At 55.7% G+C, this 51,765-nt stretch overlaps 2 protein-coding genes across 5 annotated transcripts; one reads left to right on the top strand and one right to left on the bottom strand.

The window, feature by feature from the left end:
- Window positions 1–4,242: 4,242 nt before the first annotated feature.
- Window positions 4,243–9,517, top strand: PSME3IP1 (proteasome activator subunit 3 interacting protein 1; the record flags this gene model as incomplete). The annotated part of the gene is given in 2 exon segments (XM_053917827.1): window positions 4,243–4,307; window positions 8,714–9,517. Coding segments are annotated over 2 exon segments (283 nt in total), but the record flags the coding sequence as incomplete, so codon positions are not given.
- Window positions 9,518–13,487: 3,970 nt separating this feature from the next.
- Window positions 13,488–51,756, bottom strand: LOC112296721 (copine-2). 4 transcript variants are annotated; one of them, XM_053917823.1, is made up of 16 exons: window positions 51,539–51,756; window positions 40,956–41,173; window positions 38,747–38,926; window positions 36,969–37,043; window positions 35,015–35,086; window positions 33,901–33,984; window positions 33,527–33,616; window positions 32,470–32,568; window positions 31,841–31,927; window positions 30,429–30,488; window positions 28,610–28,743; window positions 27,733–27,787; window positions 23,994–24,045; window positions 22,484–22,722; window positions 15,206–15,442; window positions 13,488–13,908 (listed from the first exon to the last, which is right to left on the bottom strand). In XM_053917823.1, the coding sequence occupies exons 2-16, from the start codon at window positions 41,133–41,135 to the stop codon at window positions 13,801–13,803; spliced, it is 1,752 nt and encodes a 583-aa protein (XP_053773798.1). In that variant the 5' UTR covers window positions 41,136–41,173; window positions 51,539–51,756; the 3' UTR covers window positions 13,488–13,800. The 4 variants fall into 4 exon arrangements, with proteins under 4 accessions (XP_053773798.1, XP_053773799.1, XP_053773800.1 ...); XM_053917824.1 differs by having other exon boundaries at window positions 22,484–22,617; XM_053917825.1 differs by lacking the exons at window positions 27,733–27,787; window positions 28,610–28,743.
- Between the last annotated feature and the right edge of the window lie 9 nt (window positions 51,757–51,765).

The raw sequence follows: 51,765 nt of genomic DNA, 5'->3' as shown, positions 1-51,765 counted from the left end.
CCATATAAATTTTAGATTTAAGTTCTTTAAAAGTCTCTCTTGGAATTTTATTGAAATGTTATTAAATTGTTTGTTAAATTGATGGAGAGAACAGATGGTTATGCATTTGAGTCTTCCTATCCCTGGCGTATATCTACATTTATTGGTTTTCTGTAATGTCATTCTATAAAGTCTTCACAGTTATTTTTTTTAAAAGTTGTGCACATTTTTTATTAATTTTATTCTTAAGTGCTTTATGTATATTTTTGTTGCTGGTGTGTAAAAATGCAGTTGATGGAGTATTTATATCTAGCTGCCAGCTCTTACTAACTTTAATAACTCTTTAGTAACTTTTATTAACTATAATAATTTATCAGCAGATTCTCTTGAAATTTCTACGCAGAGTTACCATCCTTGAATAATGACAGTTTTATTCTCTTCCCTATATCTTTTAGTTCCTTTTTCTTACCTTACCTCACTAGCTAGAATTATAAGTAAATTGTTAGATAGAAACAAATATGCACATTCTTGTTTTAGCTCTAATTTTAAGCATAATGTTAGTTAACTTTTTCACACTAGATTAACTTTTATTGCCTGCTTTTTTCAGATATCCTTTGGCAAGTTAAAGAAGTTCTGTTCCTAGTTTGATAAGAGGGTGTTTTTTGGGGTTTTTTTTTAAGTCACGGACTTCAAATTTTATCTATTTTTTTCTGCTTTTGAATTGAAAATAATTTTTTCCTTTACTCTGTTAACAATGAAAAATTAAATTTATAGGGTTTTTTTTTTCCAATGTTGCATTCCTGTGAGAAACCTAGCTTGGCAGTGATATGTCATTATTTTTCTTAACTCCACGGGCTTGTTTTACTAATATTTTGCATTGGTTGTTGAATGTTGTTGAATGTATGTTCTTGAGTGAGACTGGCCTGTATTCCCCAACCTCCTCCCCAGTTTTATCTGATTTTGACATGACGATTAAAACTATTTTCATAAAACTAGGGAGTGTTCTTTTTCTGTTCCCTGGAGGGGTTTGTGTAAGATGGGGAGTTCTGTTTTGTGAAAACTTGGAAGAACTCCTGTGTAAAATCATTTTGATCCCTCCTTTTAAAATTTGTGATTATAGGATAGGACTATTTAAGTTTATCCATATCTTTTTAGGTCAATTTTATGTGGTTAAATTTTCTGGGAATTCATCCATTTTGTCTTGTTTCAAGTGCATTAGCTAATTTGTTAGTATTTTTTTCCTGGTGGTTGCTCTATCTGTAATTGTTCCATTTTTTTTAGATAGTCATCATAAGTATCTGCTTTAAACTTTAGACAGGACTTCCAGCAAAGATGGAGGCGCAGGTAGACACGCTGTGCCTCCTCGCACAACCAAAAGAAGGACAACAACAAATTTAAAAACAAAAAACAACCAGAACTGACAAAATCAAACTGTATGGAAGTCCAACAACCAAGGAGATAAAGAAGGAACACTCACCCAGACCGGCAGGAGGGATGGCGACGGGCAGCCGGGCGGAGAGGACTCGCGGCAAGGCAGCGGCTGGCGGACCGCACAACCCAGGCCTCCGGAAATAAGCCTCAAACCCCGACTGCAAACACCTGTGGGGGTTTTGGCGGCAGCGGGAGAAACTCCCAGCCTCACAGGAGAGCTCGTTGGAGAGACCCACAGGGTCCTAGAACATACACAGGCCCACCCACCCGGGAATCGGCACCAGAAGGGCCCAGTTTGCTTGTGGGGAGTGGGGGAAGTGACTCAAAGCCGGCAGAGAGCGGAGCAAGCACCATGTTCCCTCTCTGACCCTCATCCACACACAACGTCACAACGCAGCGCCGCGGGTTGCCCCGCCCTGGTGAACACCTAAGGCTCCTCCCCTTAACGTAACAGGTGTGCAGAGACCAAAAAAAAAAAAAGCCCAAATGAAAGAACAGATCAAAGTTCCAGAAAAAATACAACTAAGCGACAGAGATAGCCAACCTATCAGATGCAGAGTTCAAAACATTGGTAATCAGGATGCTCACAGAATTGGTTGACTATGGTCACAAAATAGATGAAGAAATGAAGGCTCTGCTAAGTGAAATAAAGGAAAATGTACAGGGAACCAAAAGTGATGGGAAGGAAATGGACTCAAATCAACAGTGTGGACCAGAAGGAAGAAAGAAACATTTAACCAGAACAGAATGAAGAAACAAGAATTCAAAAAAATGAGGAGAGGCTTAGGAACCTCCAGGACATCTTTAAACGTTCCGACATCCAAATCATAGGGGTGCCAGAAGGAGAAGAGGAAGAACAAGAAGTTGAAAACTTATTTGAACAAATAATGAAAGAGAACTTCCCTAATCCAGCAAAGGAAATAGACTTCCAGGAAGTCCAGGAAGCTCAGGAGAGTCCCAAAGAAGCTGGACCCAAGGAGGAACACACAAAGGCACATCATAATTACATTAGCCAAGATTTAAGATAAGGAGAGAATCTTAGAAGCAGCAAGAGAGAAGGAGACAGTTACCTACAAAGGATTTCCCATAAGACTGTCAGCTGATTTCTCAAAAGAAACCTTACAGGCAAGAAGGGGCTGGAAAGAAGTATTCAAAGTCATGAAAGCCAAGGACTTACATCCAAGATTGCTCTGTCCAGCAAAGCTATCATTTAGAATGGAAGGGCAGATAAAGTGCTTCCTGGATAAGGTCAAGTTAAAGGAGTTCATCATCACCAAGTCCTTATTACATGAAATGTTAAAGGGATTTGTCTAAGAAAAAGAAGATCAAAAATATGAACAGTAAAATGACAACAAACTCACAGTTATTAACAACCAAACCTAAACACAAGGAGGGTTATCAGTGGGGGAGTGGGAGGAGGAGAGAGGGGGGAAAAGGTACAGAGAATAAGTAGCATAAATGGTAGGTAGGAAATAGACAGGGGGAGGGTAAGAATAGTATAGGAAATGTAGAAGCCAAGGAACTGATATGTATGACCCATGGACATGAACTAAAGGGGGGGAATGCGGGTGGGAGGGGGTATGCAGGGTGGAGGGGAATAAAAGGGGGAAAATGGGACAACTGCAACAGCTAATCAAATATTTTAAAAACAGGTTTACAGTTCATACAGAAAATAATGCAATAATTAATAAGTAATACAAGAATAAAAAACAGTCTGTTGATCTCTTTTTACTGGTAGGTTGTATTTATCAGGATTTTTGATACAGTGTTTACCATCAATGTTATTTGTCTTAAAATTTTTTTTTCTTGCATTTCTTTTTAGAAAAATTAAGATTAAAAAATTTTATTCCTTTTTTTTTTCTTTTGCTAGTTTGGATTTAAGTGTTCTAGTTCTGTTCTTTTGATGGCTAACCTTGCAATAGGCCAGGCATACTTAGCAAAACCTAAAGTAAATAGCTACCTTACTTCCCTGCAAAATTACACACTGACCTTAGGAGTTTTAGCTACAATCACCTTCTTCCTTTCTTACATGCTGCTGCTGCTTACCACTCTAGTATGGTCATGTTCAACACCACAAATTAGATGTTATTTTTTTTATAGAGACAACATTTGTTTAGATTTATATTCGTATTTGTCAGGGTTGCCGCTCCCCAACCGCACCCCCCACCCGCCATCCTTTCCTTCTGCGATTAAGGCCTTCCTTTATTTATTTATTTTTGTAATTTTTAAAGATTTCGTTTATTTATTTTTAGAGGGAGGGGAAGGGAGAGAAACATCGATCGGTTGCCTCTTGTACACACCCCGGCGGGGGACTAAACTCGCAGTCTAGGTCTGTGCCCTGATGGGAGTTGAACCAGCAACCTTTCACTCTGCACAACAATACCCAACCAGCTGAGCCACACCAGGTAGAGCATAGATGTTCCTTCAGTGAAGGTCTTTTGGGTGACTTTCAGAATCTTTAGCATGTTGCTAAAGGTGTTTCCTTCGAACTTTAATAACTAAATTTTTGTCATTTATAAACATGTCCAGATATTCTCAAAATCCATCCGTGGTTTTAACCAAGATGAATGATGAGGACAACGGGGAATCAAAAGTTTAGGTGATGGCTGAAGATACAATGGTTTACCTCCTGAATTAGCCAGGGGTTTAAATTGTCTTTATGCCTAATAATATAACTAGAAGGAGACTTAGCAATGAAGACGTTTTATTTCAGATTATTTCTCTTCCGGGAGGCTGCCCAAGATCCATGTAAATGGTTATTGGAGCTCCTGGTTCTCAGGGCTTTGATCCCAAGATCGGATGTAGCTCACATCACCTTGTGTTTTGTTACAGCTCAGAGAGTGGCAACAGTGTAAAAAGACTGAAATCGGACCCTGACCCAGATGACAAGAATCCAGGTGGGTGGCAGCTTTCATTTCATTCTCTGCTTATAACGCACACGGCCACAGTGAAAGACCAGAAGGCACTGCACCTGTGAACGAGTGCGTGCACGAATGTCTTAACAGGCCCACCTAGACTTAATTTCCTGAACGGCTTTGCACCACGCAGGATTTGTGCCATGGGGCACGTCCACTGCCCTGCAGTGTCACGTTAGACACCTGTGGTACTGATAATGACAGCTGTGCTCCCTGGGAGCGCCGACAGAGCCCTGGTCACATCGCCTCTTCTCACAAAGGACTTTTCTCTGTTTTCCCCAAATGTCGAGTTTCTGGATTTCCCCCTGCTGGCTAGCAGAGAGGTGGAATACCTGGCTCGTGCTGCTGGTTGGATTGGATTGAGCCTAGTTTTAATACAGTTGCCAGGAGTCCACTTTTGCTGGGTGCTTTTGTGTGATCCAGTCTGGCACTGCGTAAGTGGCAGAGTTTTAAGTGAAGGTGAGTGTATCCTGGGGGCTGGATCAAGAATGAGAAATTCAAGAGTGTTTTCAGTTCTGCCCCTGCCTCCCTGTGGGATTGAGAGTCAGAGCTGAACTCAGTGGGTCATCTGTAAAACGGCTTACGTTTCCTTCTCTCTCTCAAAAAGAAAAGATATTTTAAAATATGCATCTGCTGAGCACCAGTAATGGTCAGCTGTTGCTGACACCTTTTTGCTATAGAATCCGCTTTTAGAAAGGACTTTCAGTGAAGAGTCTCCCTTTATACACTCTTCTACCTACATATACTCTTCCGTCCAATTCTCCTTTTCCGAGGGAAACAGTAGCGTACATTTCCGATGTATCCATCCAGAGCTGTTCTCTCTAGATACAAGCAATTACAAATATATTCTTTTTAAAAAGCTTTATTATAGATAACTTAAAACATATTCAGATGTTTAGATGATAGTATAATGAACCTCATCATGGAGCTGCAACAATTTATAACATGTATCCAATCTTATTTATGCCTCTCCACTGTGGTATCGTGAGGCAAATCTTCAACATCAAATCGTTTCATCCATAATTCCTTTTTTTTTTTAAGATTTTATTTATTTACTTTTAGACAGGGGAAGGGAGGGAGAGAGAGAGGGAGAGAAATCAGTGTGATTGCCTCTTGCATGCCCCCTACTGGGGACCTAGCCCATAACCCGGGCATGTGCCCTGACTGGGAATCAAACTGGCGACCCTCTGGTTCACAGACGGGTGCTCAATCCTGAGCCGCACGAGCCAGGGCTTGAGTTAATGTTTATATGTGGTGTGAGGAAGGGACCCGCTTTCACTCTGTGCAGGTGTCCAGTTGGCCCAGCCCCGTTTGTTGAAAAGACTGTTCTTCCCTTACTGAATTGTCGGGGCACGACAATTCAGTGACCAAATGTGGGCTTGTTTCTGGCCTCTCCTCTGCCTCTGATTTGTATATTTCTGTCCTTACTACCACCACCACAGTCGGGATCACTACAGCTGTGGAAGTGCGAGTCCCCCAACTCTGTTTTTTCCCGGTCCGCTGCATTTCCATATGAATTTGGGGATCAACTTGTCCACCTCTGTAAACAAGGCAGCTGGGGAGAGGGACTGCTCAGATCTCTGGATCAGTTTGGGAATTGCCGTCTCATGGCATCTTAACAGTACCCGTATGCCTTTTAAGTCCCATGTAACTTAGAGGTCTTCCTTTTTGTTAAATTTAGTTTTTGTTTCATTTGTATTGTATTTGTGAGGAACCTGTGTCCTTGTCCCATGGAGTTTCTCACGCTCCAGATTTTGCTGATTGCCTCCCCACGGTGTTCCTTTGCTTCCTGTGCTTCCTGTAACGCAGTAATTAGGTCTAGAGCTTGATGGAGTCAAGGTGATTTTTCTGGCAAGAACACTTCACATCTTGTGTTTTTGTACTTCCTCTCCTCATCGTTACTTTCACTAGCCTACTCTTTTCTTCATTGCTTATTCACTCTTGTACTCTGGGGGCCATTGCATATCTGCATGTAAGGAGCTGCTTCTTTCCTTTTTAAGACTGTGGTATTCCATTATCTGGTTGTCCCGTGGTACATTTATCCTGTTTTTTATTGATGAACATTTATATTGTTTCCATTCTTTCTGTCATGATGCTGTATTAAATAGCCGTATACATGCGTCATTGTTATAGTCACAAATATATATCAGGTTAAATACTCAGAATTATTGGGTCAGAAAGGTACACGTTTGTAATTTAGGTAAGTATTGCCAAATTGCCCTGCAGAGAAGTTATTCCCAGTTTACACTCCCATCAGCACTATAGGAATTCCCTTTCACTGGTATCTTTGTAATGTATAGGAAACTTGCTAAACTGACTGCTTACGTAGAATAAGTATTTACTGTGTATGTGCACAATATATGATACTCCACTTTAAGCATGTTTCAGCTAGTGAATTAGGAGCTCTGCACCTGGTGCTTGTTCCCTGGCAGGAACTACTCGCGTGAATCAGTGGAAAGGAAAACTGGCGTGGGGTCTTTGCATTGAGGCAGACACGTGTTTCGGAGCCATCTTTTCTGTTGTTCCAAATCTCTTCTTCTTTCCCCTTCTTACGTTCTCATAACAGAAACTGGGCGAGGAATACTCTCTTGTTAGGAGCCAAGGCCACACAGGAAGAATATGTCCTGTGTGTTGCTTCCGAGTCTTGTCCTCAGCCATAGTGGGATTGGCCCCGCTGGCCCCCCAGAAGAGAGCTCTGTGGCCCCGGTAGAGATCAAGGCTTCCCCGCTGGAGGCTCTGGGCTTCCGCTGTGAGCAGAGCCAGTGAACGCACAAGTGGACCTCATCTACTCGCAAGTCACGCATCTGTGTGCATCCCAAGAACATTCTCTGTTAGTAATTTTCAGCGTTCATTTGGTATGACAATGTGGTCCCGCAAATGCAGCAGTTGGCAGGAAACTTCACCAAATGGGGGAGGTCAGAGGGCACCATTTTGTTCTCTGTGGACAGTTAACTGCTTTTGGAATGAACTTTGTCAGGCTCACAGTCTCTTCTTTCTGCAAACCTCCTAGACAGCTGGGGGACTTGGTCTTTCGGCTTAAACTCTGCTGACGCCCCGGAGGTCCAGAGTTTTGGTTGCGTGTCTGGCGGATTGCCGTCCTTCCCATAGGCCGGCTTGGACCTCCACAGGCGCCCTGAACTTGATCCGGCTTTCCGTCTAAGAAATCGCCATTGAAATACTTCATAAAATGTCGTATCTCACTGAACAGCCTCACAGAAAATATCGTTCTAAGTCACTGACTCACCCTTACAAGATACCAGGTGGTTTTTTTTTTTAAACAACCAAATTTTTCTGACAGAATACTGAAAGTGTCACTTATGTGACTCAGTAATACAGAGAATGTTCAAGTAATAAATGGCAAACAGTTTGATGTTTATCCAAAATTTTCATACACCTCTCTCCCCACCTCGCCCAAAATAAATTTAGCCAAAATAAATTGGCCATGAGACTCCGTAGAGTGGCTGTGCCGCACCATCCCATGTTCTCACATGGCCTGCTCTGTGCCATGTGCCCAGTGCCGTGTGCCCAGGGGGGCTGAGGGAAGTGCCCTTGCCCTCCAGTGACTTAGGCTTAGAGGAGCGGAGGGACAAGCAGCCCCTGTTGCCTGTGGGACTGCCCAGTCCTGCACCGCCCTCCTGGCTGTGAATATGGGGGTGCCCTTGGTTATAGAGACATGTGGGCCTGTTCCTCCCTAATTTTTCAAAAAAGATTTTGTTTATTTATTCTTAGACGGGCAGGGGAGGGGGAGGAAAAGAGAACGAGAGGGAGAGAGACGTCGACGGGTGAGAGAAACAGCTCCCGCACATGCCCAGGACTGGCCTGCAACCCAGGCACATGCCCTGACCACAGATTGTACGGGATCAGGAGTCATTTTAGTACATTATTTTTTGATTCAGATTCAGTTTAACATTTTCTGCTTTAAGTGGCCTTTAACCTTAGCAGGCCATTTGACCTCGCTCATCAGTCAAAGGGGGCATAATACTTGCACGGCAGGTTGTAGCAGTTAAATGAGGCTGGAAACACTTAGAAGGAAGAATGAAGTAGAGCTCTTAACTTTTCCATTAACCTTTAAGTCCTGCATTTTCCAGACTGCTGCTTTCTGTCACGAAGCTGGCAGCATAACTATGGGTGTCCTGGGGCAAAAGAGCCTCAGCCTACTTGGTGGTGCTCTGCATGGTCTTAAAATGCTCTCTTTGACTGTGATTCCCCGTTTCCTCGATTGTGAAAGAGGAGCACAGCTGTAAGGTGGGGTGACAGGGCCGCTGTCTGCCCAGGGCTGTTTTGAGCCTCTGAGCGGGAAGCCCTCAGCGCAGCGCCTGGCATGTGGAAAGTAGACCATCCACTTTGGAAGAGGGTGGTGAGTTAAAGTCCTCCCTCCTTCTTTGCAGAAGCCCCATCCTGCGTGTCTCTTGGAAGCACGTCCCTGAGCAGTCCCTCCATCCACTGCCCCTCCGCTGCAGTCTGTATCGGCATCCTCCCGGGCTTGGGCGCCTACTCTGGGAGCAGCGACTCTGAGTCCAGCTCAGACAGCGAAGGCACAATCAACGCCACCGGCAAGATCGTCTCCTCCATCTTCCGAACCAACACCTTCCTCGAGGCCCCCTAGCTCCTGTGTCCTTGCCGCGGGGAGCTCCTCCCCAAGAGTGGACTGGATGGTGCATCTGCCCACAGGCATTACCTCCCTCAGAGAACTTTTCTGCCTGTCCCGGTGCACACCGGGACATTTTTAACCTGGTCTAAAAAATGTGCCGGAATCCGCCTGTGGCACGACTTGCGTCTGGTTTCTCTCTCCACTCCTGTGCAGATGCCCAAACCTGTCCCTCTCCCTTTGTCCTCACTGGTGTGGGGGGTCGGGGCCCGGCAGAAACTCCACTAAAAATTCCCTGGGAAGGTAGGACAGCTGGTTTGCACAGGGTTTGGGTTATGTTGTTTTCTTGGGTTTTTTTGGTTTGTTTGTTTGTTTTTTCCTTTTCCAACAGCACAGGGAAGCAAGGGCCATTCTTGGGCAGATGTTATTTTGAACATCCTATTCTAGACGAACGCGTTGTTTGGTTATACTGCGTTGTGGAAATGCGACAGGAGAGAACGGCCCCAGGTAATGAACTGGCGCACTCCCCGGGAACTAACCAGTTCTTGATGTTGTGTGACTTAAGATTAAAAACTACATCTGCAGGGGTGTCACTTAACACTCATCATTCTGTGTGAAGTGTTTCCTTACTCTTGGACAACTTAGTCCTTCTCCTCCCCTTATCTCATCCCATCTCAGACTCTAAACCTTAGAGAAGTGAACCCAGGTTTCCTTTCATCAGAGCCAGAAATCAGAGAGTGCTAGTAGGGATGTGAATGAGGTGACTTATTTTTGGCAGCCCTGGATTTGTGATATTGAAAACCAGCTCAACGCACCTGCGTGTTCTGACTGTATCTGTACCCTGTCGAGGTTCCTCTCTGGTTGACACCTTTATAGTTGTGGCTTCCAACTATGGAAGCTATTTTTAGTTTAAAGGTACTGCCCTAGTCCTTTCCTCCTTTTTTTTCTCCTCTTCCCATCCCATCTCCCCGCTCTTTTCCCTTCCCACAGAGAGCAGCTCCGAGGCTGGGAGCAGCCGAGACCTAGAGGTACCGCCCCACCTCTCTGTCTCAGAGCAGGAGGAAAGGATGGAAGGAGCAGATATAGAGGCCTCGAGGACAGAGGTAGCCATGGGCTTAAAAGAGACAGTAGGCCCCCCTGCTTCAGGAGAACGGGCCTGGGTGGCTCTTCCCTCCCCTGGGTTCCCGCGTCAGTTGTTTGCGCCCCCTCGGGTGTGAGACGGAGAGAGGCACACGCAGGATGTGTTGACACCATGCTGCTGGCAGGCAGAGGAGCTGTGTGGGCAGAGAGGCCCCTGGATCTCGGCCAGCCCACTCCTCTCCCCTCCAGTGCAGTGCCATTCTGGCGGCCATTGGCAGATGGTCGCTTCCCATAACTGTGGCCTTGCGATCCTTCCTCCTTTTCAGAACTACTCTGTGCTAATCGTTCCTGTCAGGACAGGCGCATCAGCTCCGTTCTAACAAACGAGACGTGTAGGTAAAACTGTGTAGGCACTTTCTGCTTCTCCGCTTCATTGTGCCTGCCAGTGTGCTGTCGCTGTTGCAGAGCGGCCCCAGAGCGAACCTCAGATCACTTCGGGAGGTGGATCGCGGAATCAGAGTCACCGTTTGTGTGGTCCGGCTTTTAAGGGGCCTTTCCTATACCTCACGGCCTCTGTTGGTGTCAGACGAAGCTGACAAAGGGTTGCAGGACTTTAAAACATGCTTAATTTTCAGGCTCACAAGAAGATCTTGCTTTTCCTATACTGAGTCGGTGCTCCCTACTCCCTTCCCATCTACCATAACAGCTAGTGTTGAAGGCTGGGGCTCTTAAGACAGAGATTCCTCCTCACGGTGTCTCAGGCGAGGCTGAGAATCACGGGTGATCATTTCATTGTATTCTGTTGTACCTGTTGGAGTGAGCATTGGAACTGGAACACAGGCTCTGTAGAAACCATGAAGGGCGAAGCAGGACCTGGTCTGTCTAATAAGAGGAGGCAGCTTTGGGAAGCACCCAGTGCAGACCGTGTGATTCAACCCCAAAGAAGAGAGAATGGCTGGAAGGAAACCCTGCGTTAAACCCTAAAAGGCAGCGTTCCTGCCTTCCTAGACTCCTGGGGTTTTATAACTAGACAGTGAGGGGTGAAAACAGCTGGCGTGCGTTTCTGTAAACCTGCTTACGCTGTCCTGACCGATGCTCTCACAACGCTTGACCTGTGCGAGGGAGGAGCCCTGTTGCCAGCTCTGTTTGGATTATCTAGCTGGTGTCACACTGTGGGCTCTTGAATGCCTCCCGATAGCCAGCGACCTTTGGCGTGTCACCCACCTCGGTGGGGACAATGGAGAGCATGGAATTCAGAGCATCGCTTACGAGCAGGGATGCTGATGTGACTAGACCTAATGAGGTGGCTGGTGACCTGTTTATGTATGCTGCCCCGGCACCCGGGAGGAGAGACAGCTGGCTCTTCATATTCAGGGGGGTGGGGAGGGTGCCTGAGCCTTTGTCAGGAGCATTCTGTCCTGAAAGTTGAGCTCCTAACTAGGAGTGACACAGGCTTGTCCCGTGCACTTTTTTCAGCACCTCAAAGGTTCTTTCCTTCTGGCTGCCTCCTTTCCACCCGAGAGAGAAGCTTCATTTGTCGAAGATGTTTCCCCTGCTTCTCCCTGGGAATCAGCCTGGCCCCACCTCTGCGGATACACCGTAGTGGCTGTGAGCCTGGAGCCACACGTTTCCTTGCTGGGTCACTGGAGCAAGGTCCTGAAACACTCTGGGCCTGCTTCCTCCTCAGTCACTGAGAACAGTGACACCACCTTCCCAGTGAGGGTGAACGGGAATCCAGGGCGACCCCTGGCTGTGGGATCTGGCGCACACAGCACCCAGGGAGCAGCAGACACCCTCGTCAATACTGTTAGCATTGGCCTCCCCGAGTCCGGGTGGGGTGTCCAGAGCCTCCGTTAGTGGCGACGTATGGCAGGTTTGTCCGTCCCGCTGGCTCTCCTAGGTTGCGGCTACAACACCGACAGGATGAGGGTCAGCTCTGGTCGTCAGAGCGCCAACCAGCAGCTTGTTCTGTGTGCTTCCCTCTCAGCTAAATGTTAATTGCTCAGGCACAGGCGGTTCCTTGGCTCGGATGTCTAGCTGTGGGTATATGGCTCAGCTGTCATCTAAAGCCCCTCCAGAAAAACAAAAAGGAGACCTTTGTGTGATTTCCCAGAGGGCCTTGGGGAAGCAGGGCTCCAGGCAGTCCTGCAGCCCTCTCAGGAGAAGTGAAGGTGTCCCTGAAGGGTATTTCAGCTGACTTGTGGTGGCTACAGAATCAGCAGATGCGCTGAACACGTAAGATGGAAGGAAAAACCAACTTAGGATGACGATACCCCTCACTCACTTCCAGAGGATAAACACTGGCTCTTGAGGTCACCAGGCTCCCCTAGGTAGGAATCTGCCTGGTGCACCGTCCAGGCATAGCAAGCCACTAGTGAGAATTACCTGGGAGAAGAGGTCAGGGTGAGTGACTTCCCAGTTTGGGTAGAGAGGAAGGACAGACTCACCAGCTTGAGCAGAAGACACAGGGTTGGGGGAGGACGTTCGATGCAATGGAACAAGTGTGCGCTCTGGAGCCTGCCTCCGACAGACTCGATTAGCTTCTCTGCTTGTTTCCGCATCTCCCGAATGGTCATTGACGGGCTGTTGGAAGGGTTCATCAAGATTATGGCTATGAAGCACTTCAGCACGGAGCGGGAAACAGTGCTTAATACAAATGTCAGTTGTTACTGGTTATACACAAGCCTGTGGCCAAGGGGCTGCCTGGAGCTCCCTCGGGGGTGAGGGGTAGGATAAAGGAGGGAAAGATGTGTCATATGGAGGAGGGAGGGAACTGAGAGGACAGCTGGGGCTTCAGAGACTGGTCTCTTGGCTGATTTCATGGAGCTGGGCCTGAGCCCAGAGAGGGGCACGCAGTAGACACCAGTGGCTTCTTTCAGCAGGGACAGAAGCAGCCTTGTTAGCCTCCGAGGCCAGACAGCCTGCACACACTGCAGACCACAGGGCAGACCTGGAGAGGAGGCAGGTGGGTGGCAGCGACGGCTGTGTGCGTGTGAGGAAGGTTGGAACACAAGGGACAGAGCGTGGACCAAGAGGAAGAAGGGGCGGTGATCAGGTGGTATTGGCTGGGCCAGTGTGGGGATGGCAGAGGCATTGGTGTGGGCTCTGCGGGGGCAGGAAACCTACAGTCGCTGCCACCGAGGCCTGTGCATTCTGTTCACTCTCAAGCACTTACTGGGCCTGTGTGTTCACTGTGCCCAGTTCTGTGCCAGCTTAACAGGACGACTACTGTTCGTGTGCTGTGCAGGTCCCCAAGGGATGACACCAGCCTCACGGGCTTGCTTGGGGGAAGGACTTTTCGTGCTCATGTCCCAGCCCGTGAGCCCACGAGGTCCCAGCTGAGGAAGGAGCTGACGCAGATGCCAAGACCCCTTTGTTACCCAGAGTATAAAGATAGGACACAGTCACGGCACTGTAGGCAGCAGGAATCAGGCGCGGGCTACGGCACAGAGTGCACCAGAGACACGCTCCTCTCAGAGTCTGCAGCCAGTTACGATCGTAAAAATTTTATTCTCTTTAACAACAATAATTATTCCACGAAAATTATACAAAGTACATTCAATGATTGTGATTGGCGGGGAGAGGAGGAGAGGAAGCCAGTTTGGCCTGGAAGCATCGTTCGTCGACTCCAACAAAGGAAGCCCAGCTGGGCTGAGGAACTCGGGGGTGGAGGTCCGATTGTAAAAAATAAACATGTGGATCATTTAAAAAAAAAAAAAAAAAAAGCCACCCATAAGGAAGCAGGGTGAGCGTGCATGTTCCTGGGGGAGGGGCCCGCTGGCATGCTGCTGCTGCGGGGGCTGGCGCTCAGGCGGGCTCCGAGTGGGAGGGGGGCAGGTTTTTATGCTTGAAATACTGCACAACTTGTTGGGGCAGCTCTGCCAGCACAGCTTTGGCCAAGGTCTCTTTTGCAGCCTGCAGGGTGGAGGGTGGGGTTTAGAGAGGAGAGAATATGGGTTACTGAACAGAAGTTGTGAGGGGCACCGTTCCCAGAGAGCTGCTCCTGGAGGTGTCCCTGGATGACAGCGTCAGCCTGAAACTGACCCCCGCCCTGTACCCTGTCCCTGTCCAGGTCTGAAAGCTGCTGTTAGCAGTACCGTCGTCCTTTAGGCTAAGTGTAACTGTTACCGTGAGCACTTGGGATGCCCGAGAGTAACATTTTAGGAAGGGTTTGTCTGTGGGGGGCTTTCCGGGACAAGAGCCGTAGGGAGGCAAGCTGCACAGCCCACTCATCTGGCAGGCATGTCCTGAGCACCTTCTCGGCTGGTGTAAACAAGCTGCGACTGTCTGGTTCACCGCCGAGCCCAGCCACAGGCCGGGCGTGGGGAGGTGCACGGTCAACGGCGGCATGAACGGAGGGTGGTCCGTGCCCAGCATTTGTCCTCAGCTACTGCTCCAGAGGAAGGAACTGAACCATCTCAGGCAAACCAGAGGGGACTGGCTACAAAACCGTGGTCAGTTCTTGTTGGGACTTGCTGAGCTAGAGCACCTGGAAGGGCCCTTATGGCTGAGAGAACTGGGGCCCAAAGAGGTCAAGGACTTGTCCAAGGCCACACAGTGTGCCTCTAGTCAAAGAAAAGGCCCCAGGCTCACAGTACAGGGCTGGCATTTGAGAGGCTGTGCTCCCTCCGGGACTCTTCATGGGCCCAGTCACCAGGGCGGCAGCCAGGAAGCCAGCCACAACCTCTTGAGCAGACTCGGGGTCCCCTGCACGTAGGAGCAGTTACCTGCAGGAGCCAGTCCTTCCTGCAGAGGCCCTTAGGGAGAGGAGGCCATCCTAGGATGGTCCTGGCTTTCTACCCGTGAAGTGAAGGGGCTGGGTGAGATGTGATTATGAGGAAAGCCTGTCTCACCTCTAGGCCTTTGCTCTCATCCCTCTGTCCCCTGAAAACCTTGGCCTGACAGATACCTGACTTCTGGTCAGCTAGAGGGCTGGTGTTCTGGGAACCCCTGCCTGGAGCCTCCATCTGGATTGGGCACCGCCTCTGTGTCCCATCAGCTTGCTGGAGCAAGTGCTCACCCTGTCACATGGTCTTGTCTGGGGCAGGGCCTGGCAGGGCTCTGGGCACGGAGAAGGCCCTCAGGAAGAGCGCAATGGGGCTGAGCGCAGTGGAGCCTAGCACTGCGGACAATCCCAAGACCTTCATCCTTGGTTACTATTACGGCTCTTGGGGTCCTGTAAGGTCACCTCCCCAGCCCGGGCCACACTCACGCTGCGGAACTCTCGAAAGGGCACGAACTGCACAATGTCTCGGGCCGCCTCCTCCCCAGTGTGGGAGCGCAGCATGCGGCTGTCCCCGTCCAGGAACTCCATGGCAGCGAAGTCGGCGTTGCCCACACCCACGATAATGATGGACATGGGCAGCTTGGAAGCCTGCACCACGGCGTGCCGTGTCTCCTCCATGTCACTGATGACACCATCCGTGATGATGAGGAGGATGAAGTATTGCTGCAGGGAGGAGGTCAGCGGGCACTCAGCAGGGCCCTGAGGCCCCTGGTCCCCCTCCCCACTTCTTCCTACTCCAACCCCTTAAGCCCTGTGACCCTGGGAGGAAAGGGACTCCTTTCCCAGCTGTAGCCAAATCCCAGCCACCTCCCACAGCACCCCGGCCCCTGGGTACACCTTGACGCAGCCTCAGCCAGAGCAGAAACTGCCCTGGCCCTCCCGCCCTGCATGTCATCTCCGACTGCCCAGCCGAGAGCCTGGGACTTAAGACCTGGCACTGCCAGTCCCTGCACTGTGGGTCTCTGACTTACTCTCTGCGCCTCAGCTCCTTCATCTGCAAGTGGCAGTGGTGTGTCCCCCGAGCACCCCAAAGAACATGCCTGCCCGGTGGCAGCGGCTCATTCGCTAATGGATAGCTGCATTCCTAGCAGGCCGGCTGGTGGCCGGTGAGCAAGACCACGCTGGCTGAGAGATCGCAGACAGAGGAGGCCCCCTGTCCCTGCTCATCCCACAAGCACAACTGCACTGAGACGCCTCGCGGGAGTTCAGCAGGTCACCGGGGCCAGTGCTTCTGGGGCTGCGGGACTCTGGGAAGCAGACGCGGGTCACACAACAGACGACACAGCATCGCATCTGGGAAGGGGGTGTTTTGCAGCGGCCTTTATTCTACACGCTGTGCCTAGGCGGCAGTCTCGGCTTGGGCCGGTGCGTCTGTACCGCCTCCACCGTTCGCTAACCTCGTTATTAGCACAGAGAGAAGGCAGGAAGCTCAGAGCTTCAGGGACGACACTCTCCAGCTGGACCTGAATACCATCGTGCAGTTTCTTATGTATTTACTTTTATTGTCACTCTCCATGGCAAGGGATAATGATTCACTTACAGTGGGTCAGAAAGTTTCTGTATCAAATGATTTAAGTAAAAAAAAAAAAACTGAATAATTAGCGTGGGTACTAAGTGGCTATAGTCTGGACTTCGAAGGCGGGGGTGAGTGGAGTTCAGGAAAGCCCGCCAGGTGGCCTGTGGGCGGAGGCCCTGGGGCTCCAGCTGGCTGGGACCTTGTTTGCAACTCAGCTCTGCCCTTAGTGCCCTCTGGCCCCTTTTCAGGGGAACTCAGTTCCCCCCATCCTTGATTAGAAAAGCTCTGGTGCCCCTCATATTCTCTGTGTAGAGCTTTCGCCTTCTGCTCCGACCCTTCTGGTTTTCAGGAGAGAAAATGGGGGCCCAGACCAGTCAAGGTCATGGAGGGCAGGCTCAAGTCAGCCCACGTGCCAGCATATGGCTACCTTCTCACCTGTTCGCTCCCTGAGGGACCTACAGAGGATGCAAATTCAGCCCCTGAGGGTGCCTGGCTGTCCTGCCTGTCCCCCAAGCACAAACTGTGGAAGGAAGGAGGGGGGTGAGTCACATGGAGGCACGGACCCCACGATCCTAACCCTTCTCCTGGCAGCAGTAGGCTGGCTCCTGCACTGTGCCTTTAAGAGATCAATCCCTTGGCTGGGGATACCTGTTGCTATGGAGATGGCAGCCTGAATCCCTGCAGTGGAGGGCTGCTGCTGCCAGCCCCCCATCCCTGGGGTTGGTGGGGACTCAAGGCCCTCATCCCTACATAGCTCACCATCATCCCAGCACCCCTCCCCTAAGTGGGGTGCTTCCATCCCACCAGAAATACTCCAGAGCACCCAGGCTGGCAGGAAGGAAGGCACTGAGAGGCCTGGCAATGAGGAAGGGAATGGGTGGGACTGGCCTCCAAGCCCCTCCCAGCCCAGATGGTCTCCTCCAGGCCCTCTTGACTCTCCCCATTCCATCAGCCACATCTCCACACTGCAGTGCGCAGGCCTGGGGCCCCCTCAGAGCCCCGGTGCCTTCTTCCCAGGGCGGGGGGTGCAGACAGGGCCTGAGTTGCTGCAGGACCGTGGGCTCCAACTAACAGGGTGACAAAGTCTCTGTTGGCACACAGTGACCACACAGGCCCTCCTTGTCACCCTCACCCTGTGATTCTCCTTTCAGAGATGACGGGCTGAGCCTGGGTAGGTGATTTGCTTCAGGCCTCCTGCCCCGGGATAGCCCAGTCTTGATTCTAAACCAAGCCTAGCTGACTCCAAAGTTGGCGCTCTCTCCACAGTGTTCTCCTCTGCTGCAGTCGTCTCTCCCGTAGTGGGGCCTGCACCCTCTCACCCAGCACCCCAGGGTCAGGAGACCAGAATGTCCAGGATGGCAGCCCAGGGCAAGGTCCAGAGCCACGGCACCGGACTTGAACCCTCGCTCCTGTGTGCCAACCAGCTAGCCACAGTGCCCCCACTCATGGTTTGGCTTCAGCTCGGGGTCATCAGCCTTGGCAATGGAAGTGCAGCTGACAAGTCCTGGGCTCCTTGCCCACGGTGGCACAGAACCAGGGTTGTCCAGGAGCCCCTGAGGTTCATTACAACCCCAGGGGTCCACAGCCCCATCCCCAAGACCATTCGGAAGGGACCTGGGAGGGAGTCGTGGAAGGGGAGAATGTAGGGCGGAATTGGGCAGTAGGGGGTGTGACGGGGCCCAGCTGCCCCACGGACAGGCCTGTACTCTGCCTCAAGATTCCCCGCCTCCACGTGAGCCCTTCCTGGTTTACTTCCTTCTGCCCTGCATCCCCTGCCCAGCCACAGCTCCAGGCCCCACCTGAGCATCTCACCCTCCATCAACCCCCCGCAGACGGAAGGCTCTCCCCAGTGCTCAGCTCTGCTTCTGCTGCCAGCATTGCCCGTGGGGAGGGCTCCTCCTCGGGACAGTCCCCTCCCCAAGCCCCCACCCTGAGTGCTCCTCAGCGTAGCCCCTTGCACCCTCTTCTCCATCTCATGGGCCTGGCACCCCGTCTGCGCTCCAGAAACGTAAGGCATCCCTGTCAGGTCAAACCCCAAACCCAGACTCCCAACACGTTTCAAGGATCGCCTTGCACCTTTTGCCTTGACCAGAGAGTCTTCAGCTTTCTGAGACTCTAAAATAGCCATTTTAATGTTGTGATTTGATTTCTGTGAAACTGACTTGATCAAAACAGTTCCAGGCAGAGTCTGGGGAGGCCGCACTCACTCACTCCCTGGCTCATTTCTGAGAAGTCAGTTGCTGAAGACCCTGGGAGCAGGAGCGGAAGGCAGATCCCCAGGGTCCCGGCTGCTTCCCAGCTTCCCCTCCACTGGAACACCAGACATCTAAGGGGCCAGCTGGGAATGCGCCATGACAAAAGGCCTGAGTTTTGTGGGCCAGAGCAGAGGGAAAGATGAAGGCCCCATGATAGGAGCCACCTGGCGCCACCAGAACTTCCTAATGCCCTTCAGTGGTTCCCCTGCCCTCAAGAGAACATCCAGATTCCTCACTGGCTACCACGGCCCTGTGGGAGCTGGCTCGCCTTTCAACCTCGCCTACCCCCAGCTCAGCCCGCTTACAGCACGCTCTTTCCTTCACTTAGGTCCACACACCATGCCTCCAGGCCTTTGCAGATGCTGTTCCCTCTGCCTGGCATGATCCACACACATGCACACACGCATGGTCACACGTGCACGTGCACGCACCCAGCCTTTGCAAGGCTGACTCTGAAGCATCCTCCGAGGCTCAGCTTGACCATCCCTTTCCCAAGAAGCCCTCCCAGAGCCGTCCGTCTGGGTGAGGGGCCACCTTTATGATGCTGCACTTCCGTCATCACAGCTTTAATCGCAGCCCAGCTGCTGCTTCCTGGCCTGGCTCCCCACTAGACTGCAGGCTCTGGAGGACAGAGGCCTCATCCCGCGCATCACAGCCCCCCCCCACCCCGGTGCCGCACGGAAATATTCTCAGCAAAGATGTGGTGTGTGAATGAATGGAGAGTAGAGCCCTGCCTAGAGAGATGCTTCCTACCACCTGCTCTGTGTTTCCTGCCCGTGGGCGTGCGTGCATGCGCAGATGTCTGGGACCGGGAGGGTGAGGCCACGCCGAGTGCTCCCCCCAGAGCAGCTGCATAAAAGCATCCGTTAATCCACCAATCATTTTCTTCTGCCTTGGGCCTGAATGTACTTAGCATCACCAAGTGCTGGCCCAAGAGGGGTCCCCAGAAGATGCAGCCGCCCACATTCATCGAACGCTTCGTGCATCAGGCACTGTGCTGAGTGGTTGAATCCTCACCATGCTTCTCTTAGGCAAGGTGTTCCATCGCCCGCACCGTTCGGGTGAGGAAACAGGCTCAGAGAGCTTAAGCAACTGGCCGTGGGTCACACAGCCATGACGTGGCAGAGCTGGGGTTTGACCCAGGTTTCTGGGGCCTAGAGCTTGGGGTTGAACCACCGGACAGCCCACTTCCTCCGCATCTGGTGCAAGGTGAGACGTGGGAGAGTACAGGCAGGAAGCAGAGACCCGTTGGTATCTGTTCTTGGACCTCGTGTAAGCGGGGATGACAGAGACTCCCTGGTCCCACTCCTGATGCTGGGAGATGGCCCAAGCTGGGGTGGGAGTGACAGGAGGAAGCTGTCTTCCCCAGGTTGGGAGGACCAGGTCTCAAAAACATGGCTGGGGTGTTGAGAGGATTAGGACTGGTCAGGATTCGGACTTGCTCAGAGAAAGGGCCACCATCTTCCCCCTGGGGATCCTCAGCAGTCCCCCAGAACACAAAGACTCCTTCCGGGGCTTGCCCAGGGCCCAGGCACCCTGCACACCAAGGATCCAGCAGGCGGGGCCCACATCTCCTCAGGAAGCAGTCTCCCGCCCAGTCCTGCCAGGTCAAAGGGCTGGGGAGGGACACTGGCTTCATTCCTGCTCCTGCCTCCTGTTTTTCCCCAGGAATGCAGGTCTTTTTTCCATTGCTTTGAAAGCTGGCTCAGGGGATAACAGACTGGGAGGGACAGTGGCCTGGCTGGCTGCAGGCGTCCTAACAATTCCAGCCAAACCCCCAGGAATTTTATAAAAAGCCACTCCCAGGCCTTTCTCAGACAGTGTCCCATTCAGGCTGCCCCAGACGCTCACAGCACCCCTGGGGCTTCCCTTGTCTCCTTGCATGAAGGAAATAGATAGGCTCAGAGCTGGGAGGGGGCTTGTCCCAGGCCCTCAGCTGCCACCACAGGGCAGGGACTAGAGCAGATCATGTCCCTGCAACAAGAAGGACCAGGGCCGCCTTTCACCACAGCTGACCCTCACACACAGACTTCCCTCCGGCCTGTCCCTGGCCTCTGCTGGGCGGGCCTTATCCGGGAACTTGCTTCTCCACACCACCCCTTCGAAGCAGATCCTGTTAGTGTTCTGTCTGTACACACAATGCAACTGAGGCTCAGAGAAGTCAAGTGACTTCCCCACGTCACACAGTGAGGAAGGGGTAAGGGTGGGATTCAAACTCTGGGAGCCTGACCCCAGGGTCCCCTTCCCCACAGGACCTCTGCTGCCTCCCCACGACCAGACCATGTCCTGCTGTCCTGCCCTCTGCAGGCCGGCCCCGGTGTCCTCTCTCATAATCTCCCCCCTCCTATCTTTCCTGCCACCTGCCAACTGCCAACGTCCACCTCTCTAGTGGCCAAGTAGAGATGCCAGCTCCTCTGGGCAGTCCCAATGGGACCCGGTCCCTTTCCATTTGGGAGAGGCCCTGGCTGAGTCACTCCTCCCACCTCCCCGCACAATGCACAGCCCACAGTGGGGGCGGGTCTAGTCTGTCCCGTCCTCGACATGATGAGTGCTGCCCTGGAACTCGTCAGTTCCAGCAAGGGGTGATGGTGACCACACAGACATGGGCCAGCCCACGGGGCCAAGAGTCCAGTGGGGAGACGCACAGTAGACAGGGAGGCGCAGGGTGTGTGAGGGAGATGTTGGTGCCATGGCCAGACTCCAGGCGGGATCACACAAAGCAGGCAGATGGGGGGTGGGGGGCGGTCAAGGAAGGCTGCCAGCGAGGTGGGGTGGGGGGGCAGTGGCATTTGAGGGGACATTGAGGGACGGGACGGAGCCATCCTGGCAGGCCAGGGAAGAACCTCCAGGTGGGGGGATGGCAGGGTGAAGGCCCTGTGCAGGGAGCACACTCGGTATGTTTGAGGGACAGAAGGGGGTCTCTGAGGAAGGGAGAGGCCAGCGAGTGCTATGGAATGGATACTAGGGGCAAGAGCGGTGAGGAGCGGCTGTGTTGGGCAGTGGGGGGCGATGGTGCCCATGGCAACAGGGAGGCAGGTGAACTCAGGAGGGTGTTCCGGAGGAAGGGTGAAAGGGCAGTGCAGGAGGGACTCCGGCACTCCTGCAGTAACCCCTTCCTTCCAGAGGAGGGGGAACCCGAAGATGGGCAGGGCCTCATGGAAGAGTGCTGGGTCAGATGGGAATCTGACAGTCTCCTCAGTCCCAGTGCAGGTCCCACTCCCCCACCCTCCAGGGCTCCTGCCTGGGAAGTGCTGGGAAGTATACTCCAATGGGACCAGGCCCCCTTCCCTTGGGGAGACTCATATTGCAGAGTCAGGGCAGCTGCTGGTGTTTGGTGGGGGGAGGTGGGCATGGTGACCCCTCAGTGACCCTCAACACTAGCATCAGGCCTGGGGCTGGACAGCAGGAGAGGACCAGGGCTGCAGATGTCCAGGACATGGCGTTTACCGAATATTCCAGATGCACGCAGCAGCCCTGGCAGCCCCGGGCCAGACAGTTCCACAGCCCTCAGCGTGAGGCAGGGGCTGCACTGTTGGAACTAGTGGTTCAGAGGGTCAGCCTTAGAGCTGCAGGGCCCGGCCTCCTGGCTCCCACGTGCACCCTCTGCCCTGGGGAGGCACCTCCCCTGGATCACCGCCCCGTTTCCTACCACATGTGAATGGAACTGCTGAGTATCCCTCAGCTCTATGCCCCAACAGGCCAGGACTAATCAGGCTTGGTCCAACCCCCCTATCATACCTGCAGGTAGACTGAGCCAGAGAGGCATCTAGGATTTTAGAACAAAGGAAGGCATAAGAGCCAGCTAGCCAGCCCCGTGGAGGCAGGCTGGGTAGGAAGGATGTGCCTCAGTCTGGCCCTCCCTTGTGACAGGCAGGGAGGGCCCAGCCAGGGCCACCCCATCCTGCAGGTCCACACTGGTGGCTGCCTACTCACCGTGGCTGTCGGCTGCTGCGTGGCCTGGGCCGCAAACCGGGCCACGTGGTTGATGATGGGAGAGAAATTGGTGGGACCGTAGAAGCGGATGTGGGGCAAGCAAGCTGAGTATGCCTGGGCGATGCCATCCACGCCTGCCTCGGAGACAAGAGTCGAGATCAGCCTGGTCCTCCCGGACCCGTGCCCGCTGCCAACAAGCGTCATTTCAGGCTCACCCCAAACGCCCCTGCCAGAAGCTCCTGCAGTGCAGAGCCAGGGTGGTGAAGAGCCCTGAATACAGAGTCAGACAGACCTGAGTTCAAATCTTGCCTTTCAACGTCTTAGCTGTGGGGTCTGCAGCAGATTTAATCTTTCTGAGCCTGTTTCCTTGTCTGCTCATAGGTCTGATAATCTACTTCTGGGCAGGTGGCGGGAAGGGGTCCTGCAGTGACACTTCAGGGCCTCAGGAAGCCACCTGGAGTCCATTCTGGACACGCTATGGCTTTTGCTCAGGCTTGTTCGGGGGACTAAGATGCTGGCACAGCCCCTGCACACAGTAGGTGCTCTGTTAACAGCTGCCATTCTGAGCCTAAGAATATCCGCCTGCCCTTTGGTCCTCTCCAGAAGGCCTGTGGCCGGAAACGAGGTTGACTAACGTGAACTTGGACAAACATCTCTGGAGACCTGCTCCAAACCCGGCATGATTCCCCAGCAGGCGTGCAGGGTCACATTTCTTGCCAACAGATGGCTTCTGAGTCACAGCATCGTCCCCAAGTCGGCGCCTTGATGCATTTCCCAAGTGCAAACCAGGCCCAGCTCTGAGGGTCCCCGAGGAAGGTGGACTGCTCACCCAAGCCAAAGCCTCTGCTGAAAGGTCCCATGGTGGCAGGGACCACCCTCTTCCACATCCACCTGGAGCCCCTTTCCTCTTCCAACACTTTCTTAACCGACTCTTAGAAGCTTGGAAATCCTCTAAGGCTTTTTTGAGTAGGAGGGGGAACAGAGACCACGCCCATGGCCTGCCCCTTCCGCCTCCCCTCCCCCAGGCACCCTCAACCCTTGGATGCCACAGCTCTCAGTCAAAGGCAGAGCGGGGCGGGGCAGGGCGGGGCCCTCCCTGCAGAGCAGGTAGAAGTGAGAGGCAGGTGTGCCATTTTCTACTCTTGCCTCCTCCTACACAGGGCTTGCTGCTAATGCTTCCCTTAATTCTCACCTGACCACAGTGATGTGAGCTAAGCAGGTGTCACATCTCCCTAGGGCAGGTGAGAAAGCAAAGGCTCAGAGAGGTGCAGTGATCTACCCAAGGTCACACAGCGGGGGGGGGGGGGGGGGGGGGGGAAGGGCAGCAGCTAGCCTGGAATGCAGGACCGCCTGACTCCAACCTCCAACTCTTCCCCTAGCTGTTGTGCTGAGGAAGCATGAGGAGGAGGGGAGAGGAGAAAGGTACGGAAACCTGTACTCTGACCTCCCTCCACCCAGGGAGTTGGCCTGGTGCAAACCCAGGGCAGGTGCAGGTATGCCTGACACTCACCTGAGCAGAAGGGGTTAGTGGGGTTGAAGTTGATGGCAAACTCGTGGGAGACCTGAAATGCAGAGAAAACGCTCAGCCGGCAGCCTCCTGGCCCAAACCTGCTCCCAGGCCACCCACCTGCCAGGCCCAGGCTCCCTCTGGGGGCACCTGGCTCTTTACTCATACCCCCCCAAGGTCAGGGCTATAGATACCCCCACATCCGCTTGTACCTCCACTGCTGGGTCTGACCCATGCAGAGGACCAACCGAGAGCCTTCCACATCAGCCCACTCTGTCCTGCAGGATCAGGGCTGCCTGCGGCTCCTCGCCCCACTGCGAGAGTCCCTGAGCGGGACAGAGATGCCCCTTGGTCACCAGGTCTCACTGTGGTTGGGGCTGTAACTGGAGTTCCCTTCATCAAAGGCTGCCCTGCACAATCCTGGACACCACTGGACCCACGACAGTCTGGGGACACACAGACCAATAACTAAACTCCATTCAGGGCTGCAAGTAGGACGAGGGTAGAGAACCTGGGGCCTCAGGAGAGGATAGAGCTCAGCTGGGGGACCTCCCCACCCCACCCCTCTCACAGCCAAACTCCCCACTCAGCCCCCTTGTCTACCACAGGCCATGCCCCATGTTCGTGCTTTGCAAGCATTCCCTCACTCCTTCCTCACAATAGCCAATGGGGGAAGGCCTGTTATTACCCCATTTTTTAGATGATGAAACAGACACAGAACATACCAGAATGTTCCCAAGATCTCACATTTACTGAAGGGCAGAGCTGGGACTAGAACCGAGTTCAGGCTGCCTCCTGAGCTCAGGTTCCGTGAACCCACTACCCTCAGAAGGCGTTCCTGCCCCCAAGGGTTTTAAGTCAGGAGGGTGAAGAGGCCCAGGTCACGGAAGAGCTTCAGTCTGGGCTCCAATAATCCCAGATTGACAGATGCTTTAGCTGTGAGCCACCGTACTGGAGGTGCTGGGAGGCCAGTGTCCCTGTCCCACAAATAAACAAACCGAGGCCCAGAGAGGGGGGCCCAGGTGCCAAGCCCATGCAGCAGAACGGTCCAGGGACCCAGGTCCCTCATGCTTCAAGACGGGGTTGGGCCCCAGACCTTGGGGAGCCCTCCTGGGCCAAGAGGGGAGGGACTGGGCTCGGGGAGCTCCCCTAGTGCTGCCCTGTGGGTGGCAGCTGGCCCAAGGAGAAGACAACCTCCTTGTTCTAGGGAATGGGCGGCTCTGCTCTTTGTTCCTTCAGCCCTAAGTGCCTGGCATGGAGCCAGTCTCCTGATGCCCATCTTGGGCCCTGCCCCTGCCCAGGGGCCCCCTTCACCCTGTCCCCAGTCTGGGCTCCAGGTGTAGGGGACTGGAGGTCCTTGTTGCCGTGGCAACTTCATGAGCCTCTGTAGAGATTTAGAGGGGGTCTTGTACAGAGGGGGCTGAGAAAGGAAAATGGTTGCCAGGGAAACAGGCCTCCTGTGGGCCAATCATTTCCTGCAAAATCAGATTTTAGGAGATTCTAGAGGCCAAGAGGGAAAAACCCCCTCCCGATAGGGATAGATTACTATTTCCCTTTCTCGGCCACCCAGCCTCTTCATTCCCCGCTACTGTCCCCTCTTTGGGGAGGTTCTGGCCTGGGCTCAAGTGCGGGGGGCCGTGGGGGGCCACCCTCCACCCCACAGCCTTTCAGGTTACCTACTCCAGCAGCCCCATTTCACAGGTGGTAAAACTGAGGTTCAGAGAGGGTCAAGGAATGCCTCAGTCACATGGGCGAGCCACAGCAGAGCCAGGTGCAGATCTGGGGGACAGGCAGTATCCAGGGCAGAGCTGAACTGAGGCCCCAGGGGCAGGCAGCTGGTCCCAGGGTCCTTCAGGCTCCTTCCAGCTTCCCACCCTCAGAGAACCAACACCTCTGGCTGCTCAGGCTGCTGGGCCCTAAATTCACTGTGAACAGACATGCATACCAAGTGCATGCCAGGAGCAAGAGACGGCAAGAAGAAAGCCAGGTGGCCTCCCTGCGCACCGAGTCCCAGAAGGAGACAATAACCAAGCCACCCCCCCTCTGCCCCCCGCCCCTGACACCGAAGTGACCAGAGTTCTGTGTGGACCGTGCTTGGCAGGCCCGGGGGTGGGGTGGGGGGTGACCCCTCCCTGAGAAGCAGTGTGGGAGGTGAGTGAAAGGGAGCAACAGGCTGGAGGAAGGCCATGTGCAAAGGCCCTGGGGTGGGAAGGAAGGAAAGAAGGATCCAGTGGCTGGCACAAGGCAAGTTAGACTGAGAGGCAGGGAGGGGCTGGGAGGGGCCAGGCCAGGCCTGGGAGGTGGCACCAAGTTATCTATCCTCTCCCAGCCTGGTTCCTGCATCCCTCCAGGCACCGCTGGGCACTCCAGCCTGGCCAAGCTCCAGTCTCCCCAGAGTTGCCCTGTGACATTTTCAAGGAGGCTTTTGCGCAAGAGAACATCTCACTGAACCAGAGTTCTTTGAAAGCTGGCTGGTGTCCTAGCAACAGGCCCCTGCTGGGCCTGCCAGCACCAGCCCTCCCTGCCCGCTCTAGCTGTGGCACCATTTTGGTCCTGCAGGACCCTGCCCCCTACCACATAACGGCCTGCAGGTCCCACAGCCACTCTGAAATTCTAGGTTGAAACTCACCCTCCCTGGGGAGGCTGGGAGGGGAATGCTCACTCTGGAAATGGCATGCAGCACAGCACGGCAGACAAGAGGGGGCGCTAGCTGAGACAGGCACGCAGGGTGAGGAGCCCCTGTGTCCACTCCCCCAGGCTTCTCATGGGAGAGGCAGCTGATTGAAACTAAACTTCAGAGTCCATCTGCCCAGTTGGAACCAAGACCCCTGTTGTAAACATGACCTTGGACAGGTCACTTGAACCTCTGTCCTTTCACCTGTAAAATGGACATCATCCCTGCTCTCCATCCCTCCATCCTGCCAACCCTGACCCCAGCCAGTCCCACCTGGCAGCCAGGGTGGGCCTTCAAAAATACCAGCTGGATTCTGACTCTCCAAGGGGACGGTGCAGTGGCCCCCATTGCTCTTCAATGTGCGTTCGAGTCCCTGCATGGCATGCCCCCTACCCCTCTAGGATCTTCCCATTGCGCCCACCTTCCTTCTGTCTCTCCAACTGGCCCTGCTTCCTCTGCCTCCCAGACTTTGCACAGGCTGTTCTCTCTACCACACTCCCTGCCCCATCGACACCCCCAGTCACTCTGTGAATTCCTACTTTCCCTTCCCCTCTTGGCTGATGCTATGCCTCCTCCAGGAAGCCTTCCCTGATATTCCCAGGCTGGGGTGGAGCTGTCCTCTGGCCCATGCTGCCCCATCTCAGCCCTGATGACCCTGCCTGTTGTGTTTAGGGTTGCCAGACAGAATATAGATATCCAGTTAAATTTGAACTTCAGAGAAACAATGGATATTTTAGTGTAAGTATATTCCAGACAATACTTAGGACATACTTATACTTAAAAATGTGCTCATATGAAATTCAGTGGGTGTCCTGTATTTTTATTTGCTAAACCTGGTATCTTCCTTGTCTTCCCCACCTGACGTGGGTTCTGGGGGCTGGAACCCGGTGCCCAAGTCCTGCTCCGTGTTAAAGCTCCAGTGCCAGCGTGGGGTTCGGCTTGAGAAATGAGTGTGGGTTTGGGAAAAGCTCAGAGAAGCTCAGCACCAGACCCTTCCAAAGCAGATCTTGGAGAGACACACACACAAAGCCCATCCTGGCCAAGAAGAAACAGTCTGGCTTCACTCACCTTCCAGTCCGGGGGTAACTGGGCCCCGAACCCTAAAGCTGGAAACATCTTATCACTAACAAGAGGGAGGAGAAAAACCACAGTGAGACAGCTGGACAGGGGCCTCCAGCCACCCACACTCACCCTTCCCAAGCTCCCCACCCAGGGCTGCCCCCTCCGTCCGCACACCCCCAGGGACAAAGAAAAAGCTTTACTACCACCCCCGGGAAAGCTCTGTTCAAATGCCCTACTGACCCCAAACCCACCTCTGGGCACCCGGTGTGGCCTGAGCCCCCCTACACTTGTGGCAGACACAGAGCTTCTAACCAGCAGGTCTGGGGCCAGCTTCCAGATCCTTCCCAAACTGGGACCCCATGCAGCCACCAAACCAGTCACAATGGTAGTGACAGGTACTGGCTGGCTTGAGCTTCCTTTTAGGGCTGGGAAAAATTCTCCTAAACTGGTTGGCATTCAAGGCCCTTCATCACCTAGCCCTGGAACCCAGTCTCATCTCCTTCCACCTGCCCTACCCTCCCTCCCACCGTATTCCCCCAGCCCTGGCCATCGGCCATTTGCTGTCCCCAAACATACAGGGCACCTTGACACTCCAACTTCAATCCTGTGTGTCCACCCCATCTTGAAATACCTCTCAATCTGTCTCCCGTGGCAAACTCCTACTCATCCTCTAGGGCCTAATTCGAATGGCCCCTTCTCTCTGTGGGTTTCCCTGATTCCCCAGGGTCCCTCTCTTTGCTGCTGCCATAGCGCCTGCCTCATACGTGAACTGGTCTCTTGAAACTCCAGTGATTTCTTCCCCATCTTCCCCTCTCACATAGAAACGCCCTGAAGCAGACACCATGCCTCAGCTGAGTTGGCTGGAGCCCCTCCCCAGGCTCACCTGTCATAGTCCTGAATGATCTGCCCGACGGCCCAGATGGCCGACAGGTACTCGTTGGTGCCCATGGGGTTGATATAGTGCAAAGAGGAGGGGTCAAGGGGATTCCCGTTGGAGGCTGTGAAGTCTATCCCAACCTGTAGGGTGGGGGAGAAAGACGGCTCAGTGTGGCCAGAGACCCCAGCACCCTCCTTCACCCACAGGGAGCAGAGGCTGCTGGGACGGCATCAGCCCTCTGGCTGCAATGCCCCCCGGGGCTCGCTGTGTCCTGAGCATAAATGTGTTACCCAGATGTGATACGGAGCCAACTCACAGCCCCAAATTCCTTTCCCCCTCATCGTCCCTATCCACACACTCATCTGTTCCCATTTCCAGGCCTTTATTCATGAGGTCCCATCTACCTAAGAGCAGACAGGCCATCTGTCTCCCTAGGGAACTCTCCTCCGTCCTGCAGGCCCGATTCAGGTGCTGCCTTCCCAGACACCTTGCCCCCACCCCGAGCCAACTCCTCCTCACCCCTCTGACCCCCAAGGGACCTGGGGGCCTGGGGCTGCTAGGTAGGGCAGTGCCCACCTTCCCAGTCCGACCAGATGCTCACGGTAGGCAAGATGCACACTGCCGAGGGGCCAGGGCTGGGACCAGGGCACCAGGCAGGTGCGCCACAGGGACTGGGGCTGACAGTGGCCAGGGACCTGGCTCTTCCTGTTCTCAGCCTGGAGAGAACCGCAGCCCAGACTCTGGAGGGTTAGGAGGCCAGGGGGAAGAGAGGGCCACCTCAGAACTCAGTGGCTGTGGGGTGGGCCAGCTCCCTGAGGTCAGGGTGGCATGCCTTAATCTTGGAGAGAGCCCTGCAGGACCAGAGCCTAGAGTCTGGCACACAGGAGGTGATCCCTCTGCTGAATGAACACGTGCATGCAGGGGGAACAGGACGGTCTAGCCTCTCTGTGAGACAGAGGCAGTGGTGACCCATGTGTCAGAGGTCAGCAGGGCCAAGCCCTGGGCCCCATAGAGTCCTGCAGCTGAGCGCCAGATCTTGTGGGTCTAGAGGTGGCTGGCGCCGGGGAGCTGTGAGGCAAGGTGGGGAGGTGGGCAGAGCATGGGACCCCAGCAGGTCCCCTGGGCCTGAGGCTTCCCTTGGGGTGAGGAACAGGAGACGAGATGACTGGGACAGATGTCTGCTGGGCACACGCGCCAGGCCACCGGCAGAGGAACAAGCCCTCCTTTCGGCCGTCCCCACTGAGGTCTGCTCCGTGTGGGTACTGTGGGACACGCCGAGGTCAGAGCCACACATAACAAGCCCACCCCTCGGGCTCTCACAGCCCAAGGTGTAGGACAAGTGGGGTGAGTGGAAAATACTTAAGATAATTTCAGAGTGGCAACTGCTCCAGAAATAATCAAATCGGATAGGTGACAGGGAGAACAGGAGGCATTGGGAAAGAGCTTCCCGACAAGGCGACCTCTATGGCCCTGCCGGCAGGAAGGCAGGGCGGCAGCCGCCAGAAGGTTCCAGGGAAGAGTGTTTGAGGCAGAAGGAAGAGCAAATGCCAAGGCTTAAGAAAGAGCAGAGTTTGGTTTGTGAGGAGAACAGTGCGGATTGGTGTGGAAGGAGATGAGTGAGCAAGATGTGGGGGAGCAGATGAGGCAGGGAGGCCTGTGGCCAGGGAGGAGGAAGCTGGCTTTTTCCTTCTGAAGGCCTGTAGCTAGTGAACCCAGTGCTGGGCAGCTGAGCCCCACCTGCCCCTGCCAGACACACCCTCCCTCTGGCTCCAGTCCCGGCCCAAACCCTCAGGGAGGATCCTCACTGGGGCGGGGAGCGCCTTACGGTGAACATGAGCTGGCAGCCTCCCAGGATGTAGTCCAGGAAGGAGTAGTCCCGGTTTATCTGCAAGGAGGCAAGGAAGCGGGAAGTCAGTGGGTCCCCACCCTGCCCCGAGGGCCAGCACCCCACTTGGTCACACTCTCCACAGAGGACCTTCGGGGCACTGTTGCTCTGTACCCTGAAAACTTAGCAGGGTCGAAGAGACCAAAAAAGGCAGATGACAGAATCGGATCTGATTAAAACAAAACCCCAACCTCTCTAAAACAAAACGCTCACAGAATGGTTCCCCATGGGTGGGACCTCCACACACAGATACAGACAGACTGGTGATGATGGCAGGCGGGGTCCCAGGACCCAGCATGGATGACACCTACCAATCAATCACAGGAGAACAGACTTCTCAAGTTCTCAAGGTCTCATTCCGGCGTGAGCCTCTCTAGCTCTTACCAACCCCCACCTTATAGGGGAAGACCTCCACCTCCAGCCCGAGGCCTTCCCCTACAAATTAATAAAACTGCTAAACCTTGTTTTGCTGCTCTTTGCCCCCTTTTGGCAAAGGATGCTGGCCTTCCCCTTCTGGGAGAGTTATAAGGGTGTCTTTCAGCATAAGTGCGTTTAAGTACACAATAAGAAACAAAAGTGACGGGGAGGAGGAGGGGCTGATGACAAAAATGTAGGATGACAGGCAACAAAAATCATGAAAGGGGGGATGTGAGTGACAGAAGTTTCAGGAACAGGGACCCCAAACCTGATGCCACAAGCTGACAGCCGGTCACATGGCATTTCTGTGTTGCGGCGACCTCCCCAGTGAATGTTCCTGTAAACCCCTGCTCCCCGGCACCGCCCCCAGACCAGGACAAGGTGGGGGCTGGGGCTCACACAGAACCAGCAAGCCCCTCACTGTCCTGGCCCGGGGTGCCCTCTTTAACACTCTCCAATTCCAAAAGACACCTGGCTACCAGACAGCCAGGGCACCTGGCCCCTGACCTCAGCCCAGCCACTGCTGGAGTGAACTTCATCGCCTTTCTGAGCCTCAGGGACCCCAGCTATGCCATGGGAGCCACAGTTACCTGAGCCCTCACTGATGTCACTGCCAGAAGACAAGATGCCCTGGCCCCTCAGGTGCCAAATATATAATGGGCAAGCTGCCTGTATGGGAAGCAGCAACTCCCTACAGTTACCCTCCCACTAGGAGGGGCTCTGCAAGGTCATCTCATGTCCTCCATGACCTCCACCCAGGGGCGTGATATGAGACTAATCCTCACTGACAGCCCCATTCTACAGGTGAGGAAACTGAGGCCCACACAGATGAAGCTCTGAGGCCACCAAGCCAGGACCAGGATTGGTGGAACCAGAACTAGAACCCAGGCCTTGCTGGCCCTGCCCTGTGCCTCCCCTACTCTCCACTGGCTCACCTTACAGGATCGTAGGATAATAATGCCCGAGTTTTTATAGTTCTTCTTTTTCCTCTGCTTCTTGGGGTTGATACACTCGAACTCCAGCTGGGCAACATGGGAGGAGAAAGAGAAGCTCATCTCAGGGTCTGCATGAGGACTGGTGCTCCCCTGGACTCCAGAATCCTCTCCATAGCATTGACTAGGGGCAGCATGCCTCCTCCAGGAAGCCTTCCTGGATGTCCATACCCAGAAATGGGTCCTGCCACCCAGGCTCACACCAAGCCGTGGCTCTCCAAGGTAGGAGAAGCTGCATCTATCCCCAACCCCGAGACAACACATCATGTCATGTCCACTCATGAACACAGAACTGTCACCTGGGCATGGTGTCTTAGGGTGAGCTGCATAGACCCTCCTGAGTGCTCACTATATATCACCTTTACCTGTATCATCTCATTTAAATCCCACTCTCCTCCTCCACCTACATTCAACAGATGGGGAAACTGAGGCTCAGAGAGACTGGATATCCCGCTCAAGTTCACAAAGCCAGAGAAATGAAATCTGAGCCCCAATCTGCCTGATTCAAAAACCTGTGCCCCTCCCCTGTTCCCTGTTGAGGTCCTGGGGTCACACACACGCGCCAGTCTTACCGGGACACCATCCCGAGCCTCGTACATCTGTGACACCGACGTCTGGAACTCGCCGATGAAGTCATGGCCCCCATCGTTGTCATAGTCGTAGCACATGACCTGGGGTGGGGCCAGTGAGGTCACCCTAGAGCTGCCAGGCAAGGAGGAGCTCTCCAGCCCATCAGCTCTCTGAGCAAACCCCCATCTGCTTCTGGTGGTGCTGCCTCTGTCTCCCCCGAACACCTGCCTCACTGGCCCGGGATGATGCTGTTAGCTCCTGAACCGCCTGCAGGAAACCTTCCCTCATTGCTGGAAAGTGTGCCACCCAGCAATGGTGGCCGTACCATTGGGCGCAGGAAGCTCAATTCCTCTCACACGGTCACTGGGCTCCTTATCTGTCTTGGGCAGTGGCCCACTGGGCTTCATGGGCCATGGCCTGTAGCCCTCCCTAGACTTTCCCCCCTAAGATGGGTACATAAAAACCCTAGTTCCATATGCTCTCTAACTTAGCTGCCACGACACTCATAGGAGGAAGGCAGGGGTTACTGTACCCATTCTGCTGACAGGTAGACTGAAGCCCTAAGAGGGAAGCACTTGCCCAAAGTCTCACGGTGGCAGTAGGGGACACAGACCTAGACCCCAGGTTTCCTGGGACCCTGTCTGGGGAACTTGGCCTGGCCTAGCTGCCTCGCCCCACCCCACCTGCTACCAGGACACACCCCTGAGGACTGAGGGCATCTGGAGGTGAGTAATCTTTGTCCCCAGCACAGCAACACTCGGTTTTTCCCGGGGTTTCCACATCCATCATCCCACCTGGCAGCACTGCAGGCCTCAGGGAGACCGGGACAGCCACTCTGCTTTACAGAAGGGGCTCACAAAGCTGGCCTCCCTTCCTAGGTCACTCAGGCAGTCAGGCAGACCAGGGACGAGGACCCTGGTCTCCTACCCTCCCCCCGGATGGGGTCTCTTTCCACCTTAATAAGAAAGAGCTTTGCCAGGGCCCCCCCACCGGAAGCCTGGGGTGGACAGGAAGGCTGAGCGGGCAGGGTGGGGAGCAGGGCCTCCAGGGCCCCCTTACCTGGATGGGCTTCTCCATGTCCCCATCACACAGGGACACCAATGGCACAGTGAATGGTTTCCACACAGGGTCCAGCGTGTACTTGATCACCTGCAGGACAGTGAGGGGCAAGGGCAATCTCAGGCCCTCCCTGGGCAGCAGTACGCTGGGATCAGGTCAGCCCAGTGGGGACAGGGAGTGGCAAGATGGAGAGACCCACGGCCCCACTTCTGAGGACAGAAGCGTGCATCCCTGTGGCAGGGGGAAATGGGTCCTTTAGGGGCCATCACGCGTTTCACTCCATGGCTGTGACTGCACAGCCCCATCCTGAGCTGTTGGGGAGGCTTGACTGCCGAACAACTGGCTGACAGACCCCCAGGCCCCCGCACACCCACCTCAGTCCTGTGGACCAGCATCCACTTGCCATCATGTCCTGGCTTATAAAACTCGAGAAACGGGTCTGACTTCCCGAAGAGGTCCTGGGGGAGCAGGAGGATGGAGGTGAAGGAGGCACAAAGCCAGACTCAGATGGGTGGGAGGTGCAGTCCACAGCCTCCCCAACCCCGTGTCGGGGCGGGAGCCGTGGGCAGAGCCAGCCTGGCTCCTCTCCCCTTAGCTGCTGCAGGACTCAGCGAGCAGCCGGGAGCAGCTGCGCCCCCTGGAACCAGCTGCCCCCCCCCCGGAGAAACTGCCCCAGCCTGGGGTTACCGCAACGTGGACCCCGAGACCCTGAGGCCTGGAGCCTGCAGGAGGACAGTGCCAGCACCTTAGACCAGACAGGACTTCAAAAGGATGACTGTGCCCAGGGCGGGAGGAGGCCTCCAGCAGGATAGGGGAGCCTAACTTATTTTAGCAGGAATCTGAAAAAATGGCAATTCTCCTGAGCACCTTACAGAAGGGATACGATGTCCTTTAAAAATCTGTTTAAGTTTAAAAACAGTGACACTAAAGAATCTATAACTAAGTGGGGAGACAGAGAATAAGTAACTAAATAAATAATGTCTATAGGGTAGTAATTAGTATTAAGGAGACAAATAAAGCAGGAGGGGTGGGAAAGCAGGGAAAAGAACACTGCAGGCTGAGGGAACAGCACGTGCAAAGGTCCTGAGGCAGGAGGGTGCCTGGTGCAATCCTGGGACAAGGAGGAGGCTGATTTGGCTGAAGCAGAATCAAGGGTGGGGACAGTGAAAGGCGCGAAGTCAGGGGACCTGGGGGTGTGACACAGCCCGTAGGTTACTGCATTTACACGAAGTGAGACAGGGAGTCCCAAGGAGTGGGTCTTGACAAGGAGCCATGTCTTGAATACTTCTAAGTGATGGGAAACTCACTACCTCACTGGTGAGAAGACCCTAATTTGGGGTGGCCGGGACAGCCCTTGTGCTATGAGCTTGTCCTTGGTGGGGGGTGAGGACAGTGGTGGTCAGAAGTTCCAAGGCTAAGCCACACAACCCTGGAGTCGGGGAGGGACACTGCTTCCTGGAGGAGAACCCCGTCTTCTGCCCAGCTCACCTTCTTGTCCAACTTCCTGCCCGCCAGACTCAGTGTGATGACCCGGTTGTCGGACAGCTCCTGGGCGGCAACCTGTGGGGCCAGGGGAATGGGAGGGGTCGGACACGCTCTTTAGATTCCCCAGGTCCCTGCCACGCCAAGGGGGCCCAGGGGGCCTAGGAGCCCATTCTCCAGGGTTGGGAGGGACTAGGGAGGGACGGGATAGTGCCAGGTGACCTTGGAGAAGACTCTTGTCTTCCCCAAACTTCAGTTTCCATTTTCTGAAAAATGGGGTAACCCATCCGGATATGAGCAATCAAAAAGTGACCCCATGTGGCTCAAGAGAAGGGGGGAGAGGAAATAAAGCAGGGACTAGACATGAGGGGTGGTCGTGAGCCCTGGGGAGAGGTTCTGGGCCAGGGAGCAGCCTGGCAGGCCCGTGCAGGCCCCCACTGCAGACCCGGAGAGCACAGCCACCTCCAAACACCAAGGTATCAGAACTTCCAGCAACTTCACTGTGCAGCTAGGGAAACAGGCCCAGGGCAGGGACGGAAGCCACCTGAGCTCCCTCTGCTGCCTCATCAACTCACACTGTCATCTGTCCTCCATGCCTTCCCCATCGGCCACACAGCCCCCCGGCTCCAGCCAGCCAGTGATGGACCAGCTGGGTCACCCTGGAACTGCCATCTGCCCTCTCCAGGCCTTTCTCTCTCCCTGTCCCCAAAGAGTGGCAGGGGAGGTCCTCTGGCCCACAGCAACACAGTGGGCTGCGTCCTCTCCTGGCTAGGGCTTCCCCTCCCCCACACCTCTAGGCTGGCCTCACCGAACACGATATTGGACCCCCAGAACCACAGACACGCTGATGCCTGTCTGCCCATCCTCTCTCCAGCCGAGACATGCGCAACAACGCTGTGGGTGGGACCTACCGTTGCACCCATGTCACAGAGGAAAGAACTGAGGCCTAGGGTGGGGCAGGTGGAAATGCTAGGGGTAATGGCCTATCAGGCTGGGTGGGGGCCATCTGCGTTGGCTTCCAGGGGGAGGGGAGCTGGCTTATGAAGGCCAGGTGATGGGGTGGTTCTGAACCCCAAGAGGTGGGGCAGGTTGGGAGAGGACATTCCAGGTGGCAGAACGGTGGCTAAAGGCCTAGGGCATGTGCAAAATGTGCTAAGAATTCAGTTGGCCTTGAACCTAGGGCGTGTACAGGAAGGGATAAAACAGCTGGGGCAGGAAAGCCAGGTGGGGACTGCAGGCTCCCTCACAGCCTGGACAGCGAGGCTCCAGGGAGCCAGGAAGGTTCGGGAGCAGGGGAGGGACACCGTTTGAACACACACCGCTTGGGCGCTCCTCCCTCCAGTGAGGCCAGTGCCCCAAATCACCCAGGCTGTGAAGGGGGATAATCTAGCAGGGAATCTCACTAGCTGAACCACCCCAGGGAACCTCCTCCCTGGGCTTCCGTGCCCTCACCTGCACACCTGGGTTTCTCAGTTCTCGGAACCTGAGGACCGAGGAGCTCACCGGCGCAAAGGGGTGTTCTGTGCATCTTAAGAATCACTGAGCACCGCCAAGAATCACTGCGCATCTCGGCAATCAGTGCACATCGCAGCACCACGGCGCACTGCAGCGCGGCCGGCTCTGATGGGCCAGCGCTGCTGAAAGACCCCCCACGGAGGACAGGCAGGGGCCAGTGCGCGAAGGGCACGCTGGGAGGGCTCTGGCCTCCAGAGACAAGTAGGAACGCACCTGCTCCAGGAGTAAGAGGAGGTGGGGTTCGCTAACAATCCCCTACCCCCAGCTTGGCAGCCCCCAATGCATCCTATGTGGAGCCAGGCGCCGGTTGCTAAGAGACCTGTTGCTAAGTTGTAAGTTGGGTCTTTTTACTCCAAACAAAGCTGGTGATTATCTGCCAGGGAAGGGCCCATTGATGGGGGAGGGCAACGGGCAGAAGCAGAGGGGGTGCAGAGGCGGGCAGTACCGTAATCAAGCCCTTCCCTGCCGGCTTGTCATTCATCAGCAGCAGAGGCCGAGTGATCTTCTTGCTGGAGACGATCTGAGGGGAGAGCAGCTCCATGAGGGTGGGAACGGAGGAAAAAGGTTCCAGAGACATCACCTACAGCATGCTTCTCCATGCCAGGCGCGGGCTAAGCCTCCCCCTGCCTGATCCCTGGGGAGGCAGACAGCTGCTGTTGCTAACCCCACTGGGCGCCTGCCGAGAGGAAGCCCAGAGAGGTCCCACCGCTGGAACACAGCCCCAGCTGTCCCGCTCCCACTGACCTGGCTGCCCCCAGGGAAAGGCTCTTGCAGGGCTCACATCCTGGGGACAGCTGTAGGGAGTTTGGCCCCTAACAGCCTCCCCCAGAGCCATCCACAGACCCCACCCTCCTCTGAGGGAGAGGCTCAGACCCTGAGTTCCCTGCGTACTTTCACTGATCTGCATAGGAAATACATTCACAGGCTTCAGTGATCAATACAACACAGAAAGGAAGAGTGGGCCGCACGGCAGTGTCGCCTTCCCACCATGTCTGTACGCCCCATTCCCACAGCAGTCATGGGCTGGCTGGTCCTCTGTTTCTTGGGGGAAACGCCAGCGTTTCTTTGTGCCCATAGGAGCATGTTCCCACTCCCCCTCTGCTGATCTTTCTCTCAGTCCCCTCTCTGTCCTTCTCCACCTTCTCTGGGCCACTGGGGACACAGCACTCGGCTCCCCTGTCCTCTCTCTTGTGGGGTCTCAACCAGTGGGGATGTCAGCGGGAGCTGGGAGAGCAGGAGGGAGAGAGGCCAGGCTGTGGTTTGGCAGGAGCTTTGTCCCTGGTCACTGGCTGTAGTGGCAGTCCAGAGGCCTCCTCAGCAGGGCCACAGCTCTGGCCAGGCCCTGCCAAAGCCACTTCCTGCCCTGCCCCTCCCTGCAGGGGAGGGGTGGCCAGCTCGGGGCTGGCAGCGTCAGATCCTGCTGGGTTTCCCTCCCCTGTCAGCTCCAGGCCCCTGCCCACTCAGCCTCCTTAGGCTCTCTCCTCGGTTACCTTTGGAGGGCCAGCGGGGACCCTGGACCCACACCATTGCTTATGCAACTGTTGGACCCTTGCTTTTTTCATTGGACATCATCTCTTGGCAGGCCCAGGGCATTTCAGGCTCCACTAGGACCTCGCAAAGCATTTCTCATTTTATTCCCTCACCATCCCTATACGCTGGGCAGTCATCATTATCCCCCAGTGAAATGTGGGGAAACAGGCCCAGAAGGGGCTTGGGCTTGTCCAAGGGCCCACAGCCATACAGGATGATTGGGACCAGTGTCAGAGGCTCCTAGTCCTGTCACCTCCCAACTCCCATAAGCTCACCAAGGATGGAGCTAGATGGGGAGGTGCGGCCCAGAGAGGGAAAGGAAGTTGCCCAAGGTCACACAGTGAGCCAGCCACGCAGCAGGACTACCATGGGTGTCTTGGTTGCTGGCCGGATCCTCCCACGCCAGGAAGTCAAGACCACACTGGATTACTTCTAACAGCCCACAGCTCTGACCACGTGGGACCCCCATTGGTGTGTGGCAACCTTTGGCAGGCTCCGCCTGCTGTCCCCCGCTGCCCCCTCCCCCCACCGCTGTCTGTATTTGTGATGCCGCCTCAGGAGCCAGCTGGGAACAGGGGCCTGGGGAAAGCTGGCGACAGCTTTCTCCAAGGGGCGGCCCTGTCCTTGGGAGCTGGGTGATGCCTGGGGGCGGAGTCCTGCCTCGCCCCGCCCACCTGGAGTGGCCCGGCTCACCACGCCCAGGCTGCAGGAGAACTGGCCCAGGAAATCATGCTCTTCCAGCTGTGTGCTGGACTTGTCCTGGTCGAACAGGGCGAACTTGAGCTTCTGCACTTCCTCAAAGTGGTAGTCGAGGACGAACTTCTTGGAGAATGCCGGGTTGAGGTTGTTGACGGCAGTTTCTGTCCTGTCGTACTGGCGAACAGGCAGGGAAACCGGGGTCAGAGTCAGGGGCTGGTGCCCCCCTTCTCGGCGGCGGGAAATCACTCCACCAACTTGCTGAACACCAACTCAGAACCAGCCACTTGGCCAGTTACCTGGAAGGCTGCCTTCCTCAGCTCACAGAGGAGGGCACTGAAGCACAGAGAGGTTAAGTGACTCACCTAAAGTGGAACAGCTGGAGGGGCAGGACCAAGATCTGAACCCAGCTCTGACTCCAGCACCCACACTCTTAACCCTCTGGCCCTGGCTCCATACCTGGGGGTCAGGATGAGAGTTCAGGCCCTGTCCCTGCCTAGCTGACAGAGCACAAGTCCCTTTTTCCATCCGGGCCTCAGTTGCCACTTCTGTACAGTGGAGGCATTTGACTCTGTGTGGTTTTGATTCTTTTTATTTTGGGAGAACCCTTTTTTAAAACCACATTTTACGTGGACACTGAGAGAGGAAACAGAAAGGAGGGATCCTCAGGGGGAGGAGCGGGTGAGGGCTTCCCGCCCCTCCAGAGGCTCATGTGTGTACCTTGTATAGAATCCTGGAAGGCCAGACCTGGAACGGTGCAGCCCCCACAGCCCCACCTACTGTGGCAACCCACTACTGTGGGTCAGTGGTGGGACTGGGACAGGATCCCCACCTCCTGGCCTCTCTACACAGAGACCCCGAACTGCAGAGTCGGGGTGACTGTCTATTTTGGGGCCCAGGCTGTGTTTGTTTTCCCTCCCACCCAGTCCATTTCCAAGGACTGGAGCAGCAGGGACAGGTCTCACTCTGGGGCTATTTTCAGCCAGTGTGGCCCGCCTGGGTGGGAGGGAGGTGGTCAGAGCGGGTGGGGAGTGCCATGAGTGGGGGTGGGGGGCAGTGGAGGGGGACACCACTCCCCAAAGGGCAGGCAGGGGTTCTGGAGACTTGGAAGAAGGGCCAGGAGTCCTTGACTGCCCCCCACGTCCCACCTCTCACTTCTGGAGGAATCACCAAAGCCCTGGGTGATGCACAGAAGTCCCTACCCACCCGGGCCCCAGGTACCCCTCTGTAAAATGGGTCAACAATCTCAACACCCTTTCCTTGGCATCACCGTAAGGAGTACAACATCTGTGGGGAATCCTTGCAAACCACAGTCTGTTCAGCGGGATGTCCACCGCGGCCCAGTTAATTGCGATGACAAGTAGATACAGACTTTGGAAAGTCTACAAGCATACAGCACTCCCTGGAAGGCTGGACAGCAAACGGCTAACAGAGGTTCTCCCTGACAGGCAGGTGCCCAAGCATTCTGGTCTTCTTTTTTGGGTCTATCTGGCTTTTCTAAATTTACTCCAATGAACGTAGACCCTTTTGGGAATAGGAACAAAGCAATTTTTAAAACTGGAAAGTCTAAACCACTTGGACTTCCCCGTATCCTCCCTCAAGGTCATCACCCCCCAGTTCTCAGGCCGAAGTCTTCCAGTTCGCGAGTCCGTGGCTGCGGCCCCACCGACATCCCCAGCTCTGGGCTCTCCAAGGTAGGCTGGGGCGGAGGGGTGGGAATCTTCATTGATTGTCTCAGAAAGGGACAGCCACTTGCCAAGGCCACACAGCAGGGAGGGACTGGGCCTTGGTCCAGCACTGAGACCGAAGCCTGGGTTCCCAGGTCCCTGTCTGTCCCTCACTGACGGTGTGTCCACTTAGGAGTGCTTGGGGACAGTTATTTAACAGTGGAAGCAACCATTTTGTAAAACTCTCAGGTTTTAACTACATGTTATAATAATATAAAATCTATAAAACAACAAATGCAAAATTGCATATTCATAAACCTAAATCTATGAATTATAATTACAAAAATTTAAACACAAATATATAATTATTTTCAGTAATTTTAAGAGTAACGATTTTCTCAGTAGTCCCCAGCCCACACTCCAGTTACCTCCAAGGGCCTGACCAGGAGGCCCCGGGCTCCAGCAGCTGCCCCTCTCCAGCATCTGGCCACCCCCCCACCCCCCCCCCCCACAACCAGACACCCATGGAAGGGCCTCACCTCAATCCACCTGCCATCGTTCTCTGTAAAGAGGACACAGAAGGGGTCGGACTTGGAGGTGACGTCCCGGTCCAGCAGGTTCTGGCCACTCACGGACAGCTCCACCTTGCACACGCAGTACTGGGAGCCCACGGGGGCCGCCCCTGCTGCTGGGGTGCCCCCACCCGGTATATAGGCCATGGGGGTTGGCGGCGGAGGCGGCAACAGTTCCTGGCAGTCTGTGGGGATAGGAGCTGGGGTCAGAGAGAGGGAGCAGACATCTGCCACACCCCCTGACCTTCAGGATGTAGGTAGAGAAAGGTGGGTGTGGGGGGGGGAAGGGGGAGCAGGGGATAACAAGGGCAAAAGACTGGAGAAAGGGGAACGCAGGACATGCAGGCACAAGGAGGCTCTGGTTGATGTGTTTGTCTTTGAAGTGATTCTCTGCTTTGGTCCATCTTTGGTCCATCTTTACAGGTCCAAGTCCCCCCAGTCAGGCCAGCAACAAATCACAGTGGACATGGGCATCCCTGACCTTCATTTTGCCAGGAAAAGCAGAGCTTCTCCTGAGCAGTTAACATGCTGCCATCTTATGGCTACACTGGAGCTTGTAATTGTTCAAGTTTCTCTCATTGCTTTGGCCACTAGGAAGCTCACTTCTAGCAACTTATCCAAAACTTCACCTTTTTCCTTGTCTACCTTGTTCATCCTGGATCGCTGGCCTAAGCATGGGACTGGTGCATAGGAGGCACTCAGCATATATTTGAATAAAAAAAAAGCATGAGTGTATAAGTCAATAAACAGATACACCCTCTATTTTGCCCAGATCCTGCCTGAATTTGGTCCTTACCCTCAACATAGAGTTTTCCATTTCATAGCCTCCCAAAATTCCCTGCACTGGACCCTGTCAAGGCTAATCACTGGCATTGCTTACTTGAAGCAGCTCTGTTTTCCTCCAAGTGTTCATTTGAACCAAGTGCGGAGAAACCCGTCTTGCTGCACAGGGCGATGGCCGAGGCTCTCTCTGCCTTAGTTTCCTCATCTGCCCGTGAGCCATAATGACACAGTCTGAGAGACTCCTGTGACTAGATCTTACTTCCACTGGCCTATGTTGAGTGAGCCTAGGCCCCACTACCAGGTGGACGAGTCCAGCCCCGAACACTTACCTACAAAGGCCAGGTCCCACCTCCTTGGCTACTATATTGTCCCCTCACTGTTGAGTGGGTAACTGGCCCTGCCTGCCCCAGAGGAGGGAGGGGAGGGGAGGGCATTCCCTTTGGAACTACGAATCCAAGTTACTGTGCTCCCGAGAGCCCTGACTGCAAACTGAGCATGTCACCTGCACAGTCTCCAACCCTTATCCGGTCTCACGGGGACGCCGCTATCATCACTCCATTCTCCACCAGGGGACACTGAGGCGCGTTCATTACTCTAGAGAGTTTACTGGGCATCTCTAGGTCCCAAGCACCGTGCTGGGGCTGGGCTCCTGCAGTGAGAGGACTGTCCATGCTCAGCTCAGACTGTCCTGTCTGGCCGAGAGAGTGGGGACAGCAGCCAGGTCTCCCAGACTGGAGGCTCTGTAGGGAGTTGGGGCTTTATTCTGAGAGTGACAGTAGTCTTGGAGGGTTTTAAGCAGACAGGTGACATGATCTGATTTGGTTTTAAAAGCCCACTCTGGCCCCTGTGGGGCGAAGGGGTTGTCAGGCTAAACAGAGACAGCAGGGAGGCTGGTTGGAAGGCTGGCATCCAGGCCAGGAGGACCAAGCCACCGTGGCCGTGCTGGGCTCTCTCTCCCTCCCTCCGAGCCTGGCCACTGGCGACTCCCTGAGTGCCAGCCTCTCCCTGAGAAGTCACAGGCCCCAGCCTGCAAGTGAGTGTGGGGCTGGCTCCAGATGCCCCTCGCCCCTCCAGACAGTGGCTCTGGGCGCGCCTGGCAAGGAGAGGGTCTGGACAGTGACGAGGCCGGTGCTCAGCCCCTCCCTCTTGCCGTCTGTCCCTAGAACCTCGTTATAATCACGTGAGCCCAGAGCAGCAGGGCAGCACTGCAATTTGCCTGCAGGATTTATTCTCCTCATGTAAAAATGAGTTTCCATGGAGGGGCTGGAGAGTGGCCTCCCTCTCGCTGAGAGCAGCTGGGTGGCTGTGCCAAGTCAGGGCGGGGTGAGCGTGACCCTCAGGAGGGTTGGGGACAGCAGTGTCCAAAATGGACATCTTGCCATGTGGCTGAGAGAATGCCTGCTTATGCTCACAGCCACCCGGAGGTGGGGTGGGGGGGCGTGATAGTCGCCCCCATTTTACAGATGAGGAAACTGAGGCCGAGAGAGCAGAAGTCACCTGCCTGAGGTGCCATGGCCAGGAAACAGCAGGGGCAGGGTGTGAATGGTGCCTCTGGACTCCCAGGCTGATACACAGTTTTCTGCCAGGGCGGGGGGCTGCTGAGCATGGTGGGGAACTTGGTCCTAGGGGGGACGGCTGGGGAGTCAGCCAGTGGGAGCCTGAGGCAAAGAGGGCCTCAGAGCGCCCAAGATCACCAGTTTCTCTAGGGTCACCCTGTCTACACCCCTGCATTTCCCGTCATCACTGATGGGGTGGAGTCTAGCTCACCCACCTCCTCTCCACCTCACGGCCCCCTTCATGACATGCTAGATGCCACCTGGGCCACTGTGCCCCTGCTGCCAAGTGAGACGGGCCTGCTTTCACAGTCAGGCACACACACGCAGGTTCGTATACTTCCTTGCACGTGTACACGTGTACGGTCACACACACCCGTACACACATGTCCCCAGACTACAGATGCAAAGGCATGCCCTCACAGGGGCACTCTGGGACACTTCTCCCCGCCCCCCTTCTCCCCTGGTCCAAGTCCCCATCATCACTTGCCTGGGTCCCGGCACTGTCCTCCCACCTCTCCCTGGCATGGCCTGGCTGAGGGAATGGGCAGGAGGGCCAGGTCACAGGGGAGGGTTGGGCTGGGCTCCTCAGAGCCGACTGCCACTCCACCTGGCCCGGCTCACAGGCCCCAGCTAGAGCGAGCGATGGGTGGGCAGGGAAGGGGCACTCCCCCCAGCTTGGGGCAGGTCCCCCACCCCCAACTCACCCTCCGGCTGGAAGCCTCTGGGTCCCCGAAACGGGGAGCACATGGTGTCCAGAGTTGGGGCGGGCCTGGTTGGAATGGGCCCCTCTGTGCCAGCCCAGCACCGGGCGGGTGGGCGGGCCAGACCCTGTGACCTGACGCAATGGAAAAAGAAACCACAGCTCGGGCTGGGCTGGGCCCCCTCCCCTCCTACTCCAGCAAAGAGGGCAGGCCAGCAAGGTGTCATTAAGGGAGGGATGGGCCTGCCCTGCGCATCTGGCGAGATGAGAAGGCTCCTGGGTGCAGTGCCCGCCCCACAGGTAATTTGAGGTTTCGGGCTGGAGACAGGAGACTGGAGCCGGGGCCGCTCGCAGATGGCCCGGATGCGCACAGGCCTTCTGGGCAACCAGACCCCCAGGGAAGGGGTGGAAGGCAGGGAAACAAAACTTGTAGTCTCTTTTACAGATGCGGTAACTAAGGCAAAGAGAAGGCAGGGCTTTGGGATTCTCTTCATTCACTGTTCATTCATTCATTCATTCATTTATTCATTCAACAAACACTCCTGAGCAGCCAGCAATGAACAGCCATGAACAAAACACAGAGGCTTCGGTGCCCCCGGGGTCCATGGGTCCCAGCTTATAAGACATCTTGTCATTTAGGCAGGGAAGGATTCAGAGACTGGTCCTGAACCACAGGTCTGGAATATTCTGATTTAGCCAGAACCCGCAACCGCGGCTTATGGGGACGAGCTACCCGGCCAGGGCCAAAAGTCTACTGATTTAAAAGTTAATCTCATCTAAAAAACTACCTGCACAGCAACACCAGACTGGTGTTTAACCAGACACCTGGTTACCATCACCTAGCCCAGCTGAGACACGAAATCAGCCATCACGGCGGCTGTCAGCTCCTGGAAGACCTGCCAAGGGTGTGTTTCTGCCTCTCGGCCTGGGTGCTGCTGACACGGACGCCCTCGTTCTGTGAACAGTCAGTGAGCTGTGCCTGTGGGAAATCTGCTCTGCCTGGCGTGTTCTGCTTTGATGAAACGTTAAAAACAAGCCGGGACTACAGAGTCCCTCCAGAACCCTGGTTATTTACATTGCCACCGTACCGTACCCACTGGCATAGGAAAAGTCACCCACACCTGAGCCTAAAGAGGGGACTAATGAGCCCTGACCCCTGACCGGTGTGGCTCCGTTGGTTGGGTGTTGTCCCGCAAAACAAAAGGTTGCCGGTTCAATTCCCGGTCAGGGCACATGCCTGGGTTGCAGGTTCAGTCCCCGGTCAGGGCGCATATGAGAGGCAAATGATTAATGTTCTCTACCTCTCTTTTTCCCTCCCTTTCTCTCTCTCTGAAAAATAAATAAATAAAATATATATTTTTAAAGATAAGACCGAATCTCACTTTCATCTCCCTTGTTTCCAGCACAGAGAGGCAGAGCGGGAGCGGGGCCGCCCTTTGTGGAAAGTGAGGGAGTGTGAAGGGAAAAGGCTTCGAGGACCCTGGGAGCACAGATTCACCGAATCCCAGCGTTTGCGGGTTCTGGGATTTTGGAATCACGGGTTCTTGGAATCTCTTGAGCTGAAAGGTTTTAACATTTATCTGGCCCCACCTGGCAGACCCATACCAACTGCGACCACAGCCCCATCACCCCAGCCTCCCACTGCCCTGGTTCTCTGCGAGCTTGGGGCAAGGGGTGGAGCCCCAAGCCGCTCAGGCTCCCTGGGCCTGCCCTGCCCCGCACACCTATTGCTGCCGGCTCCTGCCAGGCGGTGCGCGGCCCCCAGAGAACAAGCTGAGGCTCTCATCCAGGTAGGGGGCGGCATCTCAACACAAATCACTTCTCCACCTTAGCCGAGGCCCCCGCTGCCAGACTCGGAAGACACCTCGCTCCCGACAGGCAGCCAGGCCATTATGGGGATAAATATAGATGCAGACAGCAGGGCGAGGAGGCTACAGCAGGAGCTGGCCCAGATGCCCCCAAGCCCCCAGCTTCCACCAGACCACACCCAGAGGGAGGCTCTTCTCTGTGGCCCCCTTCTGACCACTGGGCTCTGTCCCTGGGGGAGGGGGCTCCCTGGGGCACTGGGTTCTGTCCTGCTTCTGCCAAGGCCTCCCTTCTAGCCTCAGCTCCCTCACTCGCAATGTGGCAAAGTGGTGCTGGCGATGCCCCACCCTCCGACTTCCCAGGAAGCACCCTGGGGCTGGGTGTGGAGGTGCTCTGGGAGCCGGCAAGTACTTCAGGGACCTTGGGGTGGGTCTGGAGGGTGGACCAGGCTAATGGAGAGGGCACGGCATGGTGACATGACCACGGGCTGTTCCAACCTGGCTTAATTCAAAGGAGGGCTATGGGGCAGCCTCAGGGATGGGGACACAGCCTTAGGGCGCTACCCTGTGGCGCCCACACCCGCCCAGGGGACTTCCATGGGGAACACTAGGGCACAGGGGCTCCCACTCTGTGTGAACTCCCGCAAATCCCTTTTCCTCTCTGCGCCCCAGTTTCCCTGCAGCTCAAGGGCTTGGGCCCTTCCAGCCTTGGGGACCCTGCAAATGCCCCTCAATCTTCCCTTGGCTGCTCTGGCTCCTAGCCCCAGGCTCCTGCCCAGTATCTCTGGGCTAATAAGTCCTGAAAATCCTCTGAACCTGCCCCGTGCCTGAATGCCCCCTGGTTTCCTGCGGTGGTCGCCTCGGCTCACACCCTCTTGCAGATGGGGTCTCCCCGCCTTTTGTTATTAATAGCCCCGGGCCATGCGCTGGCCACCCCACACCCTGCTCCCCTAAAGAGGCACCCACCATCCCCTCTCATACACATAGCCCCCAGGCAGAGGCCCGCACTGAGGAACACAGGCCCTGTTGGGCAAGTCCTTCTGGCCGAGGACATCACCATCCCCTCTTCAGCTCCTGGCCCCAGCTCCTAGGATACTTCCTGTGTGCCCAGCCCGGCCCTTCCTGGAGGTTCTCGTCGCTCCACTTCTGTCTCCTGCAACCCAGAGCGTGGGCCCCTTTCCAATCGTCCCCTGTCACAGAGCAGGGAACTGAGGCACAGAGAGGTGACGCCCTCTGCCTGTTAGGGGCTCAATTGTGTCCCCCAAAAAAGATATATTGAAACCCTAACCCCCAGTACCTCAGAATGGGATGCTACTGAGAAACAGGGGAGCTGCGGATGTAACCGGTTAAGATGCGGTCACCCTGGAGTAGGGTGGGCCCTCGATCCAACACGACTGGTGTCCTTATGGAAGGACAGGGTGCAGACACAGAGGGGAGACAGCCACCAGAAGGAGGAAGGGACTGGAGTGACGCTGCCACAGGGTGAGGGATGCCTGCTGTGACCAGAAGATGCAGGGAAGCGCCTTTCCCTTGAGGCTGTAGAGGGAACGTGGCCCTGCCAGCACTGTGAACCTGGACTTCTAGCCTCCAGAGCTGCTGTTTTAAACCATCGGTTGGTGACACCTGGTCACAGCAGCCCTGGGAAACTGACACACTGCTCCGCGTCCCTCACCGAGTCCATGGCAGAGCAGGGTTTGACACCAGGCTGCTTCGCTCTTACCCAGCACACCACTCCCCTCCCCCTCGGCCACAGGGAGGTGACTCAGAAAGACTGCTGGGGCCCAGCAGGAGGGAGGGGTTGAACGTCATTGTATTCTGTGTTGTGGGGACAGGACGGCCAGGGCACAGGGGCAGGCCAGATGCCCCCAGATCCTCACGAGACATAGGAGCCCCTGAAGGAGACAGAGCTGGGTTGTGGGGAGAATGGGGTCCTGGGCTCAGTAGGCATGTTCCCACCTCAGGGCCTTTGCACGTGCCGTGTCCTCACCCGAGGCTCTCCTCCCTCCCTCACCATCCATTCCTACCTGCTGCTGGGCACCAGGTGGGCTGCCATGCAGCCGTGAAGGCGACAGCAAGGCCACAGAGGAGCATCCCAGGGTGAATGTCACCGTCTCCTCCTCAAGAGGCCTCCCTGATCCTCACTGCACTGCCTTCCCATCAGAGCCACTTCATTCTCTTTGTGGCATCGCCCCCAAACCCCGTCTGAAGTGTCCCCTCCTCTTTGTCATTTGCTTGTCTCTCCCTGTCCCCCATTCCACTCAGGACTCCGCAGCTGCACCCTCCACGCGGTCCCGAGTCCGGGAAGCTGCTCAGCTACTCGATGAGTGACAACCAGTGACTGCATGGTGAGGGAAGCCTTCCTGCAAAGCGGGGACCCAGAGCCGCAGGTGGAAGAGGAGCCACAATGGCTGTGCGAGGCTCTTTTCCATGTACAACCCCTCTCACAGCTGCCGCCTTCAGAGCTCCACGAGGACAGCGGCGGCAGGGAGCCCCCAGCCCAGAGGGCCCCACTTTCTAGTTGAAGAATCTGAGCTCCGAGGAGTTAAGAGACTGGGTCACACCTCTGTCCGCTGGGTAGGCAGGCAATGACAGCAGGTGACACCCCACCCAGGGCAGCGGCCACTACCTCCGCCGCCCCCAGCCCGGAGTCCTTCAGTGCCAGGCAGATCCCACCTTCTTCCAGACACACGCCTTCCCCTGTCCCCAAGGCCACACTTGTCCCTTCTCTATCAGCGGATCCCCTGCCCTCTGATGGTCCCCTAGCACCAGAGACCCGAAAGGGCAAATCCATGATTCTGCCACCCACCATCACACAACCTCACAAACCCATTTGATGAGAGGGGTGGAGTCAGTCACCCATTTGACAGGAGGGGCGGAGTCAGTCACTGAGCTTACATTCACTGAGCGCCTGCTTCTGCGCAGGGGAGAGCCAGGAACCAGATGGACACTGTCCCCGCCTGCTCGTGCAGCTGACGCTCTTTGGGCACAAGGACAGAAGACAAGCTGATACACAGAAGAACAAATAAGATAACAGCAGCACGTGGCTAATGACCCAGGAAAAATTAAGCATGTTGATGTGATCGTGAGGTGAAGGGTGGGCAGCAAGTCTCATCTCAGACCCTGGAGGAGGAAGGCGTGGACAGGCCAGCACACTCGACTCCACCATGGCGTGGAGGCCGGGTGGCCCAGTGAGGGGGCAGGACACCGGGCTGAGAGCCAGGAGGCACCTCGGGCCCAACTCAGTCCTCAGGCTCAGAGGAGCAGCAGGAAGAAGCCACGACCCCTCAGGACCCTGTATTCTCCCTTCTGGATGGGGGTGGGGTGGGTAGGGGTGGGACAAGATCAGCGCCTTCTGCAGTTGCTGCCCGCCAAGACCCCAGGGTGCCGGGGCTTCCCACCCTGTGTCCTGCAGGGGGCCGGGCAGCCCTGGAGAGAATCCCACCCTTTGTCCGAGGCCATCTTCTCCAAAGGGGAGGGGGCTGGGCTCCTGAAATGACTGTCCCAACTCAGCGGCCCCTGTCAGGGTGGGAGGAGGAGATAACAGGGAGACCTCCATCAGGCCGAGGGGACCCTGGGGGCTTCCCAGGGACCCCTGCCTATGACGGCCGTCCCCATTCTGACCGGAGTGAGGGAATTCTTAGAGAATGCTATTTAGCTGCCCATCACTCCTCGGGAGCCCTAACAGGCCAGCCCAAGGAGGGGAAAGGGGTACACCCACTGGAACTACCACCCCTCGGACCTCCTGGGCCTGGTAGCACCTTCCCACTCTGGACCTTGCCCCTGGAACAGCCCACAAGTCCAACAAGGGGGAGGCTCTTCTCCCCAGGGAGGAGGCGGGAGAGGGAGGGGTGGGCCGGCCTGAGGAAATCCCAGAAGGCATCCTAAATGCAGTCACCCCATCAGGAACACTGATGTTCCCATGAATGCCGGCACTAAAGGTTAAGGGTCACTGAGCGCTTATCATGGACTGGTCACGGCATTGGCACGCCCTCGAATTTAATCCTCACGACCATCTAGAACATCATAGAGGCTGAGAATATTGTTCTCACCACTTCATGGGCAAAGAGACTGAGGCTCTCCCCTGGCCCTCTTCTGTCTCTGAGATTTCAATTCTCACGGCCTCGGGGACAAAGGTCCCATGAAATGCCACCAGACACCCTGTTTGCCGTTCGTGGAGCACACCCCACTTTGCAGAACACCTGCCCCCCGTACCCCTGGCTCCAGCCTCCCGGCAGCCCTGTAAACTGAACTGTGCCATCCTGTGCTTCATTGTACAGATGGAAAAAACCCTGAGCCCAAGGGGTGACAGGGACACAGACAGGAAGTGGCAGCGGTCGAGGAGAACCATGTGACAACATTCTTTGCCGCACGTGTGACCCTGAGTCCTCTAGCTATGTTGCCTGCCTACCTGGGGCAGTGCCAGTGCTCACTGGGTCACTGGGCCCCGTGCCAGAGGGATTGCAATAAAGCCTCTCCTTTCTGTTTGCTCCCAGCCTCCCAGCACGAGCCTGGGACCATTAGCCCATTTTATAGATGCAGACAGGGGAGCCTCAGAGGGCGGATGCCCTGGGTGGGGGGCAGGCACTGCTGGGTGGGTGTTCAGACTGGGGCTTCCCAAAGCTCCCCATCAGGGCTGACAACTGGGCTCCTCCCCCCAATTTCTGAAGCTGTGAGTGCTCCAAGAAACAGAAAAAGCCCCCGAACCCCTGGTGACAGCCCATAGCCCTAGCCAAGCAAACAAAGGGTCACTCAGATTCTCCCAGATCCCTCACCCTTGTCACCACCCCCAATACAAAACAGGGCTGGGGGTCACAGGCAACAGGAACCCCCAACTGGCTACCAGAGCCCTGGGCTCCAGTGCCACCTGTGACCCAGGGCAAAGCACAACCCACTTTGAAGTCGACCCTTCCCCAATGGATGGCTTGTGGAAGGGGGTGGGAAGGGGGAGGCTGCAGGGTGGAATGGGAAGAGAAGGGAAGAAGAGGTAAGACCCCTCTCCTCTTCTTCCCCGGGAAGCAGGGCTGTGAGGGAAGGGGGAGGGGGAACAGGAAGGAAGAAAGAGCATTGCTCTCTCTCTCCATGTCCCCCTTCCCCGCCCCCAAACAGACAGGTGCCAGAGAGCTTTGGCGAAAAAACTAGTTTGCAAACACACTCCGACTTCTGGTAAGCTGCAAGCTCCACTCCCTCTCTGGGCTCCACCTTCCAGGGCTAGGAGCTGGCTCTCAGGCAGTTCCCTGGGGCTGGGGATTTGGGAGCCAGGTATGGGGCGAGGATAGGGACCCGCGCCCGTCAGGAGCCAGCCCAACCTCAAGTCTTCAGCAACTGCGACGGTAACGGGGACACTCCACCCTCCGGATGTCCCCAGGCTCCCCGGGAAGCTAGGAGGGTCCCTAAAACAGCTGGGCTGAGATCCCCCGAGGGCGCACCCCAACTCCCTCCCCCTGCCCCTCCCTGCCCCTCCCTACCCCTCCCTACCCCTCCGCAGTCCGGGTGAAGCCGGAGCGCCCCCGAGTGGCCGGGTCGGAGCTGAGTCACCCAAGCGCCAGAGTCAGGGTGAGCGCGGGTGGCGGGGGCTCCGGGCGCCGCAGCCCTCCTAGGCGGAACCCAGCTTCCTTCCAACCCGCCAGAAGGTAAGCCCCAAGGCCGAACTTGAGCACTCGCTCCAGGGTGCCCCGCCCGCCCCTGGCCCTCCCGGGCCCCACTCACCGCGGGTCCCGGGGGCGCCGCTGCTTTCACCGCGCGGCTGCCGCTACCCGCGCTCCCGGCCGCCGGGGCATCGCCGGGCACTCCCCTGCTCGGCCGGGCCCGCGGGCGCGGAACGGGCTCAGGGCGCTGCCCGCGCGGCCAGGGCCAGCTCGCGGGCGCTCCGAGCCGCTTAGGGTCCTGTCCTCCTCCGGGCCGGGCGGGCGGGCGACGGCGGAGGCTCGGGCTCC

Source organism: Desmodus rotundus, unplaced genomic scaffold, assembly GCF_022682495.2.
Source record: "Desmodus rotundus isolate HL8 unplaced genomic scaffold, HLdesRot8A.1 manual_scaffold_324, whole genome shotgun sequence".
NCBI classification, from domain to species: Eukaryota; Metazoa; Chordata; class Mammalia; order Chiroptera; family Phyllostomidae; genus Desmodus; species Desmodus rotundus.
Note: the sequence above shows the minus strand (reverse complement) of the source record. Positions and strands in the feature narration are given on the sequence as shown.

Coding starts and splice junctions, on each gene's coding strand:
- LOC112296721 (XM_053917823.1), bottom strand. CDS start 41,135: ATGGCCTATATACCGGGTGGGGGCACCCCAGCAGCAGGGGCGGCCCCC. Junction 31,928..32,469: donor AGGCTCGGGATGGTGTCCCG/GTAAGACTGGCG, acceptor CATGTTGCCCAG/CTGGAGTTCGAGTGTATCAA. Junction 13,909..15,205: donor CCTTTCGAGAGTTCCGCAGC/GTGAGTGTGGCC, acceptor TCCACCCTGCAG/GCTGCAAAAGAGACCTTGGC.